Genomic DNA, 72,089 nt, shown 5'->3' on the forward strand with positions numbered 1-72,089 from the left:
GCAGTCAATGCTAACACAACTCTGATGGATGACCTCTTCACAACCGGTGAGAAGATCTCTTCAAAATCAATCCCCTTTTTCTGTCCAAAGCTCTTCACAACCAGTCTTGCTTTGTATCGAGGTTGTGAGCTATTCTCTTGGTGCTTCAACTTGAATACCCACTTGTTCTTCAAAGTCTTCTTTCCTTTTGGAAGTTTCACCAAGTCATAAGTCTCATTCTCTTGCAAGGAATTTATCTCTTCTTGCATTGCCACCGACCACTTATTCTTGTTTTCATGAGACAATACTTCTTGATAGGTTTATGGTTCTCCCCCGTCATTCAACATCACATACTCATTGGGAGGATACCTACTAAAAGGTTGTCGCTGCCTACTAGATCTTCTAATATGCTGATCATCAGGTGGCTCTAGAGAACTATCATCATCTTGTTCAGCTTCCTCTGTTGGCTCAGCATTAACTAGAGGAGTCTCATCAACCTCAACTTGGGCATTTTCCACATCATTAGGCTGTGATTGTGGTGTACGAATCCTACCATTGTTATGCAATTCATTCTTCGTAGACTTCGGCTTTTATTTTTTTCTCAAAGTCTCCAATGGTCTGATCTTCAAAGAATACCACAACTCTGCTTCTAATGAGTTTCTTGTTAACCGGATCTCATCATCGGTACCCAAATTCTCCGTGGCCATACCCAATAAAGATACATTGTCTCGTCTTGCTATCAAGTTTAGCTCTCTCATCTCGAGGAACATGGACAAACACTTTACAACCAAAAACTATCAAGTGATCATAAGAGACGTCTTTACCTCTCCAAACTCTTTTTGGAACGTCGCCATCTAAAGGAGTTGAGGGTGAAAGGTTTATCAGATCAACCGTTGTCTTCATTGCCTCTCCCCAAAAGGATTTTGGCAACTTAGCATGAGACAACATACACAAAATTCTCTCATTGATAGACTTGTTCATCCTCTCTACAACTCCATTTTGTTGAGGTGTTTTTGGCACAGTCTTCAAAAGCTTGATCCCATGACTTTTACAGTATTCCACAAATGGTCCTCTGTATTCGCCACCATTATCCGAATGAACACATTTCAACTTCTTCCCAGTTTCTCTCTCCACTTCAACATGAAACAACTTGAAGTAATCCAATGCTTGATCCTTAGTCTTCAAGCAATATGCCCACACCTTCCTTGAATAATCATCGATAAAAGTGATGTAATAATGAGCATCACCTAAAGTCAATGAATTCATAAAACATATGTCTGTGTGAACCATATCTAGGATATTGGGCTTCCTGGATGGAGAGAAACTTTTGAAGGAAATTCTATGTTGCTTACCAATTAAGCAATCTGTGCATGTCTTCAAATCTGTGGACTTTAAGCCCTGAAGATCGATTGTCTTGGAGAGAACTCGCATGTCATTTTGACTTTAAGTGACCAAGTCGCTTATGCCAAAGTTATGCTGAACAATCATTAACTGCATTTGTTTCTCCCCTGTAAGACTTAGTCTCTGTCACATAAAGAGAACCAACCGTCTTTCCTTTAGCTATCACCAAAGACCCCTTAGTGAGTTTCCATTTTCTTTCACCAAAGTAACTATGATAGCCCTCATCATCAAGAATACTAGTAGAGATCAAATTCATCCGAATATCGGGAACATGTCGAACATTCTTCAAAAGTAGCTTGCACGAAGTGTTAGTATCTAAACAGACATCTCTTTTTCTAACAATCTTACACGTAACATGGTTTCCCAACGTCACTGAACCAAACTGTCCACTAGTGTAAGAAACAAATATATCACAACGATTGGTGACATGATAAGAAGCACCCGAGTCTACCACCCATTGTGTATCTTGAGAAACAAGGTTGATACTATCATTTTCGTAAATAATATCGATGTCGTTACCACCCACATCTGCAACCTTACTACTTCCATCTTGCTTATTCTCCTTTTGTTCCCGATTTAAAGATCTGCACTGATACTTTTTGTGTCCTGGCTTGCCACAATGATAACATGTAATCTCTTTTCTCGAGCTGGATGTTCCCCATGACCTGTCTGAACTGCCACTACGATTCTTTGAAGTTTTATTTGTTCATCTACCCCTTTTTTCAGTCACGAACACCTGACTTGGAGTCGTGAAGCCATGTTCTTTTCTTCTAGCCTCTTCATTCAACACGCTCTCTTTCATTATTTTCAAAGTGAGCTTACCTTGTGGAACAAAATTGGTAATTGAAACTACAAGTGTCTCTCAACTATCAGGCAGAGAATTAATCAAACACATAACATGAGGTTCATCATCAAATTTCATTCCTATCGCATCCAACTCATTTAGAATCCTCTGAAAAGTATTTAGATGCTCAGACATAGAAGATTCATCTTGATATTTCAACGAGCAAAGCTTCCTAAATAGAAATGCTCTGTTTTGAGTGTTGTTCTTCTCATACAGCTCACTCAAAATAGTCCACACTTTACGAGCATTAACCTCAGTAGCCACATGCTGATACACACTGTTGTCAACCCATTGCCTGATTTTACCAACTTCCTTTCTGTTTAGCTTCTTCCAATCTCCATCTGTCATAGCCTCTGGTTTGCCTTTATCACCCAAAATAGTGTCTTCATAATCATAATTACACAATAAGTCCTCCATCCGTGACTTCCAGATTGTGTAATTGGTAGCTGTGAGTTTGATCATCGTTCTATTACTACTCAACGATTCTTCCATTTGAATTATACAAGAATCACCACCAAACGAACTCAGCTCTGATACCACTTGTTGGAGAAATCGAATAATAGCACCTGTTTAGCAATCCAGAAATAGACAAGCTACAACAAAAGCCTAACAATTCTTTTTCCCATTTTGTATAATCAAATAGGCAGCCAATTCAATTGAGTATCAAACAATCAAAGAAACAGAGAGCAAGACGCCAAGATTTTACGTGGAAAACCCAAATTAGGTAAAAACCACGGGACACTTCGGCCACTTAAATCATCCACTATATCAAATGGGTATACAATGTTGTTCAATACAAGCCTAGAGGTAATCTAATCAAAATTATCAATTAACATCATCCTAACTTGTCATTCACATACATTATCATCATCATTAAAGATAGCTAACCAAATGAAGAAGAGATAAAGGAAATTAGAAGAAAACACTGTTGCTTCAATGGAGGAATTGTTGCTTCAATGGAGGAAGAACTGTTAAAAGAGGGAGAGAGAAAAAAAAACAACTAAACTGCTGTGTTTTTTTTCCCTTAATTAAATATGCCCTAATGGGCTTTATTAATTTATCAGGCTCAGTTGCCAAATGAGCTGACCCAACCTCGACTAACAAAATCAATAAACCGAAAATCAAACATACCTTTAATTGTAACATTTTTTCATATATAAATGAAATTAAGCTCAAGATATATCGCAAATAAACTATTGACATTACACCAAATATTGTTACAAAAACCGATTGAAAATACATTCTACGATAAATCTAAATTCTGAACTACTCATGCAAAATATTTCTGTTAAATGTTAAAACAAATTGAATTTTAAAATTTTTATGAATAATTTAGACAAATCTTAATCATACTTATATATAATCCTCCTATGTCCAAAATTATATGGCGCAAATTTATAACAAAATTTTTATAGAAAGAATATAGAGCTTAAATAGTGTCTATAGCTTTTATAAGTATATTATATTCTATTTTAATAATTTTAACATGGTAATATTTTATAATCATATTATAATCAATCTTAATAATTTTAAAACATATTATATAAATATTTATTTTAAAAATAAGCAAAATTAACACGAATCTCCGCAACCATAACAATAATGTCTTTTTAATTTCATTAAAAAAAATTACATTGAAATGTGGAAATAGTAGCATATTAATATTATACTTTAACCAACTAATTGAAAACTTAATCACAATTTTAATTTGTTTGTAAATAATGTATTATTTGATTAATCTTAATTTATATGACTTATTTATGTGCTTGAAAATTTTAATCTTAATTTCTATTATAAAATACAAAATAATTAAAACAATGGAATAAAAATAATTTAAGTTTGATCTACTCATAATTAAATTAATTATATAATATTTATTTTTTATTTATTTATTCTTTATTAGAGTTAACTATAAAATTTAAAATATTCCATAAACTAGGAATTTGTTTTAAATTTATTTTAGGTTTGTAATAAACATAATTTATATTTAATAATTATATATTATTAACTTTAATTTATTTATTATTCAAATTTATATTTTATTAAAAATAAATTAATAATTTCGTAAAACAAAATTACAAAAATCATAAGTTAATTATTTATAACATTAAATATATAATTTGAGATTTCTTTTTTATTTTTATAATATAATAATAATAAATAATAAAGTTTAGCTAAAATAATTAACAATTTTAATATATTATAAAAAATTATTATATTTTATAATATAATTTTAATTATTTTATATTTGTATATTAAACATTATAATTGTTTTGAAATAATTTAATTATTTATATTTTCTTAATATATTAATGAAAGTATTTATTATAAAACATATTTTTATAATATTAATTTAAAAAGAATCTTTTATTTTATTTAATATTTTAAAATTTATAAATTTTTATAATTAAATAAAAAAACTTACAAGTTTAAACAAAAACAATTATATAAATTTATTATATTTATTTTAAAATAATAAATTAAATATATTATTTTTAAACGTTTTATTTGTAAAAAAAATTAAAATAAATTTAGAATTTATTACATTTAATTTTTTTAAATATATAATTTTATTATTTTTTATAATGTTTTGTAAATATATAATCTTTTATATATAATTTGTATTAAATTATTGATTTAACTAAAATAAAATATAAATGATAATTATATTTTTTTAATTTTTATTTTATTAAAAACTTATTTATTATTAATAGTTTGTTATATTTATTAAAAATATTTTTTTTAAAATAATATTAAAATATTTTGTAATTAAATAAAATTATTTTATTTTTATTTTTATTTTAAATATTATTAAAACTTTTATATAAATAAATTATATTAAAAGTTATAAGGATATTTTTTATAAAATAAAACTATTAAAAACTTATAAAGGTTTGATAATAAAAAAATAATATATATCCTAATCTTAAATTCTAGAAATGATTCTTTCTCTATAATTTATATTATTATTTTATATTTATATTTATTTATTTTTCTTTATTTAATCATATCATAAATATTTTAAATTATTTTTATAATATAATATTGATAAATAAAAAAGTTTAACTAAAATAATTAACAATTTTAATATATTATAAAAAATATTATATTTTATAATATAATTTTAATTATTTTATATTTGTATATTAAACATTATAATTGGTTTGAAATAATTTAATTATTTATATTTTCTTAATATATTAATGAAAATATTTATTATAAAACATATTTTTATAATCTTAATTTAAAATGAACATAATATTTAATATTTTAAAATTTATAATTTTATAATTAAATAAAAAAAACTTACAAGTTTAAACAAAAACAATTATATAAATTTATTATATTTATTTTAAATAAAAAATGAAATATATATTTTTTAAACGATTTATTTGTAAGAAATTTAAAATAAATTTAGAATTTATTACATTTACTATTTTGAAATATATTTTTATTATTTTTATAATGTTTTGTAAATATATAATCTTTTATATATAATTTGTATTAATTTGTATTTAATAAATGATAATAATTTATTTTTTTAATTTTTAATTTCATTAAAAAGTTATTTTTTTATTAATAAATTGTTATATTTATTAAAAATATATTTTTTAAATAATATTAAAATATAATTTTAATATAATTCGAAAAATATTCTGTAATTAAATAAAATTATTATATTTTTTGTTTTTATTTTAAACATTATTAAAAGTTTTTTATTAATAAATTATATTAAAAGTTATAAGGATATTTTTATAAAATAAATCTTCAATATCTATAACTAAAAGTTACAATTTTGTCTATAATTTATATTATTATCCTATATATCTATATACACTTATTTTTCATTATTTAATTATATTATAAATATTTTAAATTATTTTAATAATATAATAATGATAAATTTAGCTAAAATAATAAAATAATTAACTATTTTAATATATTATAAAAAAATATTATATTTTATAATATAATTTTAATTATTTATATTTATATATTAAACATTATAATTGTTTTGAAATAATTTAATTATTTATATTTTCTTAATATATTAATGAAAATATTTATTATAAAAAAATAATTAACTATTTTAATATATTATAAAAAAATATTATATTTTATAATATAATTTTAATTATTTATATTTATATATTAAACATTATAATTGTTTTGAAATAATTTAATTATTTATATTTTCTTAATATATTAATGAAAATATTTATTATAAAAAAATAATTAACTATTTTAATATATTATAAAAAAATATTATATTTTATAATATAATTTTAATTATTTATATTTATATATTAAACATTATAATTGTTTTGAAATAATTTAATTATTTATATTTTCTTAATATATTAATGAAAATATTTATTATAAAACATATTTTTATAATAATAATTTAAAATGAAGATTATCTTTTATTTTATTTAATATTAAAATTTATAAATTTTTATAATTAAATAAAAAAACTTACAAGTTTAAACAAAAACAATTATATAAATTTATTATATTTATTTTTAATAAAAAAATGAAATATGTATTTTGAAACGTTTTATTGGTAAAATATTTAAAATAAATTTAGAATTTATTGCATTTAATATTTTTAAATATATTTTTATTATTTTTAAAATATTTTGTAAATATATAATCTTTATATATAATTTTTATTAATAATTATGTATATAATTATTTAATAATCTATTAAATAACTTATAAATTTTGAATAATAAATATTTATTTTATAGTTTTTTTAATTCTATTTTTTCAAAAACATAATTTTTTTTTAAAAGTATTTTATTTATATTTTAATTAAATATAATGAAAATTTTAAATTATTGACTTTTATTATATATGTTTTTAATATAATAAACATTTTAAATAATCAATATTTTATTATATATTTAACAACTATGTTTAATTTAAAATTATTTTATAGTAATTATTTATATTATTGTAAAGATTAATAATTTGGTAGTTATTATTTTTTTTTATTAATGTATAAATATATTTTTTTAAATATATATAAATTAATAAAACGTAGAAGTATATAGAGAGATAAATGTAGAGGGTGAGGTAGAGAGAGGGAAATAGAGAATTATAATTTTTTTTAAATATATTAATAACCGATTATTATAATTATTATAAAAGTTACTCATTTCTTAAAATGTATAATTATTGTTATAAAATATTTTAATGTATAATCCTTCTTATATGAATACATTCTTTTTTTTTTTTATTGTTTTTTAATATAATTATTTAATAAATAACTATTTTTATAAAGACAAATTTATCTTATATATTTTTTAAATCATGTTTAATTTTAAAGAGATAATTCACTTATAATTAATTATATATATATATATATTAATTTATATATTAATAAAAACTTATAATTTATATATATTTATATTAATAAAAACTTACAATTGAAATTTTATCAATAAAAACTTATAATTTATATATATATATATATATATATATATATATATATATATATATATATTAATTTATTTTATTTTAATTTTAATTTTAATTTTAAAAATATAAATTTGTTAACATTTTTAATATAACTATTAATAACAGTACTTTCTTAAATTTTGTTTTAATATTTTATTTAATTATTTTTATTTAACAAAATTTATGTTAAATTTGTAATGTTTATATTATTGTCTTACAAATAAATTATAATATTAGAAATAAATTATAATATTAGATATTGTTATTTAGAAATCTTCAAAACTTTGTAATAAAATAATTTTTTTTTAATTTCTTAAACTTTGTAATTTATATATACAGAATTATTAATCACGGCTTTGGATAGCGTTGTGGTTAATAATACTGTATTAATATTAACCACGGCTTCCTCTCCTAAAGCGGTGGTTAATATTTAAAAAAAATTTAACGTCGAGATTTATAGTGTTCACGAACAAAGGTTTTGTTCGCCGAATTATTAACGTCGACGGTTTTCGCTTATTGATATTTATATTCTAAGCATTTATGTAAATACTAGTAATTGGGTTATTACCATTATTATTATTATTATTATTATTATTATTATATATATATATATATATATATATATATATATATATATATATATATATATATATATATTTGAATTATACTAGTAATATATAGGTTGAGATTGGATCAAAATGTCATTATTAGTATGTTGAGATTAAAGATGAAGTTGTTGGTTATTCATCTGATATCATAAATCTAAATTAAATAGTATGCAATTATTTGTGAAGAAAATTATGAAATATAAATATTGCTTTCAACAACTAAATATTGTTTAAACAAGGAAGTTTTAGAAGTTCTTATGGTTTGATGTAGTTGATAATTAACAACTAAACAATGCTTAAATGGTCTACAAAAGAATGATAATTGACTTAGTTAATGCATAAGCCTTAGTTTCAGTTCAGTATAGTTTCGTTTATATATTGTAATCGATATACAGTTGATGCATCATAAGCCTTAGTTTCAGTTCAGTATTTTTAATTGATTCTAAAATCAGTATGATCTACGAAAGAATGACAAATGATTATAAAATTAGTATGATCTGTACAAAAGAATTATATTAAATTGCTTACGGATATGTAAGTATTCTAAAAGATGAAATCAAATTGCTTACTTCAAGAATTAAAGCATAATTATGACAATAAGTTATAAGTTGAAAAGTAGGTCAACTCAACTACTCAACTGGAAAGTGAAACCATTATATCGGATTTGATGGAACTAGTGTATTCGTTTCATATAGTCGGATTTGATGTCACCATTTAGTCTAGTCTATCTTGATGAACTAAGTGGAGGTAGCCGATAATGGGGCGATTCAAATAGCTTGAAAAGCCTCTTGCCAATTCGCTCTACTGCTCCATTGTCGTCTCGCCTTTCTAGATTCTCTACGGGGCATGTTTTGAAAAAGAAGAAGTTTAATGGTTATGCATCTAATGAACCACCAAATCGAAGCAAATAATTCGGTTGGATGAATTTCAGACCATAGATTATGTGGTTCAAAAATAAATAAACAAAAATATAAATTCACTTTATTTTTGTAAAAATATATAAAACTTATAACCAAAATAAATTAAAAAAAAGGAGGTGGGTAGGGCAAGGCCATGTCAAGAATAATTAATTAGGTTAACTAAAATTTGTTAATATTTAAGTTAAAATAATATATGATGGAATAATAATGTAAGAATTTTTAATAGAGAAGGACTTGTTAAATTTAATATAAAAATGAAATGAAAAAATATATAAATAAATTCTCATCAATATTCAATTCCCTTAACAGTCAATGACAAGAATAAGTAAATTAAAATTTAATGATCGACTAATTTCAAGACGAGGTGACTAAAAATGATAGCCAAATTTAATGGTTATGATTTTTTTTAAAACTTAAAATATATTAATATATAATGATAAAATAAAAAATATCATTAAGGTTGGGTTTAAAAAAATAAATTTGGTGCCTAATTAAATGGTTAGATGTGTGGATGAGATATATGTTTAATTATTTGTGATCACATTTATAAAATAATAATAATAATAATTTAAAATATATATTCAAATTTAATAAAGGAGTGATTTGATAAATAAAAAAATTAATAAAATAATATTTAATTAGATTTTATTATTTAAATAAAAAAAGCCTTTACTTGTTTGAAAAAAAGATTAATTTTGAATAATCTAATTATAATTAAATTTTTATTTTTATCAATTATTTTAAAACAAAATCACCTTTTATCAAACATTTTTAAATAATTCAAAATCTATTTTAACAATCCTATACTAAACAAGGGCAAACTGACTATATATTTAGAAATGAAGGGAACATAAAATAGAAAACAAGAACTCTTGAATCTCTTTTTGTATACTTACATATGTTTTCTTGTCCAAAAACAAATTATTGATTATTCATAACATAAAATGAACTATCTATCCTTGACAAAATGTGGGCCTAAAATTGTATAGCCGCACGCACGAGTCGTTCATGCCCAAAAATGCGCACGTCTTTGCCATAAAAAATGGACTTTGATTTTGCTTTGTCCTTGTAAATTACACTCTTTTTCTTTTCCACTGAAATTAGGTGAATCTAGCTGGAGATTATTGCCATTTACAGTATCCGAGTCTCATCCGAGTCACCCCTTGGCTTCTTCTCATCTCCTATCTGCATTATATTATGAGTCACGCCTTGGCTTCTTTCTCTTTGTTCTTGCTCTTGTTCTTCATACACAGTAAGAGATCCCTCGGAGGAGAAAAGTCATAAGGTGGGGTATATGCTAATTGGTAAATATTAATACTTTATAGTTGGAAACCACCTTACGAAATTAACCCAAAGAGATAGCCAGCCAGCCAGCCGGGAAAGAGAGAATCTTTTATCTTTTGGGGATCAAAACTTGTAATTGGTGCAAATGGGTCTTCTTCTAATTAGCACGTTTTGCAATTGATTTTTGGATTTCATATTTATCGGCCCCCAGCAAAACCTTTAATCGTAAAAGTTAGATTACTTTTTGCAGAGATCCTTTTCTGCCTTCGACGGTAGGTGAAGGTTCATGCATTCCTAACCTTCTTTTATATTCATTTTTTTGAGGTTGGTGAGTTCGAACCAGAGGAGATTAAAACAAAGAGAGAGAGAGAGAGAGAAATAACAAAGTAAACGAAAGATGGGTTCCAATGGATTGCTAGCAAGAAGGGTTATTGCTACAGAGGCGCCGGTAATGGTTCAGGTAAATCTGATCGAAACCCTAGAAATTTGGTCATTTTTGGGAAATGTGTTTGTTAAAACAAAGGTTGTCGTGTTTGCAGATTCAGAAAGTGATCCGAGAATCTAAAGATGCTGTTTCTCTTGCTCAGGTTTCGTTTTCAATGAAATTTGTTTTTATTTCTCTTGATTCCAACTTATTGGGAAGAACAGAGGTTTACCAATTTCTCTTGTTTCAAAGATCATTGAGACAACAAACATTTCTATTTTATTTGGTTTCTGTAGGGTGTTGTGTATTGGCAACCACCAAAACAAGCTTTAGAGAAGGTTAAAGAACTCATTTGGGAGCCGTCTATCAGTCGCTATGGTGCCGATGAAGGCTTGCCTGAGCTCAGGGAGGCATTAATCACCAAGGTTTACTTACTTAGCTTGTGTAATTCTATTCAATTCAATTCAATTCAATTGTGTAATTTGGTGTCTGTGTTCATGTGACTTGTTCAAAGAAAACTTCATTTTGATGTTTTAAGGTGTTATTAATCATGTATTTCTTTATTCTGTAGATACGCAATGAAAACAATTTGCACAAATCTTCTGTAATGGTTACTGCAGGTGCAAATCAGGTCAGTTATGAGATTTGGATTCATTCACAGTAATACTCTAAATCTTATTAAAATATTCTACTTTTGTAATTGCAGGCTTTTGTGAACATAGTTCTTACATTATGCGATCCTGGAGATTCTGTCGTCATGTTTGCTCCCTACTATTTCAATGCGTTTATGTCATTTCAGATGACAGGAGTTACTGATATCATTGTTGGCCCTGGCGATCCCGATACACTTTACCCTGATGCAGGTCACTTCATGATTTTGTTAATAAACTTGTAAACAAAAGTATGATCTTTTAGATAAATTTGTTGAATATTTCAGAGTGGCTAGAACGGAAGTTGAAGGAAAGTAAGCCGAAGCTGGTTACTGTTGTTAATCCTGGGAATCCATCAGGGACATACATTCCTCAACCACTTCTAATGGTTTGACTCTGTCTCAAACAAACATATATATATGTTCTTGTTTGGCTCAAGTATGTTCACTAAGCTATTTCATTTTTCTTCCAATGTAGAAAATTTCCGATATCTGCAAAAATGCTGGCTGTTGGCTGGTTGTGGACAATACTTACGAGTAAGTTTTGTAGTTAAGTTTTGACGAGAAAACATTTGATAAATTTCCTTGGAAACTCTTATTTTGTGTTATGTATGTCATCTCCATGTTGATTTAGATTTAGATAACATTATGAAAATAACTTAATTTGTTGATGTTTTTCTTGTCCAGAATCAGATTCAACTCCAGAAAGTGTTTTTCTTTTCTTTTACTGACTCGGGCATGATGAGTTTATCATGTTTGGATAATCAGGTACTTCATGTACAGCGGACTTAAGCATTCATGTGTGGAGGGAAATCACATTGTGAATATTTTCTCATTCTCCAAAGCTTATGGAATGATGGGTTGGCGAGTTGGATATGTAAGCACTTCCTCGATCCGCTAAAAATTATGAACATTTCTATATTGTAACATGTTTGACAAAAAACAGGATCCTTTTTCCTTTTGAGCAGATAGCCTACCCGTCGGGAGTAGAGGATTTTGGAGCTCAACTTCTGAAAGTCCAAGACAACATTCCAATTTGTGCTGCAATAATCTCCCAATGGCTGGCCTTATACTCGTTGGAGATGGGACCCGGGTGGGTAACCGAGCAGGTGAAGACTCTTGTGAAAAACAGGGACATTGTTCTAGATGCATTGTCTCCTCTTGGGAAGGATGCTGTTAGAGGAGGAGAAGGTGCAATTTACCTCTGGGCGAAACTACCCATTAATGAAGATGTGGAGGACTTTGAGGTGGTTCGCTGGCTGGCTAGGAAACATGGTGTGGTTGTGATCCCAGGAAGTGCATCTGGATGCCCGGGACACATTAGGGTCTCGTTTGGAGGATTGGTGGAGAAAGATACTCGTCTTGCTGCTGGTCGACTCAGAAAAGGGTTGGAAGAGCTCGTAAAGGCGGGAATAGTTGAATAGTTGCAGAGTTGATCCATCTTTGCAAGATTGAAATGGTTTATGGTTGTTTCATTAACAATAATACTATTAATAATAATATGAAACAAAAAGAAAGAATCAAAGGTTTTATGTATTTGTTCTTATGCGGAATAATAGTATGATTGTTTCAACCCAAGCAAGTCCAAAATCACTTAACTAGAAATCAAACAGCACAAAAGGACTTAATGGGGAATTCGGATATGTTCCCCTCATCGGATAAAAGTTAGTGTGTGAGTTTGTAGTGATCAAACGGTTGGAATAACAATGGGTGCCTTTCAGATACCAGCTTCTCAGGTGCTTTGACCGAAATGCCCCTGATATATGTGTGTAGAGTCTCATAGATCATGTATCTATTTCATTCATGAATCATGACCACTCTATGATATGGCTTCGAAGGTGGTAGCATCTTCAATCCCTAAACCTTTCTAGAGAAAGATGTGATTCATATGTGAGGTCGTAAGTTATTCTATAACAGATTTATAAGTCTTCACGCAAAAGATAGTAGAATGACTATCATTTGGACAACCCAAACATATACTTCTTAATGGACTGGTTCAATTTTATATATGTTAGGATTCTATACCTATTAGGATTCGATATATGTTTAGACTTATTTAAAAGTTAATTGACACTTTCAAAAGTTGAAGTCTTTTCTTAATAATTGAGACCATTGCTTCCAGTCCAATTATGTACATATTAAAGTTTCAAGAGAACAGATTGTTATATAAACTCGTGTTATAACCCTAAACTGTAATGATATAATCTCTGCTATGATCTCTTTAATAATATGCTCCCTGTAGTCATGGCCGACCTTGGAGTTTGCCCAACAAGCTATCGGGCTAAGGTAGCCCATTTATTAAAAAAAAAAATATTTAATTAAATTTATTATTTTTATAAGCATAAAATGATGTAACTTAGTGGTTCAAGATAAAAACTCATAACTTTTATTTTATTATAAGTTTAAATCTCATTAAAAACCATTTTTTTAAAAATTAAATCTGAAAAACAATAAAATATACACATTTTTTCTACGGTATAAATGTGATCAAGTTTATCTTGATAAAACACGATAAATTTGTGTCTTTCTTTAATATTGTCTGTCATTTTTTTGCCATCTATAATGTAGGCAGAAAATCTTGTAATAATGTACTTGTTATCTAGTTGACAAGGTATGTTAAAGTCTTCTCCTTTACACATGAAGTATAATATTTAAATAAATTAATTATTAATAAAAACATATTCTTTGTAAAAGTTGTTTAAGATATATAATTCAAATAAAGTATATAATATGAAATGAAGATTTATAGCAATTAAGTTGTAAAACATAAAAAACACGTTTTCATGGTTTAATAAAATACTAATATATTTGATAAAAGTCGATTTAAGAGACCAAAAATTCACATGTTCGATTCTATTTGTAAACACTTTGAGTTTAAACAGGGACCATGGTAGTGAGTGTTAGGTTAATTCTCTTTTAATTTAAAAAAAAATATTAATTTATTTAGAATTTTAACTATAAAAAAATAGTAAATGGATAATATAATTATTATTCTTTTAACACAAAAAAAAAAAACCTATACTACTTAAATTTAAACACGATAATAAATAATAACATAGCATTTAACCAATTAAAGTAACTTATTTTTATTAATTAAAATATAAAATTATTATATATTTTCAATAAAACATAAAGTATAATAAGTTAAATAAAAAACAATGTATATTTTTTTTGTACTGGACATCCTAAATTTTGGGACCAACCATGAGCTTAAGCAAAAAAGAATGACGAATAAGGGAAGAAGATAATATGTAACTGGATTTTCATTAACTTTACCAAAATGAAGAAGGTTATTAGTTTTCATGGATTTTCAAAACAAAATTAAACTATTTTGGCGTGCAAATAATTGTAAAACACATTTAGGTGGATACAATCATACAAATTTTAATCAATGTTTTGGACTTATGCTAAAAAAGTTATGGTTACTTTTTTAATTTTTACATTACATTGAATATCAATAATGCTTTTTTTTTGGTATGAAATTTACATGAAAATGTTTAAGGGTGCGCATTTTGATTTAAAAAATCTATTTCCAAGTTTATATGGCTTAAAACGACATGCTGAAATTGCTTTAAGTTTAACTTACTTTAAATTTAACTGCAATAAATTTAGTGTAACTACTTTGCTAATATATTGATGATTTTTTTTATTGCTCAAAATGATATAGTTGAAATATTTTTGATAAATAATTCTATTGATCCTAAATTTATCATAAAAGATCTTGGAAATGATAAATTTTTTCTTGGTTTTAAAATTGTACAAATTTGAGTGTGTTTGGTAACTCTAAAATTGACATTGAAATTTGAATTGTATGGTTCAAGTTCAATTTTTAAATTTAGTAAACCTTTTATAATACTAAGAATTATAATTTTAATTTAATTCAATCTAGTATAATTTTATAATTCTCAATTCCACATTTTTTTATTCGAAATTATAACTCAAAATTTTAATTTTTTTATGTTTTTCAAACAAAATAACTTATTATTTTATTATTTAAAACACGATTTAAGAATCGATAATTTTATTTTAAATTTAGGATGTTAAAAATATTGAACCAAATATTTTTTTTTTTAATTTAGTAAGTTAACCTTTTGAAATATATATATATTTAAAATTAACATGTTGAACCGATATTTTGTTTTTGAATTTAGAAAGTCGAACCGATTTTTTTTTTTTAATCTATAAAGTTAAATGTTAAACCGATATTTTTTTTTACTAAAAATTGAAACTTAAAAAAACTATTGACACCTGAACTTTACTAATTAGTTTGTCAAACTAATATTTTAAAAAATAAATAATATATATTAAAATTATTTTTATTAATTTTTTTTTTCAAATATAAAAATTGAAATTGAATTATAATTTTATACGATTAATTCTCATAGAATTAGAACTATAATTTCAATACCAATACTAATTTCAATTGAGACATTGAGACATTTTTTAATTTGATTGAACTCATTTCCAAAAACAAGAAAATCATTATGAATTTATGAGGTTGTATCGATCATGCCTGATAATTAATTCTGTCCTCTCTTGAAACAAAAAACATTATATCTCATTCTTCTGTTAAAGCTGTATATTGTAGTGTGATTGTTTCAATTTGTGAAATTAAATGGCTTCCATATCTGATTTTTTATTTTAAAATTGTTCTTTAATTTTTTATTCAATTACATTGTGATAATCATGTTACGAAAAATCATTTATTTTATTAGCCGACAAAATATTTATACATTGATTATAATGTGCTCTGAAACCAGTTTCTGCCCCTATATAAGATTACAACACATATCTTCTAAATTACATATTGTTAATATTTTTATAAAAGCTTTGGCTATCAACAATTCAGCTTTTGTTTTATTTATTGCAATTTTTCTTGCAAGATGTTCATCTTGGGGTCAAGCTCATGAATTTGGAGCTTTTATAGCAACTTAAGAAGTTTGAGTTATTATTTTAAGAGAATATTTTATGTTGATTGAATTGTATTAAATATAAAATATAATGGCTATTTATTAATTTAGTAAAATTAATTGGGGTTTACATGGAGATTTGTAACTCCCTAATCACTAACAAATTCAATTCATTGCCCTCTCTACAATTATGTCTTATTGATTAATTGATATTCCTTGGTTTGTTCACCCGTATAATCTACAATCTTGTCAAATTATTGAAAAATTGTTCATGAAAATTTGAATTAAAAATCGCGTCACAAAATATAATAATCAATTTCAGTTAAGAGTTGTCCATAATAGTCTTATGTGTTTAAGAAATTAAAATTAAGTGTTATTAGCCACTATTTATATATACATATGAGTAATAATAGAGAGCGGAAAAAAATGACAAAAAAGTCTAAGGAAATGATGTGTCCATTTAATAAGAGATAGAATTTTCAGATTTTCCAACCACTCAGGAAATGACACATGATTTCCCTAGACTTTCTTGTCACTTTTTTCTGCTCTCTATCGTTACTCTATACATATATATATATATATATATTTTTCGGAAATAATAACCCTTTGCATTTAAATTTTTTAAATTAAATTTATTAAAAATCTGATAGTTAATTGGAGATTTTCACACACAAAAAATAGCATTAATTTTAAAGACGAAATATGTCATAAATTAATGCTTATTTTTCTCATTTCAACTTGATGAGCTTTTATCAAAAAGGTGCGAACATTAATTTTACCCTAGGTTAATTAGTGACAAATGTCTATGGTAATTACTGTCTAGAAATGTATTTTTCTTATTGGTATATTTTATTAGATATCAGAATTATTTTTGTATACACTAGATTATATTTCAATAAAATTTTCATTCTCCTTCATTGATTTACAAGCTACATATCCATATTTGAATAACAAAAACCTATTTTTATTGATGGGTCAATCTTTTGCCTTGGCAAAAAATAAGTATGTTGTTTTGTTTATGAATTTTAAAATTCATGTTTCCTATCAATAATATTGATAGAATTGTGTATTCCAAGACGTTCAATAAAATAAAATAAAATAAAATAAAGACAGAGGCAATGTTGATATATATATATGTTATATTTATACTAGTCCGGCCTACAATTATTAAATATTTCCAAAACGAATATATATGTTAATGTGCCAAGTTGTTGGATTATTTATTAAATAATCATCTTTGATTTTTATATGATACGGATCATATTTCTTTATTATGTGTCAACTTCATATGACAATTGATGGGCTGTGTGATTAAGTACATATTTTTTTTTTTTTTAAAGAATTCTTTGAATTAGTATATAAAGACTTTATATTAAAATAAAGTTCACTAATTGATAACATATAAACCTTAAACCATAATTAATATCAATATGAAATTTAATTAATTAAACTAGTTTATTTTTATTAATCATAATACAAAACTATATATTTATCAATATATAGTCTGAAATATACACACTCAAATATAAAATAATAACAAATTTGTTTTTTTCAAAGTACTCCAAAAATCATTGTTAATGTGGATAAGTATAGATTTAGTTTGGAATCCTTTTTTTTTTCTTTCTAGATTTTCATCCAAACTACTACCATTTTATGTAAAGAAAAATAATATGAAACAAGCAAAATCAAAGCTATTAATTTTTTTTATGCATAATCAAACATTCACAATAATAATATAGTTTCATTATTTAAAAAGAAACAAATCTTCCACAATTTAAGAAAAGAATCAAACACCACAAAAGGACTTTATGGCGGATTTAGATTTCTTCCCCTCATCAGTGAAAAGGTAGTTTATGAGTTTGTAATGATCAAACGGATGAAATAACAATGGGTGACTTTCATCTACCAGCTTCTCCGGTGCTTTGACTAAAACACCCCTGATGTGTGTGAAAAGCCCCATGGAATATCTATCTTCTTTCCCATTCATCACCACTCTATGATATGGAGCATCTATCCTCCCATTTGTCCATGCCTAAACATAAAAATGAAATGGAAGACTCGTCGTAAGATTATGAATTCGAGTCTTCGTATTTGGACCATTTAAAAAAAGAAAAGTAGTTCGAAACGCATGAATGTACCGTGCAAGCTTCGCCAGCCATGACGATGAAAGAAGTAGGCGAGGGCTCGAGAAGGATCCACTCTTCGGTTCCCTTTAGTTTGAGCTCCAAGCCTTTGACATTACTTTGGTGAAGGATGGACATGTGACTCTTGTCCGTGTGGGGAAGGAATCCCACGGTTGGCTCTGTCGTTTCAGGGTCGAGTCGTGCTATGTACTTGATGAAACGGAGAAGGTAAGATTTGGCACTCAACATCTCATCGGTCTCATTGTCTCCTTCGATCTCATAACTCTCGGCCACCATCCTTGTTACCGTCTGTTCTAGTTCTGCTACAATCGTGGCGAAGCTATGTGCCTTTTCACTATAAAAAAACATTTAGAACAAAACATATTTTAAGCCAATTAATATATATTTTTTTATCGCAATTCAATTTATTAATTAAAATATTAAATAATTACATAACATTTATATTGGAAAATCGTTTTTATTAAGTAGAACTTTATTTATTTTAAACATTCTTTTGAAACTAATAATTCCTAATATCTATTTCTTTGTTGAACAAAATTTTGAATTCATATATATATAGTCAAGATTTAATCAAATAATTAACCCCAAACATTTAAATTATTGAAAAATGAATTATTTAGATAAAAACACTTTAAGGATAGAAATATATATTATTTTTATTAATTATATATTATTGATGAGGGATTATAAGTTGGTACCAGAAAAACTGATTTCCATCCGGCCACATGAGACGAGTGAAGTCTTGAGCAGCTTCAAGAAGGGTAGAGTCTTCAATCCCCAAACCTTCATAGAGAGGAATGAGAGGCACTTGCCCCACATAGCCATGGGATGGTGTGGTTGAAGTGTTCTTCATTCTGGTCTCTCTAGGGAGATCAAATAGCTGTTTTGATGCTTGAAATATGTCATTGTGAAGGTCCGAAGAAACCCTAGAGTAGTTCGCCACGAAGCAACCGAATTCTTCGAGTGCCCTAACCGTCTGATCGCGGATTAAAGCCCACGAATCTGTACCGGGTACTAAGGCGCCATCCTTAGAGAAATCTATATAAGGAATCTCAAGCTTTGTTAGTGAACCCATTTTGATGATAAAATGTGTGGTGGTATCTACATCTTATAAGGGTTTCACTAGAGCAACTTAGTTTAGTTTTGAATAAAATAGTACAATTATTATGTGGTAGCAAGAGGTACAAAAATCTAATATAATTACGAAATAAAATAAAGGCAAAGACATGAAGACAAGAATAGTATGTTATTTTTTATGCTAGTCCTGTCTATACCATTTTTTATTATATTTCAAAATTTTGTATATTAAAATTTGTATTATATTCCAAGTGGCAGTTGGTTTATTTGTCTAATAAATAAACCATCGGCAAAGTTCTTCGCTATTTTCTTACTAGTGATATTTTTGAAAACATTGTTTTGTTATGTATATTTTTCTTACATTAATTTACATAAATAATACTCTAGAGAAAATAATAGCTCAGTCAGTTATGACTTCATTATAGTTAGCTAAGATTCAATACTTAACCGAAAAACTAAATAATTAGTTGAATGAATATCTGTGAGCTCTATGATATGTAAAAGGAAATTCTTTAATGAAACCAATCATGGTTTGGATTAAAAACAATTAGGGCAAACCATTTAGACATGCCACAAGACTACTCATTCAAAAAATATATTTTGTTAATTTAGCTTGACTTAATTAGTTGAAATAAGAATTGGGATTTTTTATAAATTTTGGAAGGTTTCAACTATGTGACAGTGGATGTTAATGTTCTTTTTCTTTCAAGAAAAATCTATATATATATAATGATGCTTAATTTTTAAAGTGTCCGGATTGCCGGGTCGAGAACTGTGGTTAATTTGGATACTTGGGTCGGATTATGGGTTGACCCGCATTTAAATTTAAAACGGTTAAAAATAAAATTAAAAATGCTAGAGGTATGTTTTGAACTTGCAACCTAACAAAACAAGTACAACTCTTTAACCAACTAGGCTACAAAGACTTTATATTTTAAATTCAACACCAAATTTGATAAACGCGGGACGTTTTAATATTAATATAAGTTCAACTTTTTAACTAACTAATATATATATATATAATAATTCTTAATTTTTAAAGTGTCCGGATTTCCGTCGAGAGCTGTGGTTAATTTGGATACTTGGGTCGGATTGTGGGTTGACCCACCTTTAAATTTAAAACGGTTAAAAATAAAATAAAAAATGCTAGAGGTATGTTTCGAACTTGCAACCTAACAAAACAAATACAACTCTTTAAACAACTAGGCTACAAAGACTTTATATTTTAAATTCAACACCAAATTTGATAAACGCGGGACGTTTTAATATTAATATAAGTTCAACTTTTTAACTAACTAATCTATATATATATATATATAATGATGCTTAATTTTTAAAGTGTCCGGATTGCCGGGTCGAGAGCTGTGGTTAATTTGGATACTTGGGTCGGATTGTGGGTTGACCCACTTTTAAATTTAAAACGGTTAAAATAAAATTAAAAATGCTAGAGGTATGTTTCGAACTTGTAACCTAACAAAACAAGTACAACTCTTTAACAAACTAGGCTACAAAGACTTTATATTTTAAATTCAACACCAAATTTGATAAACGCGGGACATTTTAATATTAATATAAGTTCAACTTTTTAACTAACTAATCTATATATATATATAATGATGTTGAGTAAATGGATACTTGAGTCGGATTGTGGGTTGACCCACCCATAAACTTAAAACGATTAAAAATAAAATTAAAAATGTTATCCGTAATTTTTTTTTACGGTTTTTTATATTATTAATCGTGCAAATGCACGGGCTAAATGCTAGTTTTACTAAAAATTATAATAAATGATTGAACATTTTTCTTTTGTAATGCGACTAATTTCCGCGACTTAAACAAATAACCTGCAAATACACCTAATATAATTTGTTGTCTTACGAACTCGAATTCAGAATCTTAAAAACGCTAAGATATTCGAATTTTATTACCACTAAACTAGAAAAGATAATCACTTTTAATAATATATATATATATATATATATATATATATATATATATATATATATATATATATATATATATATAATAAAAATTGTGGTAGTTCAAATATCACATCATTTTCGTAAATTAATCCAGAACAACGTCATAACAAATATATCAAAATACAATCAACTTAAATCATTACAAAAATTAAGATCTCAGAATCTAAAGAATATCTTATTTAACAATTAATTTGACTCAATATGTCAAATTTACTTATGTACTCCATACAATCTTGATAAAATATTCAAACAATTTCCAAATCACTAGACGAACTGAACTTTTATAAATTAAAATCATTCTATAATATATATTTAATCTTTTAATTTAAATTAATTATTTTTTAATGAGATTAATAATTTAATTTTTATAATTTTTATTTATTTATAATTGTTAGGATTAAAGATAATTTCAAATGAATTATTTTTAAATAATAATTTTAATTTTTTAATAAGATATAAATTCTGATTTATATATAAATATTTTGAAGGTGAGATGTAACATTAACTATACGGTTATTACCCACTTCAATTTAAATTGTTCTAAATAATAATTGAATTGTGACTCTCTAATCTTCTAAGAACCATTTTGTTTATTTGAGTTAATTGTTCTAAATAATAATTGAATTGTGACTCTCTAATCTTGTAAGAACCATTTTGTTTATTTGAGTTATTTTAGTGAGATTTACGTATAAATTTATTTAGGATACATTGTATTTATAATATTATTTAAATATTTACCAAATAAATATTTTACATGAATTTATTGACATTTATTTACTAAATATTAATAATATATATTTAATCTTTTAATTTTAATTAATTAATTATTTAGTTTTTTTATAATTTTTTATTTATAATTGTTATGATTAAATATAATTTCAAATGAATTATTTTTAAATAATAATTTTAATTTTTAATAAGATACAAATTCTGATTTATATATAAATGTTTTTGAAGGTGAGATGTTTAGCATTAAACCCCACTTTCATTACCTACTCAACTTAAATGGTTGTAACCCTTTAGTTTGGTAAGAATATAATTTTTTATTTGAGTTATTTTAGTGAGTTTTATATACATATCAATTTATAATACATTGTATTTAGAATATTATTTAAATATTTACAAATAAATATTTTACATGAATTTATTGACATTTATTTACTAAATATTTAAATAATTGTTCTAAAAATATATTAGATTTATATATAAATTATAATTTTTAATTTTAATAGAAATTAAAATTAAAAGTATTATTAAAAAATATATATTCTCAATTTTAGAAATTATAAATAAAATATATATACAAATTTAAATTATTAATCTCATTAAAAAATTTAAAAAAAGATATTTAAAATATCTTAGTCTATTTTATTGTATAATAAAATATTTAAGTTAAGATATTAAATAAATATTATCTTAGATTATAAAGTTGTTATTGGTCTATGTGATTTGGAAGCTAAATGCCTAAATGTGTATTTTTGGTTCAGAATTCCAGAACATGGCATGGATTAATTGTTAAATATATATGGTTTTATTTTCCAAATCGAAATGTTGCCGTCTCATTGCTTCGGATCATCCATTCCATAACTTTTAATAAATGTAGAAAATGGAGTTTGGATAATAGATGTTGGACTCGATCTAATATATAGCTTGTATATCATACCATCACTATATAACTAACTATATTATATGTTTTTAAAAAATATACATAAAATAAGTAATAAAAATGATTTGGTTCTATATAGATATGTCCTTACCACTTCATTCTCAATTAAATACCGGAAAAACTATTCTAACTAGAATGATTTTGATCGAAAATCGCTAAGCAAATTATAATTACACTCTAAAGAACGCAAAACATTTGATCTGTTTCAATGTAGTTTTGTTGTTTTATCTTGACTTGTGAATAAAAGAATTTGTATTAAAACATTCTAATGCAATTTTCAATTAAGCCAAAATGACATTTTTTATTTAGATTTTTTTTATATACAATAAAATTATTTTAGAAAACCAATTAAGTGTATGATATTATGAATATAGGTCGAGTTCTGCTTGGTTCACAATTTCTTATATTGAATTGGCCGTTTACGATTTAAAATAATAAAATCAAACTTATCTTGTGTGTATATTTAGATATTTTTTTTTTTATTAATTGTCTTTCTACATATTGACAAAGGATATATATATATATATATATATATATATATATATATATATATATATATATATATATATATATATATATATATATATATATATATATTAAACTCAATTTCTTTTAACTCAAAATCTAACTTGTTTTTTATTTTAAATTTAATTAGACGATTATCCGGAAAAAAAAAATAAAAAATTTGAAAAGTTTACCAAAACAACAATTAGAAATTCATTTTTTTTTTAAAATTTGACCCAAATGAACTAAAACTCACCATAAAAATATATAAAGTAATATCAAAATAGCGTTTAGTACGTTGTACAAATTATATAACGTATAAGTTGTATAGAGTTATAAATTGTAACGAGATATAAATAATATAAATTATATAGGTTATTCATTTTGGTATAATTATAAGAAATTGTATAAGTTGTGTATGATTTATAATTTTGTGTTTGGTATATAATATAAAGATGTAGTATAAGTTGTATAAATATTAATTTAAAATGTTAATTATTATTATTATTATTTTATATTTATTTGTATTATAAATAATATTGTTTATTATTATAAATTATTGTACTATTATTTAATAATTAATGTAGATTTAATTAACATATAAAAAATTATTATAATATAAATGATAAATTATGTTTATTTAATTTAAATATTATTAATAATTGTAATAAAATAAAAATATTATTTATAATATAAGTAAATATAGAAACTAATAATTAATAAAATTATCGTTATAAAAATAAATGAATATTTTTTAATTAAAATATTGAGTTATTTAAAAAATATCAATATTAAAAATAACTATATATAATAATAATAATATTACTAAAATTAAATAAATTATATTTAATATATTATATAATAATATAGTATTAATAAAGAGTATAATGAGAAATTAAAAATTAAATAATATAAGAATAATGTTTTACATAGGGAAGACTAGTTACTATTTTATACCAACTATTTTATACCAAATACGAGTTACAAATTACATAAAAGTATAAATTTATACCAATAGTAAAAATGAAAAAAAACACGTCCTATTAATATAATTTATAATAGTATAGTACACTTATTTGTACCACCAACAAAAACATACTTAGGTATAGACTTGATTATTTAAATAATTCTACTGGGACAGTAATAATGAAAAGTTAAATTATTTAATAAAAAATTTACAAGTATTAAATTAAATTAAATTAAATATTAAGAATATTTTGATATTTTATTTGATTAGAAAATATTTTACAAAGTTCAAATGATTCTGATTCAACAAAAAAAAAAAAAAAAAAATAATTCAAATGATTCTGATTGAAAAAAACTCAAAAAATTAGAAAAAAAAAAATACATAAAAGTGAAATGAAAATAAACTTTAAAAAAGTTGTTTGAAGAAACAGAAGGGTTCATTTATTGATTTATTAAATCTGAAATTAAGACATCGGACCACGGTCCCCTCTCTTCTCTTCCGTCCATATTTCCAAATTGACATTTATTAATTTGTTATTGCATAATTAATAATTAATAAATGTATGCACTCAGCAAATTAAGATTCCAGGCTTTTGTAACTATCTGCGAAGTTATATGCCATTTCCAAATAAATTATATTCTTTATTGAAAAAAAAAATATAATATTATAATTTTTTTTAATTAAGGAGAACTAGCCTCACACTCAACCGTTATATCTCCCGTTTTCGTTTAAAACGATTTCAATTAAAATTTAATGTGATATTTTGGTTTATTAAACTGAATTTTATCAGTAAAACTACTTTGATGAAGTATAATATTTTAGTTTATAATTGATAAAAAAATATCAGTCATTATATTTGCTGACTTATCCATTCTCCTTTATTTAGGACACTTCTTCAATCCATCCAACTTATAATAAATAAGGCTAATGAAGTTAACAACAGAATGATTGTTCAGATAGTTTTAGAGCTTTATAGCTTTTAAGGGTAAGCCTAGATTTATATGTATTTGACGACTCAATTTTCAACCCCCAACCATCATTTCATTCAACCCTCTCGCAACTTTTGACCAGACTAAGGCGACCACAACGTCTTATTCCTTTTCCTTTTCTAGTCCATGTTATGAATTTATTATTTGATTTTGCAATAGCAAAATTACGTATCTCTTATAAATCAAATCTATAATAAATTAGTTTATAAATCGTCTTTGACGAACAACAGATTTATCAAAATTGAAACAACACAATATACGAGGTTCGGTCAAAATCGATCTATGTCTATGGGAAAGATAAGTTTCACTAAATCAAAGAAATGTCAATAGTAAAAATTTACATACTCTGCTCTCAAATGAAAGAAGTGATTACACTAGAAATGATTCCAATCTCTGTCTCTAGATTAGGCAAAGAACAAATAAGGAACCAGAAAACCTTTATCTTCTCATTCTCTCTCTCAACATTACAGAAAATAAAAAATCAAAACCTATAAAAAAATGTATTTATACCCTAACCCGTTTTCATGACAGAAAATTTTGACCCGTTTACTTACCCAGAAGTTAAAACTCGACTCAATGGCAAGGAACACCTAAACAATTCTCCCACTTCCGAGCCATGGGAGAATGTTGCTATAAACATTCATCATTGTGACTCCCCTGCCAGAACCATTCCGGTTTTGGCACAACATATCTCATGCTTGCCTCTTGACAAGCCCTTTGTCATCATATTTGACTCGTTCTCATCCGTATGCACTTTCTCTAAGTATAAATCATTCTCGAGCACTTCACAAATCTAATGGTACCTTCTTTGGATGCGTTTTGAATGTGAATAGAAACATGGATTCTTGCTCACATGTATAGCACTTTATGAGTCACTAAACACTATGAACTTGTCTTGTGTTATACCCGTTCTTTCAATAATTCCTTCATCTATCTCATTTCCTTACAACATTCATAATGGTAATATATTCAACTTCTGTAATAGACAAAGCAACATATTTCTGTAGACGAGACTATCATGATACAACTCCTCCTCCAACGGTAAACAAATTCCCTGAAGTTGATCTTATTGTGTCAATATCACCACTCATATCTGAATAAGAAAACCCTTCAACATGTGGTTTTCTAGTACCGTAACACAAAACGTATTTGGAGGTCCATCAAAGATATCTCATTAGCCACTTAACCGCTTCACAATGTGTCTTACCGGGATTTGAAAGAAACGACTAACTACTCCAACCGCATGAGCTATATCTAGTCTTGTGCAGACCATTGCATACATCAAACAACCTATTGCTGAAGCATATGGAACCTTGCACATTTCTTGTCTTTCCTCTTCATCCTTAGGAGACATTGTCTTTTTTATTTTAAAGTGTGTAGCCAATGGACAAGCAACTGGTTTTGCCTTGTCCATACAAAACATTTTTAGAATCTTCTCAATATACCTCTCTTGAGACAACCATAGTCTTTTCTTCACCCCGATCACGAATGACCTGTATTCCAAGAATTTGTTTTTGCTGGACTCAAGTCTTTCATCTCAAAAGGCTTGGTCAAATCCCTTTTCAATTTGGCAATTTTGAGCTTCTCTCTCCCTACAATCATCATGTCATCAACATATAGAAGAAGTATAATAAAATCATTAGAAGCAAACTTTTGCACAAAGACAGAGTGATCTGTAGACGTCTTCATGTACCCATGGATGGTCATGAATAACTCAAACTTAAGATACCACTGTCTTGGTGCTTGCTTCAAACCATACAGACTTTTGATAAGCTTGCACACCTTGTTTTCCTCACATTTCTTATTGTAACCTTCAAGTTTCTCCATATAAACATCCTCATCCAAATCACCGTGAAAAAATGCAGTTTTGACATCAAACTCTTCAACCTCAAGATCCATACAATCAGCTAGACCTAACACCACCCAGATGGAAGTCATCTTCACTACCGGTGAGAAAATCTCATCATAATCGATTCCATGTCTCTGGACAAAATCTTTGACAACCAACCTATTCTTGTATCTTGGCTTTCTATCATCACCTTCTTGCTTAATCTTGTACACTCATTTATTTTGTAATACTTTTATGTTCTTTGGTAATTCCACCCGTACATATGTGCAATTTTTCAGCAATGACTTCATCTATTCATCCATGGAGGTTAGTCATTCTTCCTTGTGAGCCTCCTCAAGAGTCTCTTTATAGCATATAGGCTCCCCACAATCAGTTAGAAGGACATAATCTGTAGCTGGGTATTTAGAACTTAATCTTTTCTCCCTAGTAGACCTCTTAAGTACCTTTGTTTGTTGATTTCCATCTTCTTGTTGAACTTCAAAGGCAGCCTCGATATTATCACCAAAATAAGCTTTTGTATCATTTACATGACCTACAACTTGACCCTGAGGAACATCATCATCACTATCTGAGTCTGAAGACATCTCTAGACCAAGAAGATCATGTATGTATGCATCAAGCTTGTCACCATCTTCAAAATTCTCATTAGTCTGATCTTTAAGGAATACCACATCTCGACTTCGTAAAAAATTCTTGTCCATTGGGTCATAACACTTATATCTCCAATTTTCATCACCGTAACCCACAAATATGCATTGTCTGGTTTTTACATCTAGCTTAGACCTCTCATCTTTTGGACATGCACAAAGGCTCTACAATCAAAAACACGTAAATAGTCATAATTAACATCTTTACCTGATCAAATGCTTTTTGCACACTTATTATTCAATGACTTATAGGGAGAACGATTGATCACATACATTGTGGTGCTCATGGGTTCAGCCCAGAAATTCTTAGCCAACCTGGCATGGGAGAGCATACTTCTCATTCGTTCCAACATTGTTCTGTTCATCATCTCTGCCACTCTATTTTATTGTGGAGTCTTGGGTACAGTCTGTTCATGTCGAATACCCTACTCTTCGCAATAATCATCAAATGAGTCTATGTACTCTCCCCCATTATCTGACCGCACCCTCATCAATTTTATGCCTGTCTCTCTTTCAATCATCTTGTGAAAGACCTCGAACCCTGTTATGGCTTCCTAGATGCATCGTCTATGAAGGTTACGAAATAAGAAGCACAACCTATGGATTTAATCTTCATATGACCACATACATCTATATGGACCAACTCAAGGAAATTCTTTTTCAGTTTCACTTTCAACTTACTAAAGAAGACTCTGTTCTACTTACCTTTTAAGCAATGCTCACAACTTTCAAGATGAGCATCATTGAGATTCAACAACTCATTCCTCTTGATCAAAACATTTATCCATTTTCACTAATGTGACATAGTCTCTTGTGCCACAACTCACAGGATGACTCCATCACGACATAATATGTTGCATCATAGACAATTTTCAAATTTATCTTGTATAAGGAACAACATTTATTACCTCATGCAACAACCAAGGAACCATTGCTTAGGTTCCATGCTCCACCACTGAAAATATTATGGTAGCCTCCATCATCGAGCTTTCTTGTGGAATCAAATTCATTCTCAAGTCAGAACATGACTTACATCTCTCAAAGTCAGAAAACAACCCATGTTTGTCTCGATTTTAACATCACCAAGACCAACTATCTTGTACACACCATTGCTGCCCATGCAAACCTCACCATAATCACCAACTTTGTAGGACTGCTAATAACCTTTGTGTGGATTAATATGGAATGAGGCACTTTTGTCAACAATCCATGTTGTTTCATTTGAAGACGTGCTAAGACATAAGTCTTGACATTTAGAAGTATATGTCAGTTCATTATTTAAAGCATAAACAGATGTATCTGCACTCTGTTGTTTCTTTTCTTTGGGCTTCACCGTACCCTTTGCTTAATCATTTTTAAATTTCCAGCACTTGTTTTTCCAATGACCCATTTTCCCATAGTAATGGCAAACACCATCCTTCTTCGGAGCTCTATACTTGTTTCTAGACTTGCCCATATTCGAACCACTTATATTATCCTTTGATCTTCCTCTATCAGTCACCAACATATAAGACTTAGAGGGTTTATCCCCCTTTCGATTCTCCTCATCAAGTAAGGAACTGGTGACAAATGCCATGATGACTTTACTATTTGGTGCTGAGTTGCTAAGAGTGATAATAAGTGTCTCCCAACTTGTAGGCAAAGATCCAAGGACGAAAAATGCTTGCACCTCATCATCAAAGTTTATCTTCATACTACCTAACTAATTCAAAATATTTTGAAATTCTTTCAAGTGCTCAGAAATTGATTTATTATCAATGTACTTCAGATTCACCAGCCTTCGTACCAGTGCTACTTTATTCCCTACTGACCTCCCAGCGTAGAGAGCTTCAAGTTTGCTCCACACACCATACGATGTAGTCTCGTTCTCAACATGGTGCACAACATTTACATCAACCCACGAACAAATAAAGTTACATGCCTTTCTATCTGTCTTTATCCAATCAACATATTTTGTACTCTCAGGTCTAACACCCTCATTTTCAATTACTTCATTCAAATCATCTGAAACTAATATATCACTAATCATCAATTTCCATTGCATGTAGTTTGTGCCATTCAGACTCACTATATCAAGTCTAGATTTCCCCATTATTACTGTCTTAACAACTGACAAAACCCCAGCAAAAAAAAAAACAGTTGATCTCCTCTTTGAATTTTGTCGGGTAACCAACAAAGTACTATGCTCCAATGTTAAAATAAGTAACTAATCAATACAACTATAATATCATTGTTGGGTTTTGCAACAGCAAAACTATAGATCTTCTTAGAAATCAAATTTGTAACAAAAAAGTTTCCAAATCTTCTTTGACGAACAATAGATTTACCAAAACTGAAATAGCAAAAAACAATAACAACACAATATACGTGGTTCGGTCAAAATTGACCTACGTCCACGGGAGGGATAAGTTTCACTAAATCAAAGAAATGTCAATAGTAGAAACTTACATACCATGCTCTCAAATGAAAGAAGTGATTACACTAGAATAATTGGAATACTCGACAATCAAAAGCTCCCTCAATCTCTCTCTCTTTGGATCAGCCAAAAAACAAAGAAGGAACCACAAAACCCTAGATCTGCTCACTCTCTCTCAACTTTACGGTGTAGAGAAAATAAAAAAAAATGTAATTATACCCTAATCCGTTTTCATAATAGAAAATCCTCACTCGTTACTTACCCAGAAGTTAAAACCCGACCCAATGACAAATAACACCTCAAACATGTATGTGGTGGGTGAGTGGGTAGAGTTTTGAAGCGAAGAAATTGTCGTCGCATAAATATGCTCAAAGTGTTAGAGGTAACATAATGATATTTTTTTTATAATGTCATTACTTATTAATTTTTAATTAATTATATATATTTTAAATGGTCAAGGTATAATAAAACTTCTTAGTTGTATATAGAACTAATATTTAAAAAAAATATAATTTTAAGTAAATCTCTCAATTTTAATAGTTTATATAATTAGCCAGTAATTTTAAATAAAATCTAGATTTTCCCTTCATTCATTGATTTATATAATATCATTCTAGCTTAGTATACTATATTTTAGTTATATATATTCACAATAACATTATACTATTATTAATACAAGTTTAATATCATAGTAATGGATCTTCCTTGAAATTTTATCTGAATCCCATTTTGTTCCTTGAACTAATAAAGTTATTTTATTTCTAATTATTGTTTAAAAAAGTTGTTATGATTTGAGTAAATTTGTTAGAGTTAATTAACTGCTAAATATTTGTTAAGGCAGTTAGTTAACTGCTAAATATTTGTTAAGGCAGTTAATTAACTGCATTAGTCATTTTGGTATTGATTAGTTAGAATAATTAACTTTCATTCTGACATTATAACGAATACAAGTCTAAGGACTTATTTAGACTAAAGACAATAGTTTGCTACTCATTTTGTAATTAAGACAATATAAATAAGGTTGAATAATGAGAAATCCTATTATCGGGTTATTTTCAATTTGTGCAAATCCTTTATTCTTGTCATCTCTTCACTCTCAATCTCTTGCTACAGATTTTATCAAATCGATTTGTTCATGGTATCAGAGCAAATCTAGGCGAAGAAGAAGACGATCTACTAATTCTATCAAAGTAAGAAATGGCTTCTGGATCTTCAGATAACAATGTAAGTTCTGAACCTCAATTTTCTGAAATTCCAGCAGAAATGTATACTACTCTTAGGCCGATGGTTTTAGAGTCAAATAGAGTTTCAATTCCAACTTGTACACCAACTATGACTCAAATCCCTAACCCTAACATCCAGAATCCAAACCAGAAACCTAACCAACCAATTACAAAAAGAAAATACAACAATGATCCTCTTCTTATACATCCAGCCGATCATCCAGGCCTAAATATTACCTCAGCCATTCTTACTGGAAGGGAAACTTATTTCGGATGGAGTCTAAGTATTAGGCTAGCTCTTCAAGCGAAAATTAAGATAGGTTTTATTGATGGTTCATATCCAGAACCAAAAGATCAAGAAGATGCAAATCAATGGGGTATTGTTGATGCCTTAGTTAGGGCATGGATTATGAATACGATAGAGGCGAGAATTGGAAGAAGATTTCATTCCAAGAAAACCAGTCGTGATCTGTGGCTTGAGATCAAGTCCAGATATGAAGGCAACAATGGTCCGAGGAGGTACAACCTTCAAAAGGATATTAGCTTCGTCCAACAAGGTGACCTTGACTTAGAAGAATACTATTCAAAGGTGAGATTGCTGTGGGATGAGATGATGGGGTTAAAACCTCTAAGAAGATGCAGATGCAAAGGAATTCGAGTTAATTGTGATGGATGCTTTCTTGAAGCAGAAATGCTTCAAGATGATGAAGAACTTAAGCTTCTTCAATTTCTGATGGGGCTTGATGATAAATACGAGTATGTCAAAGATCAAATACTCATGCAAGATCCATGGCCAGACGTTTATAAATCATTCACAATGCTTCAGAATGTCGAAAAGAGGACCAGACAGAAAAGGCATTTTCAAGAATCTGCAATGGTGATAAAAAAAGAAGGTGAAAGAGTTTATCATCCTCCAAACAAGAATAAGAGTGCAAGTTGCACACAATGTGGAGGCAAAGGTCACATGAAGGATGTCTGCTTTAAGTTGATTGGATATCCAGAATGGTGGAAACAACCAAAGGATAATGTGATCAAGAAAAGACCATCAACTTCTGTTCATGCCACTGCAGACAAAGATGATTTCCAGGAACTTTCCATTGATGAATACAAGATGTATAAACAGTTTTTGAAGAACATGAGAGATGTCAAGAACAAGGCAAATGGATCTTCTTCATCTGCAGGTAAGTTTCCTAACTATATTCTTAATTTATTTGAATATGATTTCAGCATTAATGAACAAACAAATATATCAAATATGTGGCTTATTGATTCAGGAGCATCTTGTCATATATGCAATAATAGGAATGCATTTTCATATATAAGACAACTTGATGAACCTAGAATTATGTACTTAGCTGATGGATCAAGTAGGAACATAAGTGAAGTAGGAACTGTTAAACTTTTTGATTGTTTGAAACTAAAAGATGTATTATATGCACCATCTTTTAGATATTGTTTAATTGCAGTTTCAAAACTTACAAAGGATAACAAAATGAATTGTATTTTCTCAAAATCTGATTGTTATTTGTAGGACCTTGAGACAAGGTTCAAAGTAAATATGGGAAAGAGAATGGGGAATCTGTACTTCATTGAAGACAGTCTAATTTTTAATAAAAATCACAAATCTGCAGTTGATTTTTCTTTAAATGTTGTTTCTGATTCATTTCTTTTACACAAACGATTAGGACATCCTGCTTTAAATGTTCTAAAAAGTGTATTTCCTGCTGTTATGAATAAAACTTTTCATTGTTCAACATGTCCTGTTGCTAAAATGCAAAGATTTCCTTTTGTTCAAAGCGTTTCTAAAACGTCAAAGATTTTTGAACTTATTCATGTTGACATTTGGGGTCCATATCGAGAGGAATCAATCCTTAACACACCTTTCATGCTTACTATTGTTGATGATTACTCTCGATGTACTTGGATTTTTTGTATGCCAAGTAAAGTCTTTGTGTTTGAAAAACTTCATAATTTTTTTATGTTAGTTAAAAATCAATATGACACAACTATTAAAATAATTAGATCAGACAATGGAACTGAGTTTTTAAATGAAAAATGTTCTGAAATGTTTAATTTCTTAGGAATTATTCACCAAACAACTTGTGTTTACTCACCTCAACAAAATGGTGTTGTGGAGAGAAAACACAAACATTTACTTCAAGTGGCAAGGTCATTAATGATTGATTCTAATTTAGATTCTAAATTTTGGCCTTATTCATTATTGACTGCAACTCATCTAATAAACAGAATTCCCACTAACATTTTAAATGGAAAAACTCCATTTGAAATGTTATAGGGAAAGAAACCAGATTATAACTATTTTAAAGTTTTTGGTTGTTTGTGTTATTCTGCAAATGTTTATCCAAACAAATCAAAGTTTTCAAAAAGAGCCAACAAATGTGTTTTCATTGGATATCCTTTAAACAAAAAAGGATATACAGTTTATGATATTGAAACAGGAAATGTTAGTATTTCAAGAGATGTTATTTTTCATGAAGATATTTTTCCATTTTCTGATAAAATTATCCAAAACAAAGAAATTTTACAAGGAAACAAATCTTCTGATTTTCCATATTTCTTTGAAACAGAATTAGATAATTTAGATTATGATAATGATTTTGAAAATGTTCAAACTGAAATTTCAGAATATCAAAATTTGAATTCTAATTTTGAACCTGAATTGAATACAAGTGAAGGGATAACTTCTGCTTCTCAAGATGAACATGAAGTTAATCATTCACCTGTTCAAGATGAAATAAAATACGTGTCTCGAAAAAGTTTAAGATTTATAAAACAACCTGTTTGGATGAAGGATTATGTTGTAAGTCAAGTTGAGACAAATGTAAATAAAAAACAAAGTTATTTACCACCATCATTTCCATTTGTATCAACTTGCAACAATGAAGAATATATTAAATTCTTGGGCAACATTGATCAGTTTGTTGAACCAACTTCATACAAACAGGCAATTTTAAATCCAGATTGGATTAAAGCTATGGATGATGAACTTACTGCTCTTCATAAAAACAATACTTGGGTTATAACAGAACTTCCTAAAGGAAAGAAAACAATAGGTTGTAGATGGATTTTTAAAACAAAATTGAATGCTGATGGCAGTATTGATAAATGTAAATCCCGACTAGTTGCAAAGGGGTATAACCAAAAGGATGAAATTGATTTTCATCAGGTATATGCCCCTGTAGCTAAAAATTCGACTATTCGACTACTTCTTGCTTTAACAGCTGCTAAGAAATGGCATTTACATCAAATAGATGTAAATAATGCTTTCTTGCATGGCTTAGTTGAAGAATATTTATATATGAAAGTTCCAGAAGGTTTAAAAGGAACACTACCAAAACAAGTGTGTAAATTAAACAAAAGCATATATGGCTTGAAACAATCGTTTAGACAATGGCATTTTCAAATTTGTAACATCCTTATTGAAAGTGGTTTTAAAAAATCTGAGAATGACCATTGTTTATTCATCAAAAATGATGGATCTAATATTGTTTGTTTGCTTATTTATGTTGATGATATCCTATTAGCAGGGAATTCAATAGAGCAAATTGATGAAATAAAAAATATGATTAATACCAATTTCCTATTAAAGATTTGGGTAAAGCTAAGTTTTTCTTAGGTCTTGAAATTATACAAACTGATGATGAAATTTATGTTAACCAGCGAAAATATATTCTTGACATTGTTTCTGATATGTCCTTGATTGTTGCTAAACCATCATCTATTCCTATGACTAGAGATACCAAATTGGTTCAAGAACCAGTGAATGATACCCTTTGTGACGTTGAAAAGTATAGAAGATTAATTGGTCGTTTACTATATTTGAATTTCACTAGGCCAGATATTGCATATGCAGTACAACAATTAAGTCAATATATTAATAAACCTTATAAATCACATTTTGAGCCTGCTATCAAAGTGGTTAAATATCTTAAAGGAACACCATCCTTAGGCATTTTTTATGCATCTAAGAATGATTTTGTTATTTCAGCATTTCTTGATAGTGATTGGGCTTCTTGTTATGATACTAGAAAATCACTTACAGGTTATTGTATTTACATTGGCAATGCTCTAGTAGCATGGAAAACAAAAAAACAGCAAACTATATCTAGATCATCAGCTGAAGCTGAATATAGATCTATGGCTGTCACAGTATGTGATTTACAATGGCTGACTTATTTACTTGCTGATTTTCAGATCAAAGTTAATCTGCCTATTGTTTTGTATTGTGACAATAAAGCAGCGATGCATATAACGCAAAATCCGGTGTTTCATGAGAGAACGAAACACATCGATATTGACTGTCATTTGGTAAGAAACAAATACAAAGATGATTTTATTACTTTAACATATGTTGCTTCTAATGTTCAAAATGCAGATATATTTACCAAAGCTCTTGATGTTAAACAATTTCAAGATTTAAGGCTTATGCTAAAGCTCAAAGACTTCCATCTTGAGGGGGGAGTGAAGAAATAAAATAATAAAGTTATTTTATTTCTAATTATTGTTTAACAAAGTTGTTATGATTTGAGTAAATTTGTTAGAGTTAATTAACTGCTAAATATTTGTTAAGGCAGTTAATTAACTGCTAAATATTTGTTAAGGCAGTTAATTAACTGCATTAGTCATTTTGGTATTGATTAGTTAGAATAATTAACTTTCATTCTGACATTATAACGAATATAAGTCTAAGGACTTATTTAGACTAGAGCCAATAGTTTGTTACTCATTTTGTAATTAAGACAATATAAATAAGGTTGAATAATGAGAAATCCTATCGGGAAATTTGATGAAATAACCCTCATAAGAGAGTTATTTTTAAACTTAGCATAGCCCTTTTCATTTTTTCATTTATAACCTTTTCCTTATGGAAAATGTCTCTTTTGCCCTTTCATTAAAAAAAAAAATCACTTTTCTTTTCCTTCTTTCTCCCGTTCTCCCTCACTCTCCCTCTTTTCAACTCCCCCAACTCTCCCCCTCCCTCGAAGACGACCGATCCAGCCCTCCCTCTCCCCGACGACGAAAAGCTCCCGAAACATCGACGACGATCCAAACCCACGTAACCCTTCCTCTCCCCCGACCCCCGACGAGCCCCCGACGAGAAGCAGAACGATTATCCATTGATATCCATTGAAGATGAGTTTAGGTTTAGGGTTTATTGTTTAGGTTTAGGTTTATTGGCTGACTGAATCGTTTTGGGTTTAAAATGCATCTGTCGAAAGCTGTTGCAGGTTGACGTAGACGAATGCGCATTTGTCGCAGACGAATGCGCATCTGTCGCAGACGAATGCGCATCTGTCGCAGACGAATGCGCATCTGTCGCAGACGAATGCGCATCTGTCGCAGACGAATGCGCATCTGTCGCAGACGAATGCGCATCTGTCGCAGACGAATGCGCATCTGTCGCAGACGAATGCGCATCTGTCGCAGACGAATGCGCATTCGTCTGCGACAGATGCGCATTCGTCTGCGATAGATGACTTAACCTTTTGTGGTAATTTACTTCTAGGATACTAATTTGGCTGCAGGAACAAAGGGAGCAAGACGTTCTCTCCCAAATGCATCAAATGTAATTTTTCTGTCGAGTATTCTTGGGCAAGATGGTTCTTCAAACCATGTTCACAAGTGTGATTGGAAGTGTGGAAACGAACACGTTTGTGGAAACATGTATCGCTGCAGACTAACAGGGCAGACTCACATCTGTGATAAAAACTGTAACCAGAGGATTGTTTATGATAACTATAGCTCCCTTTGCAGAGTTAGCAAGCAGATATTTCCTCTAACACCGGCTGAGCAGCAGGCAGTGAAGGGTGTGAGGAGGAAGCTTGATGCTGAAACCCTCGATACCACCTCCTTTGCTTTTAAGTGTAGCCGTGATTCTCAGTTCAATCCATATCCTTTTGAGAGGTCCTTTACAGCAGTTTCTCCAGTATGCAGCAGTCAAGTTGGAGATGTAATGGATATGAACTAGACAATATTATTAGCCTTTTCTCCCCCAATTGCTCTGCTTTTATATTCTGTTTCACCCTTTCCCATTTTGCTGAGTCTAGTACACTATAGTAATAGTAGTAGTAGTATCCTTAAAGATAAACTTGAATGTCAGTACTACTTTGGACTTACTTAAATACCTCTTTTATGAGGGTATCTTCATTCTCATCTATAACTATTCCACTTACTGTTATTTGTTTAACTCATAATTACCTGCACTTTGTCTTATTATATGATCTCTATATCTGCTTCATATTTGAACTGTGAATTCCTTTCTTTTGGTTTTCTTGCATTCTCTGCAAATAATGAAGCGGAGATGCATATGGTGATGTTTCGGATTATTTTTTTATCTGTTTTCAATTGTTGGAATTTTGTTTCCTGCAGTACAGGTGTCCCCAGTACAAATAGAGGGCATAGTTGGTTTGTGTGCAGTTGAAATAATCATATTATGTTCTTATATTCCAACTAAATTCTCTTGTTTGTGAAAAGCTAGGTCCTAAACATGATTAATGTTGGTTTTGCAGGGCTAGGAGCTGGGACTTTTTTTCTTTTTTATTTTCTTTTTTGGTTTGTTCTTGATCATGTAGGATAAATAAGGATCATTGCTTACTATTGTTTGTGTTTCATAATAATGAACTTATACAATGTTCTGAATTTCGTCAATCTCTTGCTGTTTTGTTTCAGGGACCAGAGAACTCTTCTTATTGGTGAACTTTCAAAAGGGAAGACCTAGCAGTGCACTTTGCACTGTATATGAATTGAGCTGATGACAGATGGCTAGATGATCGGTTTTTGATGATTAACTGGTTGGAAATTCCATGAATGCTGCAGCCTATTCAGCCAGATGATGATAGCTTCATGCATAATCCACATCAAATCGGCCTATCCATGCATATACTTTGGTTTGTAGACCTTGGTTAGTGACTTTTTCTTTTTTTGTTTTGTTTTGTTCTTGATCATGCAGGATATATAAGGATTGTTGCTTACTATTGTGTGTGTTTCATAATAATAAACTTATGCAATATTCTTAATTTCATCAATCTCTTGTTGTTTTGTTCCAGGGACCAGAGAACTCTTCTTATTGGTGAACTTAGCAGTGTTGCTGATGTTTCACTTTGCACTGCATATTAATTGAGCTGATGACAGATGTCTAGATGATCGGTTCTTGATGATGAACTGGTTGGGAATTCCAGGAATTGTGATAATATACTAGTATCGCATTATATATGTGTTATACAATGTCCCCAAGATAGAATTTTCAAGATTCTATGTAATAAACAGTTCACTCTTTTCTATATATGTCATGGATCATCTCTTTTATTTATATATTTCTGAAACAATTGCACTGATGTTGATGTGTAAATAGTTTTTTTTTTTTAAAAAAGGTCAACTTCTCATTGAAAATAAAACGCAAGATGCGTTTAGTGAATTACAAATGAGAAATAGAGGTAGAAGAAAAACAAAAACAGAAGAAGAAGAAAAAGAATAAGGTTCAAAAAAAATCCCAAGTACAAATTCTTTTTTACGAATAGAAACAAAAGAATGTTAATGGGTAAATAGTAAAAACTCACTATTTGAGATATAGTATGTTATTGTGTTCAATAAATAACACTATTTGTTATTGTGTCGCAGGCGAATGCGCATCTGTCGCAGACGACAGATGCGCATTCGTCTGCGACAGATGCGCATTCGCCTGCGACAGATGCGCATTCGCCTGCGACAGATGCGCATTTGCCTGCGACAGATGCGCATTCGTCTGCGACAGCCTTCGACAACCTGCAACCGCCTTCGACAGATCCATTTCAAACACAAAACGATTCAGTCAGCCCAAAACCTAAACCTAAACATAAACCTAAACACTAAGATGCGCATCGTGGTCGGAGGAGAGGTGGTGTTTGGGGGAGGATCGTGGTGGTCGTCGTCGGGTGTTTGGAAGAGGAAGAAACTGGGGTTCTTGCCTTGGATGGATCGTCGGGGGTTTTGGGGAAGAAGAAACTGAAGGAAATATGAAAAGAGGAGAGAGGGAAGGGAAAAAAGAGGCAAAATATCACTTTTTTTAATTTTTTTTTATTTGAGGGTAAAGGAGTCTTTTGCCATAGGCAAAAGGTTATATTTGATAAAATTAATTTTCCTATGCTAAGTTTAAAAATAACCCTCTTATGAGGGTTATTTCGTCAAATTTCCCATCCTATCATCGGGTTATTTTTAATTTGTGCAAATTCTCTATTCTTGTCATCTCTTCACTCTCAATCTCTTTACAGATTTTATCAAATCGATCTCCGATCGATTTGTTCACATAGTAATGGATCTTCCTTGAAATTTTATCTGAATCCCATTTTGTTTCTTTTAGTAGACTCCTTCTGATATTATATATTTATAAGACTTCCAAAAGCATATGATTTTTATTTAACTATAACAACAAAACTTGCAGCATTTATGCAGCGAAATATCCAATTTTATTGCAATGCGGCAAAGACTATGTTATACCTTGTAGTAGAATTAGGTATAAATCTTGAACATAAAAGAGCAGAAGAATTATATTGAGATGAGTAGTGAAGACTTAAGGAAGAAGATAAAACCCTAACTGCTAGGGTGAATACAATGGGGATGAGAGAGAGAAACTCTAACAAGATTTTTCATAAAATCATTTTCTATCTATTCTTAACAACCAATATTATATTTATACTAGTCTATCAATAACTGCCACTCCCGCCATAGTGTAATAGCCCTAATATTCTTTCCTCTTGTATCATTACCCTCTCCTTCACTTCGTTCGTCCGCGAACGACAATAGTCGAAGGTGCTGTTGAAACTATAAAGCATCTGGTGGCTCTTCGAACCATATCAATAGCCGGAATTGCTTCTGTAGACTATCGGGTGGTTCCTCAAACCATATGAAGTATTTGCATCTCATCAACGACTTATGACCAAAAGTTCTTCGAATATAACTTTTATCATCTGGTGGTTCTTCAAACCACAAAAAGTATCCAACTTTTTGTCTTAAATCATGAAATGATTGAAACAGAGGGTCGTTGGCCAAGATTCGTTCTTCGAGACTCTCAAATGCATCAATTGTGAAAGCAAATTGAGCTATGCCTCGTTCAACTTGATCACAATCGTATGTATCAATGTATGTCGATTGAACTTCTTGTTCGTTAATCACCTTAAGTGACATCTCGTTTCCTAAGACTAATTTTGGGACTTGCAAGGAAATAATCGACAATTTTGCAGTACCGCATATCTTTTCTCCAAACCCAAAATCGTCGTATTTTGTTTCGTATTCCACTTGAGTCTCCACTTTTTCTTCATCAACATTTGTTTGTTGGGCCACTTCAGGAACCGGACTTGAGGTCTTCAATCCGTAAACATAGTTCTGTTCTTTCTCTAAAACATCCATCGATTGCTTAAGAGTTTCACCGTTAACATTTTTCTCTAATTGCATAATCACTTTCTGCATTGAGATCAACATTTCTTCCATTCGGTTGAGCCGTTGATCATTTCGATCTAATCTTTTATCACTTTCCTGAAATTTCAAACCCATCTCTTTTAGTTCGTTTTCCATTTCGAGTTCAGCCATTTCCACTTTCAAGAAAACTTGATGATCCTCTTTAACCTCAGCTAGCCACACTAATAATCCCAAAACAATATAATCCAGTATTTCAACAATTTAGTAACAGTTCAATCTGATCCCTGTTTCCAACTGTGTAATCAGTAAAACAGTCAAACCTGACAGTCAAATCTGTTCTCTGGTTCCCAAACCTCAAACCTAACAGTCAAACCTGCTGACAGTCAAATCTGTTCTCTGGTTCCCAAACCTCAAACCTGACAGTCAAACCTGTCTTCTGGTTCCCAAACCTGACCTCTGGTTCCCAACTGCACACTCCAACTTAATTAAGAGAGAAATCTCACTAGTAGCGACTTGTTTACAGTATTCCTATCCCAAACCTTGGAAATCAATTTCTGAAATTAAACGACTAATGAAATCCGGTTTCGGGTTGTCTCTCAGATGAACCAGAAGATCTAAAAGCTAATCGTTCTATTCGCCAGCACGTTGGAATTATGTCTAAGAATCAGAAGTACAACAAATGGTGAAGTTACTAGAGGATATCATGGATTGTAGCCGGATTCTAATATTCATGGATACAAAGAAAGGAGGTGACCAGATAACCAGGTAAGATCCACACAATCACTCACAGTTGTGTTGACGGTTGTCTCTCAGATGAACCAGGTCGATTCGTCATTTCCTCACGCAATCCGACGATCTTCCACCGCACCACTTCATTTCCTGCTTTGTCTTCTTCACTGTTATTATTCAATTGCTGCCTTCTCTTCAAATTCACCGATCGATTCTAATGTTTTCAATAATCGGAATACAAATTCTGCAGTATGCACAGCATCCTGCTTCTCGCCTTTCAATCAAATATCAGAAATTTCAGAAATGAAAATCAGAGCAATCTGACCTTATTCAACTCGTTTCCAGATGAACGATGGACTTCCTTTTTCTATTTCCGATCAACCGGCTAATAACTCACGACATACCTCGTTAATTTGCCAGAATCGAGCTCTGATACCAGTGTTATACCTTGTAGTAGAATTAGGTATAAATCTTGAACATAAAAGAGCAGAAGAATTATATTGAGATGAGTAGTGAAGACTTAAGGAAGAAGATAAAACCCTAACTGCTAGGGTGAATACAATGGGGATGAGAGAGAGAAACTCTAACAAGATTTTTCATAAAATCATTTTCTATCTATTCTTAACAACCAATATTATATTTATACTAGTCTATCAATAACTGCCACTCCCGCCATAGTGTAATAGCCCTAATATTCTTTCCTCTTGTATCAGACTATTATTTTCATAGTTAAGATAACCGCGTTAAACTCGTTGTTGGTAAGCTTGATAATGGGACGGTTTAATTTGGGTGTAAATTGATTGAAGGCCCAAATTTTGCGTGGCTATATATTAACATAATTCGCATCTCATTTTAGGCATTATGGTGGTCCTAGCCCTAGGTTTGTCCTCTGCCTCTCTGGGTTTATGTTTTCTTGTATATTTAGGTTTAGGTGTTATATATGTTTTTTATATATGAAAACAATCTAACTTAGAAGATATTAATCATACAAATATAAATTTGGAACAATAAAATATCTAATCTTTGAAAATATATTCATTTATTCTGGCCCGCTGAGTTGAGCAATGTTGGCTCAAACATGTCTTACAAGGCCCAAGCTCCTAAACCCGAAGAAGATGAAAGAAATGTCAACCTCTTTTTTTTTTTCCTATTCAATAAATGTGGACAATTGGTATCTTGGCCGAGTTCGAGAAGTTAGGGTTTGGACGGGGAATGGAGAAGTTACCCGATTGAGTTTGAAGCGAGGGATCGACAATGTGCAAAACTCAAATCCAAAATTCAAATATATTAATATTAAAAATAAAACATATTATTTTGGTAAGGTTTAATATGATTTTGTATATGTTACCTGACAAATATTATAATAAATACATTATTTATTTTTTATTTTATCCACACTCTACTATAATATTTTTTTTATATATTTAAAAAAAATGAAAGTTATTTATATGCATTAGTCTTCATCTTTAAATAAAAAAAATTAATGACAAAATGTTATTTATTCTCTTTATTTAAGTATTTACTCTTAAATTTTTTCACCTTTATTATATCTTTTTTTTACACTCTTGTACAACAAAAAGTTAGTTTTTCAATATCTTTAAACATAAGTATGTAATTAAGTAATATTTTTTTAATATTTTGATAAAATTATGTTTAATTTTTTATATTTTTTACAATCTAATAAATATTTAATTGGATAACAAGATACTCGTCGTGAATCGGGTACCCAACAAATCGGGAATGAAGATATAAATAAAGATACCGGTAGGATTTAGGGTCAAATATTAAAATGAAAATCAAGTTTGAGGACGTGGACTCTATAGAGTACCCGCTGTCATTCCTAATTTAATTTTTACTTTACCGTTGTATTATTTGTACCCTTAAAAAATTTCTAAGAAACTCAATTTAACTAGTAAAATGTTGGGCGGTTAACTGATAAATAGATAAAATAAAACTGTAAACTATCAGTTTGATTATCCATCTTCTTTTGCACAAACGGGTCTATGAATACTAGTAATAAAACTTACTGCAATGAATTGGAAAAAATTAAGAAAGAATGGAGAAAGTTATAAGAAAGCCACCAAAAGAAAAGACATATAACATACCTTGAAGAGGTTTCTTACTTTGATGTTTTGGATGTTTCGAATCTGTAGGTTGGATTAATCAATGAATTAGATATAATAACATCTTAAATATCCATTTAAAGAGAGTACATTCATGATTATTCATTAATTCTTGGAGCTAAATGACCATAAGTTGAGAATTTTTTATTATAATAAAGAAGCAGAAATGTGCATGGTAAAAATATGCAGAGGTAGACTTAATTGGCAATTTGTATTTTTAACATCTAAGAGACCCTATACATTTCGAGAGATAAAAAAACTAGAGACATAGGAAATTCATTCATTGAAAATGAATATAAGATTAAAGGATAAGGAATTTGAATTAATCTGTCCAAAATGTACAATAAAAATACCAATAAAATTGCAGGTGGTCTATACACTGCAGAACTCAACTTTGATCAATCAAATTGATTTCATGCTTCAGCGGATTGTTGGATCTGAAGAGCCCACAAATGAATAAGCAGTGACAATAGAATTCAACTTCTATGCTTCAGCCTCAACCGTATTCTTCGTCGTCGTCGTCAACGTCGGCTGGTTTGATCCGAAGAGCCTACAATTACCTAAGCATTCCATCTTCCTTAGCTTCAACAGAACAAACAATAAAATCCCACAAACGAACCCCAAGGCAGCACTCGAACCAGTAAGAGAAACAGACGCACAAACCAACATCACAAACGACTCTTCCTTCGTCCCCATATCTCTACAAGCCATTGCCAATTCAATTCCTGCAAACAACAGCAAAACCCCAAGTATCCCAACAGGGAATTCATTCAATATACTCACAAACGAATTCCCAAAGGCTAACCCCAAAGCCATCTTTCCCATTCCCAGAAACACCACCGAAGCGCCGCTCCGACCGCCGAATCGATACTGCCCCGCCAACCCACCGGCGCCGTGGCACACCGGCATTGCCCCGAACCAACATCCCACCAGGTTCATCGCTCCCACGCTTACGGATACAGTAAATGCCGACACTTCTTTTTCCGGGAATAGGTCGCCGGACAATTTGCACACTGCAATTACTGAGTTCAGAATCGATAACGGAATTTGCGGCACCGCCGCTCGGAGAAACCCGGTTTTCCAATCGTCCCATGTGATTGTCAGTACCTTAATCGGAGATGGACCCAGTTCGAGATTTTTAAGAATCGAAGGGTTTCGTATAAAACAGAGGATTAACCCAAATAGAAAAACAAGCAGAGCTGACGGAATCGACGATAGAATCAGCAATCGGCGGCGAACGGATACACTTGGTCTGGGTTGATCGAGATTAGGGTCACGAGATTCTGAATCATCGCCGGATCCAGTGCTTAGGATTAGAAATAAAAGAGAACATACGGCGACTATTAGTCCGTCCAATCCAAGCCACGACCGAGAAGTGGTGGATTTAGAGGTGGCGAAATCCTGATTGTAGCGTATATACTTGATAGCGGAGAAGGCGAATGCCAAACCTTGAGATAATTGAACTCCACGGACGACGGGCAGAGGGATGATTCGGTAGAAAACGGACATGAGACCGGTGGCGCCGAGGAAAAGGAGGACAGAAGCGGTGGAAATTCCGGCAGCCGCAATCTGAGATACGGTGAGGTGGGGAGACTCGGAAATGGCTACAGCTGCAATGGATTTCATTGGTTGGACGGGCATGGGGATTCCGAAGAGGATTCCGGTGACTATGTTATAGATTGCGGTGAAGATTAAAGTGGTTCCGAGATCAAGGGAGGAGACGAGGGTGAGAGCGAGGACAAGGGGGATGTAGGTACCGAGGTCGCCTACTGAACCACCAAGCTCGGACCATATGCTGGTTTTGAGACGGAGGTTTGGGAGGAAAGGGAGGGTAGAGAGGCGGTGGCGCCACCACCGTGGTTGGCTGTGGATGGCAAGAAGAGGGTCAGCGGCCGACGACCTCCTCGCGGTGTCAGCTTCCATGTTCAGGAGGAGAGACTACTGCAGAGAAGAAATAATTGCAACACCAGATCGACAAAATTGCAGCGATTACAACCCACATAAGATGAAGATCAATTTGAACAAAAGAAGAAGAAACAAACCTGACGATGAAGATGGTGATGTACCTAGTAGACACCTCCTCCTTTCGGAAGAGAACAGTTTCCAAACTTTGTGACTTTCCAAACTAACCTAGTTTTCATTTATTCCTTAACTAACAGGTTAATTTATTATTCAAAATCATTTTTTATATTTTTTATTTTTTTTAACATTTAAAATTTATTATATATATATATATATAGATATATATATATATTTAAATTATTACTTATATAAACTAAATTATTTATATTTTGATATATTTTAAATTATTAATTTTATAAATTTGATTATTTATATTTTGATATATAATTTAAATTACTTTTTTATAAATTTAATTATTTATATTTTAATATATATATATATATATATATTTAAATTTCAAATTTATTATACATATATATTTACATATATATGTGACAATATGATTTTCATTCTCATAAATTTATTTTTTTTACTATTCAAATTATTATTTATATTTATTGGGTTTTCTTTTATTAAAATAATTTTGACAAATTTTCATTCAAATTATTATTTATATTTATTGGGTTGTCTTTTATTAAAATAATTTAGACAACCTTTTATTGTAATATAATTTCACAATAAAAATTTTATCAATTTTTATTATGTTGTCTTCCTAAAAATATGTCTTAAGTTAATGAACCATTAAATATTTATATTAAAATATAAATAATTAAATTTATAAAAAAATAATTTAAATTATATATCAAAATCTAAATAATTAAATTTATAAAATTAATAATTTAAAATATATATCGAAATATAAATAATTTAGTTTATATAAATAATAATAATTATATATATATATATATATATAATAAATTTGAAATTTAAAACAATAAAATGAGTTTAAATAGTAAACTAGGTTAGTTTGGGAATAAATGAACAAATTAAATTAGTTTGGGAAAATGAAAGTCAAACAAGGTTATTTTGGGAAACTGTTCCTCATAAGAGGAGGAAGAGAGAACTTTTAATTGATTTCTGAATTTGAGTTATAAGAGGCGGGAAGTCTATAGGAAGAGACCAAAAAAATAAAATTGTTTATTTATTTTTAATTTTTTAAATGGATAAAACCAAATTGATTCAAATTAGAAACATCTCATATTTGAATTTTTATTGGATGAATTTATTGAGTACAAAGATTGATTTTAATGAAAAAATATTAATAAATTTATAAAAGATTAAATATATATATAAGTTACATGAAAAAAATGATTAAAAAAAATACATTTTATTTTCATATTAACTTCATCTATCATCTAAGTCTTAATGTTAATAGATTTTATTTAATTATAATTTTAAAGGTAATATAAAATTATTTTATAATTATCTCATTCTAGAGTTAAGATTATAAGAGTATTTACTAAGATATAAATATCATAGATTTAATTTTTATTTAAAATAAAAAATAATAGTAAGATTTTATATGAATATTAAAGATTTTTTTTATTGTTCTAACAAATAATTATTTTATTATTGATAGTTATCTTAAAAAATGATAAATGAACATAAAAAGTAAATCAAACTAGATACAATTGAGTTTCAAAAAATTAAATACAACCGAACCCATAGACAAACAAAAATAAAATTATGAGGAATTCCTATCATGCCAAAGTTAATTTCTGATTGAATTATATAAAGAAGACAATAAATAAAAGAATAAAAAAAATAAAACTCAATACTAAATTATACAATCAAACGGGTTAAAATTAAAATTAAAATTAAAATTAAAATTCTATCAAAACTTGCATTAGATTAAAATTTAATTTATATTTTTAAAATATTATAAAATTCTAATTTCAATTTTAATTCTTAAATTTAAAACAAATATATTATAAAATAATTTGAATATATAGGTTTGACACTCTAATAGCTCAAAGTTTCAGGTGTGTTTTTGTCTAGATTTCAATTCTAATTTAAAATTTTAAAACAAAAAAAAATATCTATAAAAAATAAAAATTTATATCCCAATTTATAATATTAAAATAATTATTTTAAATTATTAAAATTAAAATAATTAATCCATAACCAAAAACTAATTAAAACAAATAATTAAGTTAATTATTGTAATAATTAAAACTTAATTAATTATGGAAAATGGTAAAAATAATAAAAGTAAAATTATTTAAAATAAATGTTGTACTCATTTATTTTAAAATAATTTTAAAAAAAATTAAAAGACAAAAATAAATAACTTTATGAATTGTTGTGTCCATTTCATCTAAATCTTAAAAATATACAAATAAAATAAATTGATAAAAAGGTGAAAGAAAAATCAATTTCAATAAAACCCTTAAGGATTTAATATATATATATATATGATCCTATGTGGCCGGAAACTAAAAAAATTAGTTGCAGCGAATGCCAGGACTATCGGATGATCGCTGAAATCGCATCTAACGCTTCTCAGCACCACGTGTAGCTCTTTGTAGTAGAAGTAACGCGTGCCCAAATCACAGTGGAATGGCTAACGCCCCGTAAGCCAGGACACTAACGGAACGCCAGCTTGTGACGGAACGTCACGGAATGCTAAAAAGTGCTCAAAACAACGTCGTTTTGAGCGCCACATTCGTCTTCATCACGACGCCGAGTAGATAAGCTCTAAAGATCCGTGTTGATTTTGTATTTTTGAGTTGATTTTGTATTTTTGGAACTCAGTCATTGGTTGATGGTTTTGACTGATTCAAAGCCAGAAGGATCACCCTACGATGGTGATCATTCTCCCCTACAAAAATAGGGATGGATCATCTCTATTCTGGCGACTTCGACTAAGAACAACTAAAAATCATTAATGGCTTTTGGTTGATTCAGCTCACAGAAGTATAATTACACCCCATGGATATTTTTGAAGCAAAGGAACCAACTCATACACCTCAAATCGAAAAAAATCAAAAATCCGCCATTAAGGCTTGAAAGTTTTTTGATTTTTCGAATTTCCTATTTGAAGCCTTAAAACTTGGATCTGAGCATCCAGAAAGCTTCCCTAAGGATCAAGGAGTGTTCTCAAACATTGGTATGGTTTCAATCAACCTCTAATTCATATTTACAGTTTGAATTTGAAATTTTTATATTTCAAAATGCATAAACTTGTATGCTTGCTGTTTATGGTGTTTTATGGTTGAAAATTCATCCCTAGATAATTTATAAACTATCTGGATATGATGAAACCGATCAATCAATCTAAACAATAAAAATCCGAATTTGAATTCAAAAATAAAAATATCGGGTTTGCTATTCTTAGGTTAATTCGGTTGAATCACAGCCCAAAAAACATCCCAACATGATTGTAATGATGTTGGACAACTATTTGGATCATGTTAGATAAAAAACAGAATTTTCAAAATGAAATTTTGAGTTTTTGAATTGATCAAAACAAACTACCAGTTTTCTTGTTTTTATATCAATCAAGTATATGTGATATAAAGAAGTTATTGGATAACTCCTTTCACTTCAAAACAACTTTAAAATAAAAAACTCAATTTTGATCACAGACTGTTTTGAAAAATTGATCATCATTCAGGTCGATCCATACCTTAATATGATGATCAACATGTTCCTAGGAGCTTTGTGAAGCTACCCAAACTCTTAGATCAAATAATTAGAGCTAAAAAAACTAATTTAAAAAAATGAACATTTGGTGTTCTTGATGACTGAGGCTCTTAGCCTAGGATCGAGAGATCCGACCAAGGATCCTCAGTCCAGACCAAATCCTAGGACCAAAAGGTTCGACCGATGTTCTTGAGCTAGAACCGAGAAATCTGACCGAGGATTTTCACCTAGGATTGAGAGGTCCGACCTTGGGACCGAGAGTCCGAAACCCTAGAACTGAGAAACCCGATCGAGGATTATCACCTAGGACCGAAAGGTCTAATCTGGGATCGAGACTCCCAAGATTCAAAACCGATAAATTCAAACATGGGACCGATAATCCCAAGACCTAGGACCGAGACTCTCGAGACCAAGGACCGAGAGGCCTAACCTTGGGACCGAGTATCCCAAGATTTGGGACCAAGAGCTCCCAAACCTAGGACCGAGGGACTTATCCTAAAGCTAGCCCGAACTGAGAGGTTTATACACATCGATCGAGAAATCTAGCTCTAGGCTAGTCCAAGACCAATAAGTTTTACACCTAGACCGGTAAGATTAACCAAGGACTGAGAGTCCTTATCACCTCGACTAAGAGACTTCGGTACGCAGACCGAGAGCTCCCAAGCCCAGACCGAGGGTCTCCGGACCCCAACCTATAAAAATAAACCCCAACCTTAAGACTCTAGTCCTAAGGCCTGTTTGGTTCCACTTTTAAAAATTCAAAATTATTTTAATTAATTTTGGGACTCTAAATCATTTTCTAAAAATTAGAAAACGCATTTTAAATATTTTTGGGATATTTCCACAAAATATTTCAACAAAGGCACGTTTGGTGTTTATTTCTAAACCTTAATGCATTTAAAAATGACTAATATTCTTTAGGTATTTACACCATCCGCAATATGTATCAACATTTAAATATTGTTGTTTCAATATTTTAAATAACACAAAACCTAGAAGCATGACTAGGACCGGAAGAATAGTTGGTTAAAACTCAAACATTATATAACCGATTGGCGACTATGTCTTCAAATAAATAATCTTTTCTTAAATTAATTATATTTAATTAATTTAAATCGGATTTCATAAAATAATCAAAATTTCATTTGATTATAATAAATCCCATATTATTAAAATTTGAAAAAAAAAAATTATTTTTACATAATTGATTTTAAAAAGTTGTCAGGTACTATCAAAATATTTTAAAAATAATGTTTTATTTTTAAAAAAAATGCTTGTCATGGAAACCAAGGTTGTCATCGAACCTCACGCCACTCTAGGCCTGCATGCACGTGTCGACCACATGCGTCGTTGTTGGATTCCCAAGGGTTACAACTTTTCTAGTGACTCTGCTGGGGACTAATTGTTTAACCCAAAAACACAAACATGGCTTTTTGAAACGTTTATATCACGTTTTCAAACACTTAATAGGCTTGTGTAACAAGGTATAACACCTTAAAAGATGCATATGTTTTATCCCTATTTTTAGAGCATTTATGTGTAAAAGGGTACATTACCCTCTTCTTGCAAAGAAGTACTCGACCGAGATCGATACTTCTACACATACGTGCAAAGATTGTCAATGTGGAATGATAACTTATTACAAACTGAGTGATGATGCGAGAGAAAAACTAGAATGCACGAGATCGACCCCACCCTTTGGCAATGAGTCGTCCGATAGGACGCAGACATTGTGGAGGTGGGGGAAATTCCCAATTAAGTAGATATTCCCGAGTTTATGGCGGTAGTTTACTCCCTCCACTATCGGTGAATAAAACTCTCTTATGAATCCCCTTAGAACAAAAAACCTAGTTATTATCACCAAGTTGGTTGTTTGTCGTGTCGAAACAACCAAAAGACCTCGTCACTACAACCCCTTACGTAACTACTATATATGTATTTATCCTATTTCTTTATAGGTGTTCTCCTTCTAAATCACAAAAACACAAACACATATTTGTTTATAGTACCATAATCATTTATACATGATCTCCCCAAGCATTATCTGTTGGTAACCTATGTGGGAAGTTTGTTAACTCCCACGATAAACCTATTTGTTTATAGCACCATGATCATTTGTATATGATCGCACGAAACATTACTTGTTAGTAAGCCTTATAAAGAATCCCGTCATCTTTCATTAAGACTTATCTGTTGATAGTCTCACGATCATACAAATATGATCACCCTAAGATGTTACTTGTTAGTAACCTACATGAAATGTTTCTAAAACTTTCATGTCTCCATTATGTCTCATCGAACGACAATAACCATTAGCCATTTGTACATGATTATCTTGAATAATTTGTCGATATTCATGCTAAATAGGAATTGATTTTTCAAATGCCTATAATTATCTTGATATTATTATCCAATGTATTTTATGAATACTTTGTTAAGATCCGTGAAACATGATTCCATGAGTTATCCTTGTCATGATAATCGCCAAGGAAAGATCCCTAAGCAACGCTTGGAAGCATCTCGGCGAATGTTATACACAACAACACCAGGTCACTCTAACGTTAGCACAATACAGGTTATATCTTTCCCTCACCCTTGATAATATAAATTGGATAAGAAAAACTTAGTGTTAGATGTCATACTCGAATTTGCGTTTTCAAAACCGGTTTGTTGTAATTAAACTTGATTCGAGAGGTGCACTAGGCACTAAAAATCTACATACCCAATTTATAAATTTTAAAATAATTATTTTGATTATTTTTTAATAAATAAAATCAAAATAATTAACCTCAAGGCTAAAACCTAATTAAACAATTAATTGGATTAATTGTTGTAATAATTAAATCCCTAAATTAATTAAGGATAATGGCCAAAGAAAATAAATAAAATAATTTGGGATAAATGTTATACCTATTTTATCTCAAGATAATTTTAGAAAAATCAAGGGAATTAAAATAATTTAGGATAAATTTTGTATCTATTTTATCCCAAATAAATTATTTATTGAACCCAAATATATACAAAAAAAAATAAATTGACAAAATAAATGTCATATTTATTTTAAAATATTTTGTGTATTTTAAAGATTTGAAAATAAAGTCAAAAGGGTGAAAAAACAATTTCAAATAAACCCTTAAGGTATTAAATAAAATAAATAAATATGTAATCAGATGTAGTCGATATCCAGAAGATTACTACAGCCGAAACCGCGACCTTTAGATACGCGCTAGATTTACATCCAACGCTCAAGAGTCCCCCGCATCACCCGTTGCAACGAAGGGAACATGCATCCGCGAAGTAGGGAATCAACTAACTCATGTGTTAACCCCATTAGTTGAAACGCGACGGAATGCTCCGTCGCGGACGGAACACGGACAGAACACCAACGGAGTGTCCCGCGTTCGCCAAATACGCCCGAAATGACGTCATTTCTCCCTAGATCATCGTCTTCATCGCAATCGCCGAGAAGATAAAAATAACAACCATCTTTGATTTTTCAAAAATGGAACTTTGTCGTTTTTGGATGGTTTGACTCCTTCAAAATATGAAATGATCACCCTACTTCGGTGATCATTTCCCCTACAAGAATCATTATTACGACCTGCACCGATGATTGACCGGAAGAACAACCAAAACAACATCATAACTAACTCAATCCAGCCCACATGGTCGACAACCGACCTTGGGAGACTATAAATAGCCTCCCTTAATGATTCCGAAAAAAGAATATCACCTCTGAAGTCCTCAATTAGAATTTTCAGAAAATCTGCCATTGAAGCTCCAAGCTTCTAGACATTTGAAATTTTCATATCAGACTTAAAGATCAGATCTAAGCATCCTAAAAGTTTTTCTGAGGTCTAAGGAGTGTTCTCTAATCCTTGGTGAACGTCCCATCATCCTCTAATTCAATATTCTAGTCTGAAATTGATATTTTTATATTTCGTTTTTCATAAGTTTGTATAATGCATGATTGTTAGATTTCTTGATTGGAAAATGATCCTAAGATCATTTACAAACTTTCTATGAAAGCTATAATCGATTAGTCGATTTAAAACAAAAAAAACCTAAATTTGAATTTGGAAATATAAAAAATCGGGTTTTCTGTTCTTTAGCTAATCTTCAAGAACAACAACCCAAAAAGCTTCTCAACATGTTTCTAATGATGTTGGGCACGATCACTTTTTATTCATACCGATAATGTTTGATCAAAATCAAAATTTTCAAAATAAATAAAAAATTTAAGTTTTGAATTGGTCAAAACGAATAGTTATTGTTCATGTTTTGGTACCAATAAATCATATGAAGTATAAGGAAGCTATTGTCAAGCTCCTTACACTTCATTACAACTTAAAAAACAAAAACTCGATTTTGGTCTCTAAATTGTTTTGATGAAATCGAACATCATCAAGGTTGAATCAAACATTGAGATGATGTTCATGGGAGCTTTGTGAAGCTACCACCATTGGATCAAAGGATTCAAGCCTTAATCAAAACCTGAGGGACGAGAGGTCCGACCGAGAAATTTAACCCGAGATCAAGGAGTATCGCACCCGTCCGAGAACTCTCAAACCTAGGACCGGTGGCTTTCGCACCCTGACCGAGAATCCTAACCCAAGACTAATGGACTCCCGAGTCCAAGACCGAGGGCTTTTAGCCCCGACCAATAAAAGCGCACTCAAGATCGAGGACACTAGTCCTAGGGCCTATTTGGTTGTACTTTTCATTTTCTATTTTTTTTTATTTTGGAACTTCAAACCATTTTCTATAAATCCCAAAAAATAGAAAATGATTTAAAAATATTTTTGGGATATTTCCACAAAAAAATATTTTGATAAGGGCTTAGTTGAGATTTATTTTTAAACCTAATGCTTTTAAATACTAATGTTCTTCAGGTATTTTACTCCCTAGTCAACATCATCAACAACATGTACCAACATTTAAATATTGTTGTTAAAATTTTAATAAACGAAAACTTGTGCATGTATAGGATTTGGAGAATAATTGGTTAAAATAAAACGTTATACAACCAATGTTAAAAAGGCAAGACTTTATAAAGTAGAGACCATTTTAGAACGGGTACGTAGGATGAAACGTGAAACCATTTCCCGAGTATCAACAAAATTCGAACTAGTGAAAAATTCGTTTGTACATGTACACCTTTTATTGATTTAAAAAAAATTAATTGGCGACTCTGTTTCAAATAAATAATTTTTTAAAATAATTGTCTTTAATTAATTTAAACACATATTTCCAAAAATCAAACAAACTAACAAATCTAAAAATTATTTAAACGTGAACCTAAATAAATTGTTTTTATAACTTGTTTTAAAGCTGTCAGGATTTATTTAAAATATTTTAAAATAATATTTTATTTTAAAAAAAATCCTAACACGCAAATCGATGTTAAAATTTCTCGAACCTCGAGCTTTTCCGAGACAAGGTATTTTTGGGGTTACATACTTTTAATCTCGTTACCTCATACTTTAACACTTTGGTTAATCAAATATTCGATTCTGTAACCGATTTCCCCCTGGTTTATATCCCGTTCCATAGCTTATCACGTGCTTGTGAGACACATGACAATATGGAAGGACTACCGCAAGGTAGCTCGAGGTTCAATGATTTCAACCTTGGTTTGTGTGTTATACATCTTTTAAAATAAAACATTTAGTTTTTAAAAGATTTTGAAATTACCTGAAGCGGTAAGAAATTAATTATGTAAAATAATTAATGTTTTGTTCAAATATTAATAATTTAGGAGGCTAAATAACAATTTAACCTGGCCCGATTTAAATCAATTAAACATAATCAATTTAAAGATTATTCATTTGAAAATCAGAATCGCCAAGAGATTTTATGAAAATCAAAAAAATGATACGTGTACAAATGTATTTATACCGGAGTTTTTGAAAAAAAAAGTGATTCATTGTCTGTTTACGCTCGGAAAAGGGCTTTCGCGCTATGTCCTCTACGTCCGCCTAAGGACAGTTTTCAAAATTCTTCTAAAATAGACAAAGTATGGCTTCTATAAATCTAATTATAACATTCCTTATCTTTAATTAGTAGTCCTAAATGAGGATAAACTTTAAATAATTGTACAAAATTACATAAAGAATGTGTGTACATGTTGCGTTGATGTTCAGATTTAACAAAACCTGAAAATATCAGAAAAAGATATTAGAGAGTCTAATCAAACAAGACCTTAGCAAAACATTTGCTTTGAGAAATATCCTAGAGAATCTTAAGAGTTACTTTCTGACCTTGAGAATACAGTTTTTTAGAAAATAGGGTTTGGTTCTAGAATAGTTTTGGATTTTTGAAAATTGGAACCAAACGGGCCTAAGGATTAAATTCTAGGTTCGAGTCCGATCTTGTCAATTTGGGCTTAGTAGGGTTTGAGAGGTTCAATCTTGATTGAGGGTTCGGACTTAGGCCTAGGGCTATAAAGGTCTTAGGCTAAGTGGGGGTTTGATCCTAGGCTAGGACTAGGGTTTGGCCTAGGCTAAGATGAGGTTATGCTTAATTGTTGGTCCTAGGTTAGGTGTCAATGTCAATCCTAGGTCAAGTGACAAGGTTTGTCCTAGGTTAATTATATCTAGGTTAGTTTTGTCGATCCTAAGCCAACTCTCTCAGTCGAGCGGCACAGTCCTAACATGTTTTCTCGGTCGGGTGGCACAGTCCTGACATGTTTTCTCGGTCTTAAGGCAAAATCCAGGACCGAGTGCTCTTGTTTTTGTCCGAAATTTCAGAAGGCCATAACTTTTGATTGGGATGTCCAAATCACAATCCGTAAGTTGTAGTAGATTCATATGATCATGAAGAACAAAAAACCTAATATAAATCACGATTTTGAAAATCATAAGTGGATCAATTTTAAAACACCATTTCTAGGTCAAATTTTGGGATATTTTAAATTAGGCCATTTCAAGGCCTGATTTTTGTTCCATTAGCTTTGAAATGATGAATATAGTTAATCCATATCAAAACAAGAACATCATTACATCATTAAAATAATTTTTGAAGATTGAATCAAAATCTAACTTTTTTCAAAAACCAAATTTGATCAAACATGATCAAAAGGGTTAAATAGTTACTTGAAATTCATCCCTACATGTTAAGAATCATGTATAGCTACTAATTGAATTAACAAATCCAACTTAGAAGCAAGAACATGAAATTTCAAAAATCCAGTTTTTTTAATTTTTTTTCAAAATAGGCTGACGATAAGGCTGGAGGAAAAGGGGGAAACGTAGGCGTTGACGATAGGAGCGTGTATGTGAAGAAATTAGCGGATTTGATCACTTATGGCTGAAGCTAGAGCTTCTGGAAGATTGGACGCCGACGATGATCGCGAATCCAGCGACCCCTGCATCCCAGCAAAGAAGATGAACAAAACGGCGTCGTTTTGAGTAACGGAACGCCGAGTTCCGTCTGGTTCCGTCAGCGATCAACCTGGTTGACTAACGGGGTTAGTTTGTCCCGTTAGTTGATCCGGTGCGGGCGCGTGGTTCCGCTACAGTTGGGTGTCTGGCGCGCTCTGGGGTGTCAGATGAGATCTGAGCGCTCATCTGATGGTCCAGGATCCTGCTAAAAAGTTTTAAACATAAAATCAGCTACACAGGATTATGCAGTTATATTTTTATTTAAAAAGTTATTAAAATTCGAATTTAATTCCTTTTAAATCCATTTTTTTGCCAAAAAATTCACAAAAAATATTTCTATAATCATAATAACAATTATGATCATATTTATTTTTTTCGGAATGTTTGGGAATTTTGGAGTATTTTATTTAATTACTTCAAGCCATGGATTTAAACATAAATCATGATTAAATCATAATTAAATATTTTTAACCCCTTCCTTAGTCTAATTTGGGTAAAAATATATACAAATATTTTATCCTCAAATTATTTATATATTTTATAAATTTTCCTTAATTAAGGTTTAATTAGTACAATAATTAATCCTTAATTAAGTTTTAATTCCTTCTTTTAAGTTATTTTGAATATAAAAATTCAAAATACGATTTTAATGTTATTAAACATAATAATATTATTTTTCAAATTAGGGTAAGTCAAATTTTTCATGCTTACAGATTCATATATTTTTAACCACTAATATCTTATTTGTTACCGACATCTTATTCTTGAGCAACTAACCACCATTCGTAATGTTAATGACATCTTATTTATTTAAAAAATAATCACCGATCAAGTTTCTTCATAAGAATTTTATAATAGTTTAAAAAATGTGTTATGTAGAATTTGAACATTGGTCTTTATTATGTACTTAATTAAAAAAAAACAAACTAAATTCACATTAAAATATCTCATTTTCTAACATGAATTAAAAAAAACCACTAAATTCAAAACTTATAACAATTAGTAAAAAAAAATGTTGCAAGTTCATTTGTTGATATATATAAATATATTTGATTAAATTTGAAACATAAAACTTATATAACTTAGTGGGTTATAATCTTGCAATAAAGGGTATGTTGAATGTTTAAGATTTATATATTTCTTTTTTTTAATGAATCGTTCTAAATTTATGAGCGAGTCAATCCACAACTGGAGAAAATTTTGTTTAAGCATATTTTATTTATATATTTATATATGCTAAATATATCTCATACAATTTAGACATATTATCACCAACAAATTTAATATAGAGGTTATATTCAACTTATACCTAATGACTTGTTTGGTTTGAGTTATTTAAATAACAAAAATCCAAAAAATATTATTTCACTTCTCACTTCTCTATTACATCACTCAATTCTTTAAATAAAATACTATATATTTTAAATTATTATTTTTTATTTTGTTTTTATATATTGATACTCTTTAAGTATTTTTATCAAAAATATTATATATCTTCTCAAAATCACCACCAATCATTATTTTCAAATAACTCAGGTTCTAAGCCCTAAATCAAACAAATAAATTTATTATCTATCAAAACTTCAAAACTTAATGTATTTCAATTTTTAAAAATAATAACCTCATTTTAGTAGTTTTAAAGTAGTTTTTAAAATAGATTATATATATTTTTGTCATAAATTCAAAAAAAAAATAGAATATATTTTTTCAATAAATTAACACATTTTAACATTTTCTTAATTTTATTTATAATAGGTTAAAACTCACGCTAACTCTAATTTATTTCTTGTCCTTAGTTATTATGGTAGTTTTAAGGGGGTAAGAAAAAATGGAAAAAATGGAAAATCAATACGAACCAATGAAAAATCGAGAGAAATAATTATAAACCGACCGAACTGAGTTTTGACCAGTTTATAATTTTCGGTACCAACCTTGACCGGTTCAGTTGGCAATTTAAATAATAAAAAAAATAATTGTTTAACCGGTCAATCGTATATATCACGTCTTCCAACTTGGTAACATGAATAGATGTTATTTGGGTTTAGGATTTGAATCTTGGCACCACATATTGATTTAATTAATATTATATTTTAATATATTTATTTTAAATTAAATAGTTATTTTATTACACTAGAATTTTATTTATAAGAATGATTAGTTTTTTCATTATTTAGTTTATTATATTAAAGTAATGATATAGAAAGAAAATTTAGTGTTATGAATGGTGTCGAAAATGATGTGTAAGCGTATACATGAACGTGAAAAATGAAATTTCTCTCCTCTATATATTTCAAGTTCATTTATGTTTTGCTACATATTTTTTACATCATTAGTAACACCAAATTTTAACACCAAATTTATGTTATTTATCATTACTCTATATATATATATATATATTATTTTTGTTATTTTTTTCAATGATTAAATTTATAAACTCACAAAACCGATCTTATAACCAATCAAACTGAATTGATGTTTAATCGTTAACTGGCGGATAATATTTTTGAAAATCTAACACCAACCGTTGATAACAGTTGATATGTATTTTTCGGTGAAAAAATCGACCGAGCTGAACTGTTTACCCTTAGGTAGCTAAGTGACAACTGTCTTACATAATCATGGCCAAATATTTTTTTTATTTTCATTAAGGACACTTTAATTTATAAAAAATGTTATGATTATTGAAGTTTATGCTAACTCTAAAAAAAAAGGTTTATATTTGAATTATACATAGAATTTTGTAGTGAGAGTGAGTGGAATAAAGAAAACATAAATAAAATTATGTTAATACTTCATAACAAAACAATTTTTTTTTTTTATGAATATCTATTTTTTATCTTAAATATCAGCAATATTGTTTATAAATTAATTATATAGATCCAAATATTAATTTTGTAAATAAATATCTGAAAAGATGGCATATTCAATTGTTTTTTTTAATTAAAGAGCAATTAAAGATCTACACGGAATTCTAGCTTTTGAGCTATAGGAAGAGACGCACGCAACTCACACAAGTCTAGCTTTTGAGTCATACGAAGAGACCAGGAAAAAAGATTCTACTTTGGTCTTCATATTTTATTTTACAGTTTTTATTTTCAAAAATAAAACAAATATTAGTTTTGGCAAGTTTGATTAGGTTAGAAGCGAACTATCCTCATTAATTAACTCGGGACTTTTTGAACTACAAGTTACAAATAATAGTCGAAATCAATTTTACAAATAAGTCAAATAAAAAATTATTGTGAAATATTAATTATGACAAAATCCTACAAAAAAAAAAAAAAAAAAAAAAAAAAAAAATTCTTTTTAAAATTTTCTAAATTAATTAAATTAAATGTACCAAATCAATCAATCATATTGTTTATTATTTATTCATATTAAATGTATCAAAACAATTAACAGAGTACTAATCTAAATTAATAATAAAATTAGCCGAGTCTAGGTTAATCTAAGCTAAGGCTATCAAAATCGAAGGTTTACGTAAAATTGTTAGTCAGTTGTAAATTTGTAAAATTTAAAATTTACGTGAAATAGTAAGAATTTAATTTAAAAAAATAATAGTTATATTATTATTATTTATATATATATAATTAAGTATTTTGTATTTAGCCAATTTTAAGAAATTATATATTTTAATATAAAATTAATTAAAAAAATAATAATAAGTAAAGAACACTATAAAAATTATATTTACAAAATTAATTATATTAATTAATTAATTTAAATAAATAATAACTTTAATTTTTAATTTAATTAATATTAATTTTTTTTTGGGAAAAATGTAAATTTTATTTATAAAGTTGGACGAAAGTGTTAAATTTGTTTATTAAGTTGTAAAATTTTATTTATGTATATAAACTTGTCAAAAAATGTCAAATTTATTCTGATTTCTCTAACGACGTTAAAATGTGGTCCGGCTGTCAATGACATGTCATATCCACGTATTATTTTTTTATATATTATTTTTATAATCAAATATTTCCATTCAAACTAATCTTTATCACTAAAAAAATAAAACTAAATAAAATTATAAATAACTTTATCTCTCACTACATTTCATGTATCACCGTTAATACAATTCCGGCAACAACTCCGGCAACCAACACCAGCAACCCCATCTGCAATAGATTGATTAATTTTCTCTTACTACTTCGTAACATTCTTCAACATTTTCTTCCGCTCATTCTTCGAAAACATATTCAAGTCTGAGAATAACTCCTCCTCGCCGTCGTTTCCCCATTCCGACACAAATGCCACCGAAATCATCTTTCCCCTATGCTTGCTCTTCTTCGACGACGAATTCTTATTAGGGGAGAAACATAAACAACCCGTTTTCTTAGGTGGTGAAGGAGACGGGGAAGACTAATACAGATTTAACGAATTCGAAGTAAAATTATTGATCTATATTTTGCGCCGCTTAGATTTCCTTCATTAGCGAGCTATTTTCCTTTACAGCCAACGAGTTCAATGAACTAGATGGTGAAGAAACATACCAATTTTCCAGTTCTGGCTTCTTGTTCTCTTCTTCATCATCATTTGACTGATGAGTGGATCTTTCCCTAGATTTGAACCAGAAGAAGGAGAACGATTTGAGTTTGCGGAAGCAAGTCTCGTGTTCGAGGACGCATCCATTTCTTGGCCAAGGATCTCTTCTACTGATCTCTTCTCATCACAATCTCATAATGATGAATAATCCGCCATAGCATAGAACGAAAGAGATTGATTAGGGTTTATGCATTTATTTATAGAAAGGAGACAACTTCAATAATAATCTTCCCTTCTTGCGATTTTTATCGTCATTCTTGATGATGTGCAGATACATTATTTGAAAGGTGTTGTTTGCCGGAGTTGTTGTCGGAGTTGTATTAGCAATGTTAGATGCAGATTGTAACATAACAGGTTGAAGAGAGATTGAAGTTATTTTAATTTTATTTTTTAATGATAGGATTAGTTTGAATTGAAAATTTTGATTACAAAAATTATATATATATAAAAATAATACGTGGATATGACATGTCAATGACAATAAGACTAAATGTTAACGTCGTTAAAGAAATCTGCTAAGTTTAATAAATTTGACACTTTTTGACAAGTTTGTATACATAAATAAAATTTTACAACTTAATAAACAAATTTGACACTTCTATCCAACTTTATAAATAAAATTGACATTCTTCCCATTTATTTTTTTAAAAGTAAAATCGTAAAAATCGTAAAATCAAAATTATTTATAAACACTTAAAATCGTAAAATCTTATTATCGTATATTTAAAAACGTAAGAGTTTATATATTTAAGAGTTTACTTAAAATCAGACTTGTTGACCATATGTGAAATTGTAAAATCGTAAGAATTTAAGAGTCAACGTGAGATTTTAACAGAGCATTGAGCTTGACATTAATTTATTCAGTTTATTCGCAAATACATTTAATATGATCTCAATTTATTTAATCGTTAAGTTCTTATTTATTATATTATTTAATAATTAATATTATATAAATCTATAATTTAATTTTAAACATTAATAAATGATTTAAATTAAAAAATAGTATATTTGAAAATAAATTATCACTAGTAAAAAATGAGCATTAGTAGGAGCCAAAACCTGAAAGCCTTTAAAACCGGTGACATTCTGTATCAATATCTACTGTAGTTACCATTGTTACAGAAATGAGCTACTGAAAATAGAAGAGCATTAGTAACAACTTTCAAAAACACTGATATGTATATACATTAATTTTTATAAATTTTTATTAATATATTATTTTAAATATTTATAAATGACTTAAATTAAAAAATAATATATTTTAAAATAAATGATATAAATATATTAAATTTTATAAATATATAATTTTAAATATATTTAATATAAATATGATATAAAAAATATATAGATATATATAAAAAAAATATTTTAAATTTATCAATATCCTCTCTCATATTTGAAAATCTTATTTTTGTCTCTATATATATATCCTTTGTATCTTCTCTTCTTTCTTACTCATATTTTTCATATATATTTTTAAATAATTAATTAAAATTAGTCTTTTTTATTAAAGTTATAATATATTTATATTTCATATTTTTCTTAAATATTTTATATATTAAGATGCATATATTATAAATAATAATATATATCTAAATGTATGCTTTATTATTATAATAATTTTATATAAATATATAAAAATATTAATAATAAATAAAATAAATGAGAGAAAATGAATAAAATAATTATAAAGATATTAAATATATGAGAAAAAATAAATAAAATGATAAAAAATGAATAAAATAAATAATAAAAAATAAATAATATTTAAAAATGATGAAAGATAAAATTAAGTTTAAACGTAAAATGTTAATTCATTTATAAACTCAAATTTTTCAACAATATTCTTCTATTAACAAGATGTTTTTTTTCAGTTTTTTTGTACACCAATATTTTAATGTTTAAAAACTAGTTATATGCACATGTTAACTTCTAAAAACAGTCTATAAAATTAAATATCTGAAAATATTCGCATATGTTTTGAGTTATAGGAAGAGATCACCCAGCTCTTGATTTAGGAACTTTTTTTTTATTTGGTTTTTCTCCAAAAACTTATGGGTGATAAAATTTAAAGAAAAATAAAATTTTAAATTATTTTAACCAAAATACCCCCAATTAAATATGTTTTTTTTTATTAATATTAACTTTTATTAATATAAAATAAAATAATAAAATAAAGAATAATTTTAATATTTAAATTTATAAAATGATTGATTATATAGTTTTATTTCTAATACATTAGTCTTGTTTGATCTTTTGGTTATTTACAAAAATAATAATCAATAGATTAAGAATTTTTATTTTTATTTGTAGAAAAATAAGTTATTAGAGCTAAATTATTAAAATATAATTTTTATATTTAAAATTTATTTTATAAAGAATGAAGTAAGGATATTTTAATATGTATTTTGTAATTAAAAATTAAGTAATTTAATTATTAATGTAATAAAGAATTATTTGAAAATAACAAAATAACCCAACATCAAACAACCTAAACAATGAAAATGATTCATTTGTAAACATTATTTATGTAGTTTTTTAATTCCACTTTTACTAAAAGATAATTTAGAAATTGAACATAGTCACAATAAAAAAAAAGTATGTATAATTTCATATGAACATATGAGTCATGATTCTGTACGCAAAATGCATTTCCTAGAATATATATAATTAAATATAAAATTAATTTATATAACAATCATAAACAAAAAAAAAACAAAAACAAATTATAGTTACAAAATCAATTACAAGAACTCATTATTTAGATAAATAATATATTTTTTAATTTATAAACATAAAATTCACTCTTATAAAATCGTAAAATCAAAACAATTTATAAACTCTTAAAGTTGTTAAATTTTAAAATGATACATTTAAAATTACAATAATTTAACTAATTTAAGAGTTATTTAAAATATAATAATTATTTATTTATTTTTTAATTGTAAAAAGTTTAATAAACTTAAATGTAAATATTCAGATTCAAATGTTGTAAATGTTTCAAATAATTCAATTTTCCCCAATACATTTTTTTAATCTTAAAAATGAAAAGAAAAAAAAAACTGTCGAAGCCTCACTTGCTCAATATTCGTTATTTTACTATGGCTCAATAACATGAAAATATAATATATAAATAATAATAAAGTGTAAGTTTGGGCCTATCCCCAATAACCCAGTTCCTTAGTCTATTATTTAAACTCACATTTAACCCGTCCAAAAATTATATAAAAATTGAAAAAAAAAAATTATGGTTAAAATTTGATAGTATTTTTAATTTACTTTCACATATAAATTCAAATGAATCACAACTCTCGACGAGATCTGGACACTTTGAAAATTAAGGGCTTGTTTGGTACGCGGTTTTTTACTAAGAAATGGGAAAAAGAATGAATTGACGTGTTTGGTTGATGATTTTGATTCCAGGATATAGATTTGATTCTCGGATACTCAGAATTTATCCAATCATCTCTAAATTGTGAATAATAAATCTCATTGACAATACATTTTATCTCTCATTATCTCTACTCTCCTATTTCCTCTCTCTCATAATCATAATAATAATTATAATATTATATATATTTAATATTTTATAATTAACATAATAATAAATTTTTATTTATTTATTAAAAAAATAATTTTAATTATTTAAATAATATTAATGATACATTTAAAATAAAATTTTAATTTTAGTAATAATTACACTAACAAAAAATAATATAAATTGTTTTATATAATTAATTTTAAATATTATATATTAATAATAAAATTAAATAAAATTAAATAAAATAACAATTTTATATAAAAAAATATTAAAAAAATTAAATATAAAATATTTTTAAAAAGTTATTAGTAAAAAAATTATTCCATGTTATAATATATTATTAGATAAAATATTATATTTAATTTAAATATATTTATCTACTATTAATATATATATATATAATATTTGAAAAACTTTGCCTTATATTATTTATATTTAATATATCATTATTTATTTATAATTAGTAAAAAATTAAAACATTCAACATTTTTTTTATAAGTATTTTTATTTTTATTTTGAAAAAATATAATTAATATGAAAAAATATTAGATATTTATATTTTATTAAATTATGTCACTTAAATATTTTATATATTTTAAACAATTATATTATAAAATTAATAATATTTTATATTTTTAATTTAATACAAATAATAAAAAATAAATTAAAATATTAATCCTAATTTTAATAACAAAATTATATTTATAACTTTTCTCTTATAAATCCAAACATTATGAATGAGAATGAAAATAATTAAAACTCTTAACAAAACACTATATTTTTATTATCATATACATTCTTATTCCAATCATCTATTAATCCCAATCATATTCCTATTCTCTTATTTGAACCAAACACCCCATATATATATATATATATATTAGTTAGTTTAAAAGCTATCTTATATGGTTAAAACGTCCCGTGTTCATCAAATTTAGTGTTGACATTAAAATATGAAGTCTAATTAGCCTAGTTGATTAAAGAGTTGTACTTGTTTTTGTTAGGTTGCAAGTTTGAAATTACCTATAGCATTTTAATTTTATTTTTAACCGTTTTAAGTTTATGGGCGGGTCAACCCACAATCCGACCCAAATATTAATTTACTCTCACATATATATCCAAATTAACCACAGCTCTCGACCCGACAATCTGGACACTTTGAAAATTAAACATCATTATACATTATATATATATATATATATTAGTTAGTTAGTTAAAAAGTTGAACTTATATTGTTAAAAGGTCCCACGTTCATCAAATTTGGTGTTGACGTTAAAATATAAAATCTAATTAGCCTAGTTGGTTAAAAGGTTGTACTTGTTTTGTAAGGTTGTAAGTTTGAAATATACTTATAGAATTTTTAATTTTATTTTTAACCGTTTTAAGTTTATGAACGAGTCAACCCACAATCCGACTCAAATATTCATTTACTCTCACACATATATCCAAATTAATCATAGCTCTCGACCCGGCAATTCAGACACTTTGAAAATTAAGCATAATTATATATATATATATATATATATATATATATATATAGATTTCACTACATATATTTTTATTTTCGCTCACATATTTTAATTGTTAAATGTTTCAAACAAATCAAATTATTTTAAACAAACAATGCCAAATTAATCGATAAAAGTTGTGGATAAAACATAACAAAATTAAAACCATATCAATTTAATTCGTTTACAATTTCGAATGATATTCATGTTGGGTTATTTGGTTGGGCTCTCAATTAGAAGTTCATAAGTTAAAGAGTCTTTTGTGTTAAATAAGGACATGATTATCTTATTGGAAAAAGACTCTTAAATTGTACTCGTTCTATTATAAAAGGTGAAAGAAGTAACTTATCAAAAAAAATCTGAAATTAATCTAGTATACACTTGTAGAGAGATAGTAAGATCTCTTCTTTGTTTAGCTCTTATCTTCATTTGTTTCGTATTTAATATTTGATTATAGTGAAGCTTCTTTTCGACAAAAGTCCCGTGATTTTACTCCTTGATTTGAGGAGGTTTTCCACGTTAAATTCTTGGTGTTCTTGTTTCATTTATATTCTTTTTATGTTCTTGTTTCAGTGGGGAATAATTTATTATCACAAGTGTGATGATTATTCCGCTTTATTCCCAACATAGTGGTATCAAAGCTTGGTTCTAAACGTTTTTAGTTTTTGATTGGTTTTGAAGATTAACATAAACATAATGATTTTATTGAATGGTTCAAACTATCATATTTGGAATGGTAAAATGAAAGATATTCTATTTGTGAAGTCTTTGCATTTACCTATTTTTGGTAGTGAGAAACCCATCTCTAAATTTGATGAGAAATGGGCTTTTGAGCATGAATAGGTATGTGGTTTCATTCGTCAATTTGTTGAAGAGAATGTTTATAACCACACATAGCATGAGACAAATACACCTACTTTGTGGGGGTAAAATTAAAAATTTGTATGTTTCAAAGACAGGAAGTAATAAATTATTTTTGCTCCAAAAGGCTATTCATTTGAGGTATAATGATAGTGCTTTTATGGCTGATCACTTGAATGAGTTTGGTGTTCTTGATCAGATGTCAAGAATGGGTATAAACTTCGAAGATGATGTTCAAAGACTTTGGTTATTGACTACTCTACCTGATTCATTGGAGACCTTTAAAGTTTCTCTTTATAACTCTATTTCTAATGGTGCAGTGACATTCGAGATGGGCAAAAGTGGTGTCTTAAATGAAGAATTGAGACAAAAATCTCAAAGCTCTTCATCATAGTCAAATGTGTTTGTTGCTGAAAATTGGGGAAGACAAGATAGTAAAGGTGAGAAAGATAAGTCGAGACATAAGAGTCGAAACAAGTCTAAGTCAAAATACAAGCCAACTGAATGTTACCATTGTGGCAAAAGTGGACACATGAAGAAGAACTGTTATAAGCTTAAAAAATGAAGCGAACGAATCTAAACAAAAGAAAGATGATTTTGAAGATCGCGTCTCAGCAACTACTTATGATCTTTTCACTGCTCACAATGAGAATACAATTAACCTTGTATGTGATGAGTCAACTTGGGTGTTTGACACAAGAGCTGCCATACATGTTACGCCAAAGAAAGATTACTTTAAATCTTATACTTGTGGTAATTTTGGAGTATTGAAGATGTATAATAATGTCGTAAGTAAGGTTATTGGTATTGGCGATGTTTGCATAAAATCTAGCAATGGGTCGAAGTTGCTACTTAAAGATGTTCGACATGCTCCAAACATGAGGTTGAATTTGATTTCAATTTGAAAACTTGATGGTGATGGTTTCTTAAGCTCTTTTGGATCAGGAAAATGGAAACTTTCAAAAGGTAATCTCGTTGTAGCTCGAGGAGATAAGTTTTCAAATTTATATTTAATGCAATCTTTAATAAGTAAAGATGATTTGAATGTTGTACAAAATAAAGAAGCTTCAAAGTTATGGCACCGAAGACTTGGTCATATTAATGAAAAGGGGTTGAATTTTCTATTTAAGAAAAATGCTATTTCGGGTTTGAGTGAAACAAATTTGGAGAATTGTTCTCATTGTCTTGTGGAAAAGCAAGCTCGAGTATCGTTCAAGCATAATCCTCCCTTAAGAAAGTCAGATCTCTTAGAGCTGGTGCATTTAGACATTTGTGGACCTTTAAAGGTACGAACTAATAGTGGTGCTCTTTACTTTGTAACGTTTATTGATGATCATTCTAGGAAGCTTTGGATCTATGTTTTGAAAATTAAAGATGAAGTTTTAAATATGTTCAAGGAATTGCATGCTCTTGTTGAAAGAGAGACTATAAATTAGATCAAGCGCATTCATAGTGATAATGGTGGTGAGTATTGTGGTCCATTTGAAGCATACTACAAATAATATGAGATCAGACACTAAAAGACTCCTAAGTTGAATGGCCTTACAGAAAATATGAACATGACAATTGTTGAGAGGATTAAATGCTTGCTTTCAAAAATAAAGTTGCCCCCAATATTTTGGGGGTGAAGCATTACACACAACGATACATGTTATTATTTTGAGTCATATAGTTGCTTTGGACGGTGAAGTTCTAAATAATGTATGAACAAATAAACATATTTCTTATAATCACCTACGAGTATTTGGATGTAAGTGCATTGTTCACATTCCAAAGAATGAAAGATCAAAGTTGGATGTGAAAATTTGTGAGTGCATATTTTTAGGTTATGGCCAAGATGAGTTCGACTACAGAATGTATGATCTAGTTGCAAAAAAACTTGTTAGAAGTCATGACGCTATCTTCTTTGAAGATGAGACTATGGAGGGAAGTGATCAAGCTAAAGACGATGAGCTTAAGGGAAAATGTGAGTCAATAAATTTAGATAAAGTTCATTTATCTGATTCACCTATTTCAACAGAAAATCTAGTGTAAGAAGATGATGTTAAGGGTGAACATGATGTTCACATGGAGAATGATAGTAACGAGCCAAGTGAATTACCTGCAATTCCACTTAGACGATCTACGAGAGATCGATAGTCTTCAACTGGATATTCTAATGATGAATATACTTTGGTGGCGGATGGGGGGAGAACAGAGTCATATGAAAAGGCTAAAGATAGCGAAGAATGAGTTGATGCTATGAAAGATAAGATGAAATCTTTATATGATAATCATACATTTGAGTTGGTAGAATTACCAAAAGAAAATAAAGTTTTGAAAAATAGGTGGGTGTATAAACTGAAACAAGATGAGCATACTTCAGCTCCACGACACAAATCTTGTTTGGTTGTCAAAGCGTTTAGTCAAAGAAAGGGTATTGATTTTGATGAAATATTTTATCATGTTGTTAAAATGACTTCAATTGGAGTTGTCTTGAGTTTGACAGCTAGTCTTGATTTGGAATTTGAATAAATGGACGTGAAGACAACTTTTCTTCACGGTGAATTAGAAAAAGAGATTTACATGAATCAACCTAATGGTTTTAAGGTTAAGGGTAAAGAGAATTATGTTTGCAAATTGAAGAAAATCTTGTATGGCTTGAAACAAGCTCCTCGACAATGGTACAAGAAGTTTGAGTTGTTCATGAAGGAATACAGTTATAAGAAGACTACTTCCGACCATTATGTATTTGTGTAATAATTCTCTCTTAATGACTTTATTATTCTCTTACTTTATGTTGATGACATTCTTATTGTAGGTCAAAGTGCTGTGAGAATTAATAGGTTGAACAATACTTAGAGGAGTCCTTTGCAATGAAGGATCTTGGACCAGCGAATCAGATTCTTGGAATTAGAATCAGTCGTGATAGAAAGACAAAGAAGCTATGGTTGTCTCAAAAATAATATATTAAAAAAATGTTACAGAGATTCAATATGGAGAAGGCGAATAGTGTTTCCACACCTCTTGTAGCACATTTTAAATTGACCTCTAAACTTTGTCCTTCAAATGATGATGAAAAAGAAGATATGAAGAATATTCCTTATGGTTCTGCTGTTGGAAGTCTTATGTATGTCATGGTTAGAATAAGACTAGATATTTCTAATGTCGTTGGCAATGTGAGTAGATTCCTTTCCAATCCAGAAAAAGAACATTGGGATGCTGTCAAATGGATATTAAGATTTCTTCGAGGTACATCAAGTTTGAGACTTTGTCTTGGAAATGAGTGTCCGTATTTAGTTGGTTATACCGACTCTGATATGGCAGATGATATTGATTCGAGAAAATCTACTTCTGGTTATTTGATTAACTTTGCAAGGAGTGTTGTTACTTGACAATCTAGACTTTAAAAATGTGTTGTGATGTCAACCGCTGAAGCTAAACTTATTGCAACAACTGAGGCTTGTAAAGAATTAATTTGAGTTAAGAAATTATTATCTGAACTTGGTTTTGTGCATGATAAATATGTGCTTTTTTGTGATAGTCATTGTAAAAAATTAAACATTTCACTCTAGATCAAAGCATATTGATGTGAGGTATCATTAGATACGTAATGTTCTATATGAAAATTTGATGGTTTTAGAGAAAGTGCATACAGATGATAATGGAACTGATATGCTAACCAAAGAACTACCAAAAGGCAAGTTCGAGTTTTGTTGTTCAACTATAGGTTTGACAACAACCCTTCCATAGTTGTGATGGGGGAGTTTGTTGGGTTATTTTTTTGAGCTCTCAACTATGTAACAAAAGCTCAGTCTGTTTAAGAAGCCCAGAAGTTTAGAAGAATAGAAGTCCAAAAGCTCAAGAGTCTTTTTGTGTTAAATAGGGGCATGATTGTCTTATTGGAAAAAGACTCTTGAGTTGTCCTCGTTCAGCGCTTATAAAAGGTGGAGGAAGTGACTTATAAAAAAACATTTGAAAGTCATTTAGCATACATTTGTAGAGAGATAATGAGATCTCTTCTTTGTTTAACTCTTATCTTCATTTGTTTTGTGTTTAACATTTCATTTATATATTTCTTTTATGTTTGTTGTTTCTCGCTCTTAAAGATTCAATCAAGTGGGGAATAATTTATTATTTGTGTTATCTTTGAAACCATATACATTTATTTTGTTACTTTTAAAAAGTTTATTATTTTAACTTAGCGATATGAATAATAGGATTAGAGAATTAGTTAGATTCTAAATATTAAAATCTTATATTCTATCTGAGAGTAACCATTATCGAAAGGACATCATATATACTCAAAATGCAATCAAGCTTATTTGGAGAATTAGAGACAAGGGAAGACCATCTGAAGCAAGGAGGAGGTTCCAACTAAGATATTTTCTTTTGAACTTGAAATCTCACTCGCTTGGAGTAAAAAATAATTGGACACCTTTAGACCTCTTCATCTA

The 72,089-nt window shown here is 28.8% G+C and overlaps 3 protein-coding genes and 1 long non-coding RNA gene across 5 annotated transcripts; 2 read left to right on the forward strand and 2 right to left on the reverse strand.

Annotated features, from left to right (window-relative positions):
* The first annotated feature begins 10,569 nt into the window (after positions 1 to 10,569).
* LOC124920861 (aromatic aminotransferase ISS1) lies at positions 10,570 to 13,145 on the forward strand. Of its 2 annotated transcripts, XM_047461429.1 has the most exons (10): positions 10,570 to 10,730; positions 10,824 to 10,959; positions 11,039 to 11,086; positions 11,220 to 11,348; positions 11,495 to 11,554; positions 11,630 to 11,786; positions 11,861 to 11,961; positions 12,051 to 12,109; positions 12,341 to 12,449; positions 12,541 to 13,145. In XM_047461429.1, the coding sequence occupies exons 2-10, from the start codon at positions 10,897 to 10,899 to the stop codon at positions 12,994 to 12,996; spliced, it is 1,182 nt and encodes a 393-aa protein (XP_047317385.1). In that variant the 5' UTR covers positions 10,570 to 10,730; positions 10,824 to 10,896; the 3' UTR covers positions 12,997 to 13,145. The 2 variants fall into 2 exon arrangements, with proteins under 2 accessions (XP_047317385.1, XP_047317384.1); XM_047461428.1 differs by having other exon boundaries at positions 10,570 to 10,959.
* A 5,123-nt stretch (positions 13,146 to 18,268) lies between these two features.
* LOC124928320 (probable 2-oxoglutarate-dependent dioxygenase AOP1) lies at positions 18,269 to 19,701 on the reverse strand. Its single transcript, XM_047468786.1, has 3 exons — positions 19,325 to 19,701; positions 18,621 to 18,960; positions 18,269 to 18,514 (listed from the first exon to the last, which is right to left on the reverse strand). The coding sequence occupies exons 1-3, from the start codon at positions 19,699 to 19,701 to the stop codon at positions 18,269 to 18,271; spliced, it is 963 nt and encodes a 320-aa protein (XP_047324742.1).
* An 18,572-nt stretch (positions 19,702 to 38,273) lies between these two features.
* On the forward strand, positions 38,274 to 39,300 carry LOC124940872. Its single transcript, XR_007099593.1, has 2 exons — positions 38,274 to 38,868; positions 39,014 to 39,300. It is a non-coding gene; the product is annotated as an uncharacterized LOC124940872 (long non-coding RNA).
* A 5,078-nt stretch (positions 39,301 to 44,378) lies between these two features.
* LOC124940855 (molybdate transporter 2) lies at positions 44,379 to 46,323 on the reverse strand. The gene is made up of 2 exons (XM_047481318.1): positions 46,252 to 46,323; positions 44,379 to 46,150 (listed from the first exon to the last, which is right to left on the reverse strand). Exon 2 carries the CDS (start codon positions 46,130 to 46,132, stop codon positions 44,693 to 44,695), a length of 1,440 nt encoding a protein of 479 aa, XP_047337274.1. The 5' UTR covers positions 46,133 to 46,150; positions 46,252 to 46,323; the 3' UTR covers positions 44,379 to 44,692.
* Between the last annotated feature and the right edge of the window lie 25,766 nt (positions 46,324 to 72,089).

This window comes from Impatiens glandulifera, chromosome 1 (assembly GCF_907164915.1).
Source record: "Impatiens glandulifera chromosome 1, dImpGla2.1, whole genome shotgun sequence".
Taxonomy (NCBI): domain Eukaryota; kingdom Viridiplantae; phylum Streptophyta; class Magnoliopsida; order Ericales; family Balsaminaceae; genus Impatiens; species Impatiens glandulifera.

Excerpts from the sequence above, each read along its gene's own strand:
- LOC124920861 (XM_047461428.1), top strand. The coding sequence starts at position 10,897 with ATGGGTTCCAATGGATTGCTAGCAAGAAGGGTTATTGCTACAGAGGCG. Across the intron at positions 11,962-12,050 it reads TTCCTCAACCACTTCTAATG|AAAATTTCCGATATCTGCAA; the intron begins GTTTGACTCTGT and ends CTTCCAATGTAG. Across the intron at positions 12,450-12,540 it reads TGGGTTGGCGAGTTGGATAT|ATAGCCTACCCGTCGGGAGT; the intron begins GTAAGCACTTCC and ends CCTTTTGAGCAG.
- LOC124928320 (XM_047468786.1), bottom strand. The coding sequence starts at position 19,701 with ATGGGTTCACTAACAAAGCTTGAGATTCCTTATATAGATTTCTCTAAG. Across the intron at positions 18,961-19,324 it reads GATGGAAATCAGTTTTTCTG|TGAAAAGGCACATAGCTTCG; the intron begins GTACCAACTTAT and ends GTTTTTTTATAG. Across the intron at positions 18,515-18,620 it reads TGGCTGGCGAAGCTTGCACG|GCATGGACAAATGGGAGGAT; the intron begins GTACATTCATGC and ends TTTTATGTTTAG.
- LOC124940855 (XM_047481318.1), bottom strand. The coding sequence starts at position 46,132 with ATGGAAGCTGACACCGCGAGGAGGTCGTCGGCCGCTGACCCTCTTCTT.